This window comes from Lemur catta, chromosome 15 (genome assembly GCF_020740605.2).
Source record: "Lemur catta isolate mLemCat1 chromosome 15, mLemCat1.pri, whole genome shotgun sequence".
Classification (NCBI taxonomy): Eukaryota; Metazoa; Chordata; class Mammalia; order Primates; family Lemuridae; genus Lemur; species Lemur catta.
Window position 1 is genome coordinate 34,051,794 of NC_059142.1, and position 57,232 is coordinate 34,109,025.

The 57,232-nt window shown below is 41.5% G+C and overlaps 2 protein-coding genes across 7 annotated transcripts; one reads left to right on the forward strand and one right to left on the reverse strand.

Annotated features, from left to right (window-relative positions):
• The first annotated feature begins 23,794 nt into the window (after nucleotides 1–23,794).
• On the forward strand, nucleotides 23,795–24,904 carry ANKRD40CL (ANKRD40 C-terminal like). The gene is made up of 2 exons (XM_045527007.1): nucleotides 23,795–23,977; nucleotides 24,761–24,904. Exons 1-2 carry the CDS (start codon nucleotides 23,795–23,797, stop codon nucleotides 24,902–24,904), a joined length of 327 nt encoding a protein of 108 aa, XP_045382963.1.
• Nucleotides 24,905–31,073: 6,169 nt separating this feature from the next.
• LUC7L3 (LUC7 like 3 pre-mRNA splicing factor) lies at nucleotides 31,074–56,968 on the reverse strand. 6 transcript variants are annotated; one of them, XM_045570267.1, is made up of 12 exons: nucleotides 56,685–56,968; nucleotides 44,602–44,668; nucleotides 41,536–41,575; nucleotides 40,896–41,040; nucleotides 40,462–40,536; nucleotides 38,999–39,103; nucleotides 37,941–38,102; nucleotides 37,255–37,538; nucleotides 36,541–36,701; nucleotides 33,139–33,279; nucleotides 32,928–33,033; nucleotides 31,074–31,579 (listed from the first exon to the last, which is right to left on the reverse strand). In XM_045570267.1, exons 1-12 carry the CDS (start codon nucleotides 56,781–56,783, stop codon nucleotides 31,546–31,548), a joined length of 1,419 nt encoding a protein of 472 aa, XP_045426223.1. In that variant the 5' UTR covers nucleotides 56,784–56,968; the 3' UTR covers nucleotides 31,074–31,545. The 6 variants fall into 6 exon arrangements, 5 of the variants coding, with proteins under 5 accessions (XP_045426223.1, XP_045426222.1, XP_045381085.1 ...); XM_045570266.1 differs by having other exon boundaries at nucleotides 31,074–33,033; XM_045525129.1 differs by lacking the exons at nucleotides 44,602–44,668; nucleotides 56,685–56,968 and adding exons at nucleotides 43,457–43,519; nucleotides 44,182–44,303 and having other exon boundaries at nucleotides 31,074–33,033.
• Nucleotides 56,969–57,232: the final 264 nt, after the last annotated feature.

Here is a 57,232-nt window from a genome sequence, read left to right on the forward strand (position 1 = left end):
GTGACCTGGAAACCAATGAACTAAAATGACAAGTTACCCGTGTCCCATATCCAGAGGCAGGACTCACACGGGACAACCACAGTGCAACATCCGTGTCCAAAAAGAGACAAACAAGATGCAGAGCAGCTCTGCTCACAGCCATGACGCCCTCGGGCTGGGCAGGCGCCGGCAAAGCCCACCCCGGGGGCTACTGTGGGGGGGGACAGGCCTGCCCCGTTCTCTGTGGCTCCCAGCTCTGCCTCCAGACTGTCCTCCATGGCCGCGCTGGACATGGGCGTGGAGGGGTGTGTCGTGCCTGGTCGCTGCTCATCTTTTACAGGCTAAAACTGCTGGGAACAGTTTTGAGCCTTCAAGGTGGTTTTAAGGTCCAAAGGGTCGAAGGCTTTTCTTTTTTTAGTTCAGGGTATGGCTTATTTGCCAACACAGTTCCCTCAAAACCTGAAAAGGCTCCTCATCTATTTGCTTCCATTCACTTCCAGATGCCAGCGACCACATGCAAAATTTATTTTTAGACACAGTTCTCCAGCCTGATTTTTTTGCTCCCTGTCCTCAGGCCATTCCCTCTCCATGTGACAGTGGCAATCCTGAGATGCTCAGGCCCGGGGAGGGACACTCTCTGCCTCTGCCCTTGCGCAAGGCTGAGACTTAATGAGCCCTTGTTGCTCAAAGGCTTTAAAAATAAGATTTCCTTCTGTTCGACATCTAGAAGCAGTCAACTTTCCCAGCCAAGGCCCCGGATTTCTGGAGTCTCTATTTCACTTTAGTTTTGCTTACAAATCAGCCGATTCACGCCTGGGCCCACCTTATCCTTCTAAGACCTTGTTAAGTGCTGCAGGTGACACCAAGGCACACAGTGACATTCGGTATTACAGCCTCTTCCCCTAGAGTGACAGGGTCAGAGGCTAGACGCCTGCTTATCTCAGGCAACCGTTTTCCCAGCAGTTTTGCTGCTGCATAACATGGATCTCCATCTGCCCAGACCCTGACAACCTGGCTTCCTCCCGAGCTGTCCTGACCAGAAAGCCAAGGCCACGTCTGCTAGATTTATATTATAGCAACACCCATAGTACCAATTTCTGTCTCAGTTAAAGGAACACTAACTTAGGTAAGAGATAAGCCCCAACATTTCGGTTGTTAAACACAATGTAAGTTTATTTCTTACTTTATAAAAGGAGAATGAAGGGTAAGAAACTGGGGACCTCTGTTCCCTAGAGCCGTTCAGTGACACACACAGATTGAGGCTGTGCCATTTTCCACGCACGGCTTCTAAGGGAGATCTGGACGTCAGAATCCAGGCAGCAAAGAGAGGAGAGAGCAGAGCAGGGGTTAGTATATTTCTGTAGATAAAGCTTTATTGGAACACAGTCAGACACATTCATTTGCATATGGCTCCTGGCCGTTTTCATGCTACAAGGGCAGAATTGATCAGTTGCCACAGAGATCTCGTGGCTCACAAAGTCTAAAATCATGACGATCTGGGTCTTTACAGAAAAAGTCTGTCAAGCCCTGGAGTGAGGGTTGGTGGGCCGAGCGTAGATTTTCGTGGGCCAGGCCTGGAAGAGGCATTATTATTTTACTCACATTCCACTGGCCAGAACTCAACCATCTGGGCCCCCTGGCCACGAGGGAGCCTGCACAGTGTGTTCTCTATTGGTCCCCAGAAGGAAAGAGAAACAGGCAGAGTTATCAGCTGACTATCCTCTGCCACAGACACCATCCAGCCCCTGGGGACTTCCGACTCAGCGTGTAAGGGTCTGACTTCTTTCCTAAACTTCAGATGCATGTTTCTAGCAATGTGCTGCCAGACTTCTTATTCCTTATGCCCTCCAACAGAACTTGATCACTTTCCCTCCAAACCTGCTTTTCCTTCTGTGGTTCCTAATTCAGTTAATGACTAAACTAGAAACCCTGGGAATGCCCATGACCTTCCCAATCCCTCAGCCCCATCATCCGGCACTCTCTAAGCACACGCGTATGTCTGTCTCCCAAATCTTTGCCCCCTCTTCTCTGCAGCCCCCTACGGCCCTGGCTCAGGTTCCTGTACTAGTCTCCTATCTTGTCTCAAAGACCCTAACCACCTGTGAACTTGCCCACAATTGTGTGAGTCACTTCCTCAAAACCCATTTTGACGGGATTGCTCCCCTGTGTGAACTTTTGCCGTCCCCAAAGGACACAAACACATCACCCGAGGTCACCCACCTATGCAATGGCGGAACTGAGACGGGAACTTTGGTTTGTGAGCCTTTGAGAACCCGTTGCTCCGCTCCCCCATTCTTCACGGGATAAAGCCCCAGCACGCATAACGAACATTCTTTGCATAGCAGGAACTGAACGGGCACAGAGGGAGCAGCCCCGTCCACACACTCGGAGGAGAATTCTGCACAGGCCTGAACGGTTCTGCTCTGCGAGAAGACAGAGTGCACCCCTCAAACCTTCTATCCACGCTCCATTTTCCACCCGTCCCTTCTGTCAGAGATTCCTAATCCCCAGAGAATGATAATCAGGACATTTTCACAGAGGCCACCTTGCCTCAAGAGACTCTTCCTCCAAAGCAAAGCCTTTCCCAAAGACCCCAAGGGTCACCGTGGGTCCACTCCTCCTCTCTCCCCCTCCTGATGACACAGCAGCCAGTTTGTGGGACAAAAAGAAGACAAACTGGCCCAGGCCCTCCTGGGGTCCCTGGGATGGGTCCTCAGAGCTGTCGGGGTGACCATCCTGCCCAATTCTCGTTCCCCCGGTCACTCCCCACCCTGCTCCTTTGTTCCTCGTCACGCCCGTCCTTCTGTACCGTCATCTTCTCTTTTACGTGTGTTTGCTTATGTATTTCCTGCCTCCCCCACTCTAAGGTAAGGCACCAAATTAGAGCAGCAGCATTGCCTCTCTAGCTCTCTGCTGTTTCCCCAGCATCCGGTAAAGTATCTGGCTTACTTGCCCCGGCACTCAATACGTTTTTGCTGAACGAATGAATAAATGAATGAATGAATGAACAGAGTGGCTCCTGATACCCTGCTGGCCTCCTGCTTCCCCCACACTGTGGAAGGCGGGCTCCTCAAGCCCCCACGCCTGCCTCAGACCCCGGTCTCTCGATCCAGGTTCCAAAGACCCTTCCCTCTCAGAAGACCTGGAACAGAGCCCCTGCCCCCTGCACTCCCCACCTCAGTAAACAGCAACTCCATTTGCCCACTTGTGAGGTCCAGATGCCAGTCATCCTTGATGCCTGCCTCCCTGTCCTCCGAGGCATTGGCAAATCCTCCCACCTGCAAGATGCCTCCTGAATGTGACCGCCATTGCTACCACCAACTCTCACCTTGGCCACTGCAGCAACCGCCTAAGGGGCTGCCCCACTTCCCTTCTTCCCCTCCCCCAGCCACTCTCCCCCTGAGCGCGGGAGGCCTTTTGGAAAAATAATTCAGACTGCCTCACCCCCCCCCGCCCCCGCTCGCCACCCCCAAACACGCCTCTCTCTGCCTCGCTCACTCTGCTCCAGCCACCTGGGCTTCTCGCTGCTCCTCAAACACACCAAGCACATTCCTGTCCCAGGGCCTTGTACTGGCTGCTGCCTTGACCTGGAACTTTCTTCCCCAGATGTCCATGCGTCTCACGCTCTGGCTCCAGTAGACCTCAGCTCTCGCGGGTCATTAGCAAGACTTCCCTGACCGCTGCCTCCCTCTGAGGCCGGGCCCTCACCCGCTTCTGTTTCCTTCACAGAAGGTAGCTGGGGTTTTGTGTATTGCGTGTCATCACCTCTAAAACGGAAGCTCTAAAAGGGCAGAGACTTCGTCTGCCTCGTGCACGGCTGTACCGCAGTGTCTGGGACGGGGGACGGCGCGCTGCCGAGGCCCCGTGAACGTTTGTGGAACGAGAACACGATGGTGACTGAAGGAGACAGATCCTGATGGGGGTGGGTCCCTGTGCAGGAGGGAGGGATGAGATTTGGAGCTCAGGTCAAGTGCACAGTGGCCCCGGTTCTTCACTCTCTGTGTCTTCACCGTGTGGCTCTGCCGTCCTCCCACTCGCGCTCTGGGCTCAGCCGTCACTTGCTGTGGCCGGTGGGAAGTCAGCAGACGACAGACAAGCACAGGCCTTAGCGTTCCCGGCCGCCCTTGTCCTGTGCTTCCCGGTGAGAACATGCCTGGGCAAGCCCGGGTGATGATGGGAGCCCCGTGCGGATGTGGGGGAAGAACTTTCCAGGCCAAGGGAACAGCCGGTGCAAAGGCCCGAGGCAGGAACTTGCCTGGTGTGCTTGAGAGAGAACAAAGGGCCAGGGTGGCTGCAGCCAAGCGAGGGAGGGGACCGTTGCAGGAGGTCACAGGGCCCAGATCGTGATGGGCTTGGTAGACCACGACAAGACTTTGGCTTTTACCCTGAGCAAAATGAGAAGCTGAGGCCGGAGAGATCTGACTTAGGCATTGAAGGACGGCTTTAGCGCTGAAGAATAGGCACGGGGTGGGCGGGGCAGGGACACCAGTGGGGAGGGGGTGGGGTGTTGCAATAATCAGACTGGGTGGCAGGGGTGGCCCCCTGGAGCTGGGGAGAAGAGGAGAGAGCCCAGAGCATGGGGGACTCAGCAAGGGGAGATGAGGGATTCTGAGCTAAAGGCAGCACCAGGACCCGGCCTGAACCAGCCTTGGGGTCCCACCCAGAGACCCCAGCTGTCTCTGCCCCAGCTGCACTGGCCCCTTTTGTTTTCTTTCCTTGGACACATTTGATTCTCTCCTGCTTCAGGCCCTTGACACTTGTCGCTGCCTCTTTCCCCTCACTCTTTTGCCTGGCTAAATGCTTGTCATTTGGGTCACAGCTCAAAAGTTCCTGCAGAGACCCTCTCAGGAGACCGCCCCCAATCCGCATGGATTGTCTTCTCTGTTCTCTATCCTCCCGCCCTGCACTCCCCCTTCCCGCGTTCCTTGTCATGATGCGGGCGACCCTGTGCTTGCAGGGCAGAGAGAGCAGGGCCTGACAGGCCGCCTGGATTCAAGTCTGTGTTCTTTGTTTTTAGACCTGTGGGAACTCAGGAAAGCTATGACAGCACCCAGCCTCAGTTTCCCCCGTGGAAAAACGGCAGTAAGACCCGATGGGATCATCTGGGTGTGGTGCGCGGCTCAGCGCCTGCCCGCTGTGATGATGGCCGGGAAGAGGCTGGTGTATTTCGCCAGGAGCGCTTACTCTGTTTGGATGATGCCACTATACTTAGCAAGCTTTCCAAGTGGCAGACACCAGCAGCACTCTAGGTATCAGACTGCCTCTTGGCGAATGCAAATTCAGGGAAATTAGAGAGCTGTAGTTGAGCTGGAGGCCGGGGTCCCCCTGCAGAAGTCCGGGGGGGCAAAGATCACCTCCCCCAGGTCCCTGCAGGAGTGCTTGGGCTCAACCTGGGCTCCCCCTGCCTAGGACCCTGACACTGATGCAGGGTCACAGAGAAGCTGGGATCGTGGTGATGTCACTCCTCTGGTGTTGGGGCCCAGCTGCCAGCATTAAGGGACAGTGGTTGACGTGAGGTCAGCAGGATCAACTTCATAAGTCCCTCTCTGGGGTTCTGCCTCCCAGATGTCTGGGTTCCTGCCCAATTTATAAGGCTGGTTCTCCAGCTCACCCTGTGATTCTGCGGACCACCCACCATCCTTCCAGAAAATTCTTTTCGGGCTGTAGTAAACCAGAGCCGTTTTCTGTTGTTTACAACTAGGAACTCTGACTTGTCTACCCTCCCAGAAGGGGCCGAGCACGACAGACCCTCAGAAAACCCCTCCCCTCACCCTTAGCTCCACCCTGACGTTACCAGGAGCACAAACCCTCCCTAGGGTGCTGCGGGCCATGAGTCAGTCTGTATTCAGAGCACCCAGAAAACAGGGCAAAGGTGTGGCAGGATGCTGTTTGGAAATATTAACTGTGCTTCTTTCCTTAGTACGTCACACCACCCGATGAAGATGCAGCAAGGGTAGCCTCGGGCCAGCTCTGTTCCGGAAGACATGAGGAGAGAGGCAAAAGGAGCTGGTCTTGCACACTGAGCTTCAACGCTGAGGTCCTTGCCTCGGTCGAAATGCCATCCACGGGAGGGCCTTCCCCTCCCCCGTCTCTGGGCCGATGTTGGGGACCCACAGAGCTCCGGGAGTGGAGCAGCCTGCTTCCCTCAGAAGGTGCGGAGGTGCCAACCTCCCAGAACGCCCTACATGTATCTACACGTAAGGGAGACGGGGCGGCATAGCTCGTCTGGGCACAGAGGGCCTGAGACGGCCCCTCCCCCAGGTTTCCCACAGAAGCGGCAGAGAGAGGGTTCCAGGGCCACACGAGGCTGCGTGTGGGGATGATGCGGTGACAATGGCAGGGAAGCTGGGTGGCCCGCGAGCCCTCTGGAGGATGCTGGCAGGGGTGCACGCCCGCAGCGACGAGTCCTGGTGTGTGGAGAGGCATCAGCAAACGGTGCCCAGGGGGACTGGGCCCATCCTTATGGATGCCAGCCAAGGAACGAGGATGACCAAGAGTAGAAGCTGTCTCCCTCCAACACCACCAGTTGCAACCCCAGGGTGAAGCGGGAGGGCAAAAATTAAGGATTGACTGAAGAAACCCCAAATTCTTTTAAGAAAGATGTTTCCATTCCATGCAACATGGAAAATGGTGACAGAAATGAAAGTCAGTAATGGAAAATGAAAACATTCACACATCTGACTTCATGGTCTATAAATCTGTGTCCATCTCAAAGGGATCCCGCCACCAGGGACCCCTGTCCCCACCGTTGCCTAAGAAACCAAGGGTACAGCCAGGCCTGGAGAGCATTAGGGAGAGTTGTGGAGAGACAGACTTTGACGCCTCAAGTGCAAAAATGACTTGCTTTTATTAGGCACCTACTATACGCCAGGCGCAATGCTGAACACTATGTATGTTATTTCTGAGTGAGGTGGAAATCACTGCTCCCGTTTTGCAGATGAGGAAACTGCAACACAGAGGTATCGAATAGGGGAGCCGGGATGCGTTGCGCTGATTTCCTACAGGACAGTGTATGTTGTGGCCGCTGCAAAGATGGGCCCCTTGAATATCTGCTGTGGGGCTTTAAACCCGAAGGTGATGTTGGGAGACAAGGGCCGGGAAGGACTGGATTAATTAAAACGCAGGTTCTGGGAGGCAACTCAGGCAGGAGTGTGGCGGCCCCTGGTGGACGTAAGGAGAATGGCAGCTCAGTGGCGAGCACCTGCCCTGCCAATGGCCTTGAATGGGAGCAGGAGGGCAGAGGGGCGGGCTCAGGGGAGGTGCAGACAGGGGCCCCCACGTTGCGTGGAGTCTGGACTCAGGAGCTAAACCCAGTGACAGCAATGGCTACTCCATGGGGGTCCGGTCTGGGGAGGGGCATTCTGTGAAGGCAGAGAGGAGGAAGGAATAAAACCTTTACTGAGCATTGACTATAAGCTCAAAAGAGAAACGTGGAAAACAACGGTATAAACTTTAAAAATGGGCAAAGACACACAGACACAGGCACATGCAAAGCAAAAGAAAATGGAGGTCATGGCATGAAGATCAGAGTTTAATTCAACTCAAAGAATTACATGAAACAAAGTAGATCTCTTTGTAACGCTGAGGGGGACAAGACCCCAGAAGACAAAAGGTGCACCAAATAACATAACATAAAAACATAGGTACACCAAGAAAGCAAAAAGGCAATCGGCAGAATGGGGAAAATATTTGCAAATCATATATGTGATAAGGGACTTGTAAAAAAGCTCTTATAACTCAATAAAAAGACAAACCAATTTTGAAATAGGCAAAGGATTTGAATAGGCATTTCTCTTTAGCAGATACGCAAATGGTGAATCAGCACATGAAAAGATGTTCAACATTGTCAGCCATTAGAGAAATGCAAATCGAAACCAAAATAAGATACCACTTCACAGTCACCAGGATGGCTAAAATTAAAAAGACAGATAATAACTAGTACTGGTGAGGAAGTGGATAAATTGGAACCCTCTTACATTGTTATTAATAATTGGGTTGTAAAACAGTGCAGCCACTTGGGAAAACAGTTTGGCAATTCCTGAAAATGTTAAACATAACATTGTGATCCATAACATATGACCCAGCAATCTGACTCCTACATATATACCTAACAGAAATGAAAAAGCAAACATCCACACAAAAACGTGTACAAGAATGTTCATAGCAGCATTATTCATAATAGCAAAAAGTGGAAACAACCCAAATGCCCATCAACTAATGAATGGATAAATAAAATAAAATAAAATAAAATGAATGGATAAATAATATTCCCATCTGCAGTGAGCTATGATGATGCTACTGCACTCTAACCTGGATGACAGAGGGAGACTCTGTTTAAAAAAAAAAAAGGAAAGGAAAAACAGCAAATATGGTCAAAACCCAAAAAGCATATAGATAGAGATGGGAAGAAAGAGGTCAGCGCAGAGAGAGTCCCACAGTTCAAGAACATCAGGATGGAGTAGGAAGGTGATAGGACTCAGCCCTGAGCTCTTCCCAGCTCAAATCTTCTAGAATGAGAAAAATACCCCCAACCCAGGAGAAACAAAACAGCAACACCAGCATAAGAAGACACATGCAGATAGCACCGGGTACTCTTACACATTTAAACTCTGTGATGTAGGTGCCACTGTCCTGGTTCCCTTCCATTCCCTGCTCACATTCCCATCTCATGAAGTCAGAGCTTAGCCACTGCCCTGGGACTCTATTCCTCCCACCTACTCGGGTAGCCCAAGCGCTCTAAAGGTGGTCACTGGCCTGTATGTCCCAGATAAACCCATCATCCTACTCAAGCCTTCTTGCTGATTCCAAGATCAAAGAAAAAAGTTCTATGGCTACAATAGCACCCCACTCTGAAGAAGGAAACAAAACAAAACAGCGGAGGGAAGGTGGGGCTAGCGGGCGAAGAGTCTTTGGTAAACAGACCTGTCCCTGAAGAAACGTCCCCGTCCTCTCCTGACCCCTAGTGGTTGCCCAAGGCCTGTATCGGAACTGGCTTCTCTAAGGCCAGGAGGACTCCGTCAAGGAATGACAACAGATAGAACTGATACAGCACTTTAAAATTCACAGAATGTATTTTTGTATATTCTATACTTGAATCAGCCCTACAAGCAGAATAGATGGTATTATTATTACCTCCCATTGTATAGATGAAGAAACTGAACCTCAGAGAGAAGTTAAGCCAATTGCCTATGGCTCCACACTCTGCAGGAAGGACTTCTGCCCCCATTCGGGTCCTCCCTTCCCAGAGCTGTCAGCTTTTTTATAGAGCCAAATTGGATTTTTTTGTTGAGTCCCCAATCCTAGAAGCCAGTATAGATTTTCTTCATTGATTCAATAAATACTTGTGAGGGTCAGTTAGGAGCCAGGTACTATTTAGTTGGCAGATGGTTTTACCTCCCAGTAAGTAGCCAGATTATTTTTGCCTGTATTGTTTATGGCAGAAATAGAAAGACATGTTAGTTTCAGTCTCACTCTTCATTGCAACCTCAGGCTTATGCAGACCCAGTGTTTTCCCACCGCCTTGGGGTGAGTCTCCTGGGGGTACCCAGAGCTCTCAGCCCCCAGGAGATCTCAGCATGCTTCTCCACACCACGGGTGTGTGGGGGCTCCCTGTAACCTCCCTCAGCCATTAAAAATATTTTTTTCAAAATAATATGTGCCGGCCAGGCCAGGTAGCTCATGTCTGTAATCCTAGCACTCTGGGAGGCCGAGGCCAGAGCATCGCTTGAGGTCAGGAGTTCGAGACCAGCCTGAGCAAGAGTGAGACCCTCATCTACAAAAAATAGAAAAATTAGCCAGGTGTGGTGGCACGTGCCTGTAGTCCCAGCTCCTCAGGAAGCTGAGACAGGAGGATCACTTGAGCCCAGGAGTCTGAGGTTGCAGTGAGCTACCATGACGCCACTGTACTCTAGCCTAGGTGACAGAGTGAGACTCTGTCTCTAAAATAATAATAATCATCATATGATAATAATTGTGTCAATAGTTTTAAAAAATAACAATAATAAAACAGCTTACAGAAGAGGAATCCAGAGAATCAGGATCTTTTATAATGAGCCGTAAGCCTGTCTGATCTTTGCCCCAGAAGAAGATTATCTTTATTATACTGGACAGTACGGAAACCTAACCTTTGCTTCAGAGAGACATTATCTCCGGCTTCCAAGGCTGTTCAGTATATAAACATCCTTAAAAAAACAGCCCTGGGCAAAGGCAGTCAGTGTCTCTGCTCCACTGAAATAAATGCATGCAAGACACCACAAAGAATTGTCTCCCAACAACTAAAAAGCCCTACTGAATGATAAAGCTAACTCAAACCATAAAAGAATTCCAGTATGGCAGGATATAATATAAAACCAGCAAACTGAAATCAATAGGCTTCATATATTCCAACAATAAGCAGTTATATAATAGTGGGGGAAAATTCATTTACAATGGCATCAAAACAGACGAAATACGTAATAAATGTAACAAGAAATGTGCAAAGCCTATATAAAGAGAACTTCAAAATACTGCTGAATATTTTGCTACCAAAAAAAAAATACTGCTGAATAACCCAAAATTAGATTTGAACAAATGGAAAGATACCCACTGGTCTTGTGATAACATAAAAATATTAGTTCTTAGCATAGCCCTAGTCTACTAAAAAAAAAAAAAGTCAGTTCTAAGTCATACACAAAGGCAACACAATCCAATAAAAATATCAATAAGCTTTTCTTGAAGTTAGATAAGCTGATACTAAAAGTCACATGGAAAAATAAACATAGTTTTAAAAAGCTATAAAGGGATCTAAAAGCTATAAAGATATCTCTTTGAGATATAAAAATATACTATAAATCCTCTGTAATTAAAACAGTGTTACATTAGCACACGAATTAGCCAGAAAGAGCAGTGGACAGAATAGAACGTCCAGGAATAGACTCAAATACATATGGAAATTTAGCATACAATAAAGGTGGCATCTCAAATCAACGGGGCAAAGATAGATTTTTTTTTATTATTATCTTTAATTTTTTTTTTTTTAGAGACAGGGTCTTGCTCTGTCGCCCAGACTGGAGTGCAGTGGCATCACTGTAGCTCCAACTCCAGCAGCCAAAGATTGATTTTTTAATAAATTATGCTGGGAAAACTGGATAACCATTTGTAGAATGGATAAAATTAGAATCACATCTCACGCCATTCTCCAAGAATAAACTCCGAATGGATTAAAGATTGAAATGTATAAAATGAAAATTATACAAGTACTAGGGGAAAAAACGCAGTTGAATTTCTCTATAATCTGGATATACAGAAAGGCTTTCTAACTGTTAATTATAATACAGATGCAATAAAAGAAATGATCGATAAATCCATTACATAAAAATAAAAAAAACTTGCAATCATACTTGTTGAATAGCAAAAGAAAGAAAAAAAAGAACAAAGATTAAAGCATAAATTTTAAAAGAAAAAAATTAAAAGATTTAAAAAAAAAAAGAAAAAAAATCTTCCCCCATGATGAGCTGAAATAAAAAAAATAAAAATAAAAATAAAATAAAAATAAAATCTTTTACCAGAAAAAAACATCACCATTAAGCAAGCATGTTAGAAGTACTTCAAAACTTGAAGCTGGGTGCAGTGACACAAGCCTATAGTCCCAGCTACTTGGGAGGGAGGGTGAAATGGGAGGATCACTTGAGCCCAGGATTTCAAGACCCAGACTGGGCAACACAGTAAGACCCTGTCTTTAAAAAAATAAAAATTAAAAAATATATACATTTAATAAAATGTGGCATATGTATACGATGGAGTTCTACTCAGCCACAAAAAAAAAAAAACAATGGTGAACTAACATCCCTTGTATTATTCTGGATAGAGCTGGAGCCCATTCTTCTAAGTGAAGTATCACAAGAATGGAAAAACAAGCACCACATGTACTCACCATCAAATTGGTACTAACTGATCAACACCTATATGCACATATGGAAGTAACATTTGTCTGTGGAAGTAACATTCATCGGGTATCTCGCAGGTGGGAGCGGGGTGGAGGGGATGGGTATATTCACACCTAATGGGTGCGGTTCACACTGTCTGGGGATGAGCACTCTGTAGCTCTGACTCAGGCAGTGCAAAGGCAATGTATGCAATCGAAACATTTGTACCCGCGTAATATTCTGAAATTTAAAAAAAGAAAAAAAGAATTTTGCTTTTCCATTCTTTATATATTTTCTACAGGCAATATGCCATTATTGTTCAATAATATTGTTATTGTTTAAGGCTCTACAAGGAAATCTCTAGACTTTGTGACTAAACAAATTTGTTATCAATAATGAAACTGAATACTTGGCTGTAGAATCCTTCATGCTCTTTGCCTTTAAAATAAAATTTAAACAACCTTCAAAAATACATATATATACATGGCTGAGCACAGTGACTCATGCCTGTAATCCCAGCACTTTGGGAGGCCAAAGCAGAAGAATCACTTGAGGCTGGGAGTTCAAGACCAGCCTGTGCAACACAGCAAGACTTTGTCTCTTAAAAAAAAAAAAAAAAAAAGGCCAGGCGTGGTGGCTCACGACTGTAATCCTAGCACTCTGGGAGACCGAGGCAGGTGGATCGCTCGAGGTCAGGAGTTCAAGACTAGCCTGAGCAAGAGCGAGACCTCGTCTCTACTAAAAATAGAAATTATCTGGCCAACTAAAAATATATATGGAAAAAATTAGCTGGGCATGGTGGCGCATGCCTGTAGTCCCAGCTACTCGGGAGGCTGAGGCAGTAGGATCGCTTAGGCCCAGGAGTTTGAGGTTGCTGTGAGCTAGGCTGATGCCATGGCACTCACTCTAGCCCGGGCAACAGAGCAAGACTCTGTCTCAAAAAAAAAAAAAAAATTAGCTGGACATGGTGGCAAGTGCCTGTAGTCCTAGCTACTTGGGAGGCTGAGGTGGGAGGATCACTTGGACCCAGGAATTTGAGGTTACAGTGAGCCACTACACTCCAGCTTGAGCTAGAGATTGAGACCGTTTCAAAACAAAAACAAAAACAAACAGAAAACACCATAAGCAAAGTTGAAGTACAAATGACAAAGTGAGAGAACATATTTGTAATATATTATCTCTATCTGTCCCTAAAAACATAAAGCATATACAGTATATGTAAAGAACTCCCAAAAACTAAAGAAAAATCCTATAGAAAAATGGGCAAAAGCTATAAGCAACTGGCAAAAAAAGATATAAAAAAAGAAAATGGTCCTTAACATATAAAAAGATGTCCAACTTCAATGACAAGAGAAATACAAAACAAAACTAAAACTGCAATTAGTTTTTGTATTAATATTAATCATGTCTTGTTCTGATGTCTTGACATCTGGAGCCTTACTGGCCCTCCCAGGACTAGTTAATTCCTAGACATAGTGAATGACTCACCCGTGAGCATGCCTTCCATACACAAACTAACCAATCCGGACTGCATACCCCAATCATCTCCTCTGTCTGCCTCTCACAGGACTGTTAACACTCTGGACCACTATTCACCTGCCCTAAACACCCCAGGGCTAAGTACCAGAAAAGTAGGGGCAGCCCTTATACTCCGGAGCCCACTGAAATTGTTCAAACCAGCCAATCTTACACCTGCTTAGCCCACTCACCTGCCTCACCCATTCCTTCCCATGAAATAAAGGCTTTTGTCCACATTTCCCCCTCGGTGCTTCCCCGTGTGGCCCTGCATGGCATGATGTGCATCCTCTTTTGCAAACTGTGAGCAACAAACTGTCTTTTCAATGTCAGTCACCACCTATCTGTTGGTCTCGTCATACCTGAATACTAATAAACCCTACATTTGACATTCCATCTCTTATCATCTGATTGGCAAAAATGCAAAGCTTGACAACACGCTGTTGGTGAGGCTCTGGGGAAACAAGTCACTGTCATACATGGCTGGTGAAAATGCAAAATGGTTAAAGTTTATGGACGGAAATTTGGTAATGTCTAACAAAACTGCGTATGTGTTTACTTTTTGACTCATGAATCCCATTTCTAGGAACTTACCCACAAAATACACCTCCAACAAAAAACACATAGGCCCAAGATTACCAAGGCAGCATTGTTTGTACTTGCAAAATATCGAAAACATCCTAAACGCCTATTATTTGTTAGATAACTTACAGAATACCCACACTATTGGGTTTAGTGAAAAAAAGAACAGTAGAAAAGAATGTATGTAGAATCTTTTGTATGTTAAGGAAATAATAAGAAAATTTAGATCTACCTGTTTAATTTTGCAAAAAGAAATATAGGAAGGATAAGTCAGAAACTAATGAGATTAGTTTCCTCCAGGGGGTAGATGGGAGCAAAATGGACAGGATGAAAGGGTTAAATGACACTTTTAAAAATGTCAGTGTTTGTTCTGCAGTGATGGGCCTTGAAAAAAAATGAAACAACAAAAAAATCAATGTTCATGTGGTTTTGACTGTACTTACAGCGCCATGGTAATGTTTTATTTATATGCTCAGAAATAACAAATCAACAGGGATCAGAAAGAATCCTAATATATAAACAGAGACAATGAACCTAACTACATTTCAAATGAGCAATTCTGAAACTACTTTCTGTGTATTGTAGGACTGAGCAAAGAGTAAGTGTATTAAAGATGTCAGGAGCCAGATTCCCCACTGCTGGAGAGGACAGTTACAATATGGAATGGAAGAAGCTTGGCCGAGGAACAGGAAAGACTTTGGCAACCGCAAAATCAGAGACGCATAAACAAATTCTCCCTCAGAGGTTTCAGAAGGAACCCACCCTGCCAACACCTTGATCTTGGGTTTCTGGCCTCTAAAGCTGTGACAGAATAAATTTCTGTTGTTTAAAAGAAAAAAAGAAAGAGAGAATGAAAGAGAAAGAAAGAGAGAAAGAAAGAAAGGGAAGGAAGGAAGGAAAGAAGGAAGGAAGGGAGGGAGGGAGGGAGAGAAAGAAGGAGAAAGGAAGGGAGAAGGGACAGAAAGAAAGGAAGGAAGGAAGAAATGGAAAGAAAGAGGGAGAGAGGGAAGGAGAGAGGGAGACAATATGAAAGGAAGGCAAGCAAGCTAGGGAGAGCCCCGTGGTGTTGGAATGAAATTGGAAGTATGAATTTGTGGTCTTAAATAGGTAAGTCATTTACTATAGGTCATTAAATATGAAATGTCCGACTTTGAATCAAAAGTGTTGTTTATTATATCTTCAAACGAGAAGCAGTACAATTAATCAAAGTATGTACCTAAACTGTCAGCACAGTTTTGCCATCTTAATGGTAGCTTGCTTATGCCAGCAGCGAAGAAGCCTGGAGAACAAGTGGCAATGAAATTGCAAAAGGCATTTTTTTCCACAACTTGTTGAAAATTGAATATTTTTCCTTGCAAGAAGTAGTCCAAAGCCTGGAAGTGGTAGTCAGTTGGTGCAAGGTCTGGTAAATATGGTGCATGGCAGAGAGTTTCCAAGTCCAGCCTCAGTAGTTTAAGCAGCATTGTTTGTGCAACACGTGGTTGAGCACTATCTTGCAAGAGGATTGGCCTGTCTCTATTGACCAGTCTTGGCTGCTTCATCACAAGCATCCTCATCATTTCATCCAGTTGGTTGCAGTAGACATCTGCTGTAATGGGTTGACCAGGTTTCATGAAGCTGTAGTGGATAATAACAGCTCTGGACCACCAAACAGACACCATTAGCTCTTTTTGATGAATATTCAGCTTTGGACTGTGTTTTGGCACTTTGTCTTTATCCAACCATTGTACCGAATGCTTGCAATTGTCAAAAAGAATCCATTTTTCATCACACATAACAATATGGTGTAGAAATTATTTGCCTTTATGTCATGACAGCAAAGAAAGGCAAGCTTCGAGATGATTTCTCTTCTGATGCTCATTTAATTCTTGCAGAACCCACCTATCCAGCTTTTTTACTGCACCCATTTGTTTCAAATGGCGCAATATTGGAACAGTAACGTCAATCCTTGCTGCTAAATCATGCATAGGTCAAGATGGATTCACTTCCACTACAGCTTTCAGCTCATCATTATCCACCTTGGTCTCAAGTCACCCACGTGGCTCATTTTCAATATTAAAATCACCAGAACAGAACTTCTCAAACCATTGATGCACTGTGCGTTCATTAGCCACATCCTTCCCAAATACTTCCTTGATATTTCGAGCTGCCTGCGCTGCACTGGTTCCATGGCAGAACTCATATTCGAAAATAACACGAATTTTTGACTTATGCATGATTTCACAAAAATTGCTCTAAAAAAAAAGTTTGAAAAATAAGCACAAGCCAAAACATGGGTTTGCAAGACTGAGGATGGACCTTCACAATAAAAATAAAAGAAGTGTCAAAGTGAAATGTCAGAGATAGCAACTGTCAAACTTAATACTTAAAGAAATTGGACATTTCATACGTAGTAACCTAAAATAAATAAATATATATACACACACAAAAAGAAAAATAAGTAAATTAAATTGATTTAAAAATATATGTACAGAAATAGATATCTGTGTTTCTGTGTGTGCACGTATGTGTACATATTCCTAGCTCTGCACAATGGAAGAGCCTAGAAGCAATGTCGTCTCCATAGCAGTGATCACACCTATTCCTCACTAAAAAGAACCAGGTTCTTTGGAGAAATGCCTGATTCCAGGACTGGGCTAGAACATCTTGTGCCAGAAAATAGGAAAGTGCTCATAAAATGATGGGGATATGTCAAAGGATGTGGGAAGTAGCAGTAAGGACAAAGTACTGAATAAAGTTGGGATAAGTTAAGCATCAAAATAACGATAGCGATGGATTATGATGCATTGAATAAAATAAGAATCCACGAGTCCATACTGATTAGTGAATGAATGAGTGAATGAGAAGGAAGGCTCTTTCTTACAGTAGACTATCAAATGATTAATGTAGAAATAATGGAATTAGAGAATCATCATTTTTCAATCATCACAGTAACAACTGATTCAAGCCCAAATCATCTATAGATGCTAAAAACTAAAGCATGAAGCTTTGGAGAAGAATGGGATATCTACGTGGTCTCACAGTACCTCCCCGCAAATTACATATTAGTTATAAAGGGTGTCAGGTCTGGCCTCTTGCCAGATGGTTGTTCTGGTTCTTTGGCTCCTTGCTTGGAAAATTCACAAGCGGGGCGGGTGTGACAGAGTGACCACAGACAAGAAGCAATTCCACACAAACAGCTTTTATTGCAGAAAAGGAGGGAGCTATGCAAAGCGAGAGGACGTTCGAGAGAGGAACGGGTCAGTCTCCACGAGTGGAGAAAGATGTTGAGGACTCCCAGGTGGTTTCCTTTTATTGGCCTGGTCCAGGTGAGGGCTTACGGGAGGTGTGGGATGTGACCAGATGACTGACATACACGATCAACTGGTGTTCATATGACAAAGTTGCAGCTCCGCAGGTGTGTGTGCCTTCATATAACAAAGTTGCAGCTCCGCAGGTGTGTGTGCCTCAAACCCTCAAGTTCCTGCTCTTAGCGGTTGTGAGCTGTGTTTTCCTGCAGTCCCTCCCCCGCCCTCCCCTTCTCCACCGCTAGGGGCCGCCCTCCTGGCCTGTATCTGCCACCTGCAGATTTGGTCCCTGCCTAACAAGGGGAAAAGTCTAACTTCACAGTGGGAAAGCCTAGCAGTTACCTCCTTACACAAGAGATTAAAGTCACCGTCCCCAAATGGGACAAACCAACATGTGCCTCCTGATATCATGCACTAAGACCGACCCCAAATCACTTGTTATTCCTGCCAAAAGTGCATAATCTGAATCTTATCATGAGCAAACCTCAGACAAACCGAAGGACAAACTGAAGGACAAACAACAAAACTACTGGCTCAGATACTTCAAAAATGCCAAGGTCATGAGAAATAAAGACAGGCTGAAGAACTCCAGATAAAAGAAACTAAAAAGACATGAAAATTAAATACAAGGCATGATCCTGAATTGGATCCTGGATCAGGAAAAAAAACCTAAAAAGGATATTGTTGGGTTAATTGATGAAATGTGAGTATGGACTGTGGTTAAGCCAATGGTAGAACATCAATGTCAGATTTCCCGATTTTGATCATTATGTCTTGGATATGTAAGAGGATATCCTTGATATTAGGAAATACAGTTTGAAATCTTTAGGAGTAAACGAGCAAGATGTCTACAACTTACTCTCAAATGGTTCAGGGGGAAAAATGTGTGTGTGTCATACATATACACACATATATACATACACACACATATATACACACACTGAAAGAGAAAGTAAATGTGGCAAAATGTTATCAATTGGTAAAGGATATATGTTCTTGCAACTTTCTGTAAATTTGAAACGATATCAAAATAAAAAGCTACCTCCCATAGGCATGGGCCGCATGCACACACAAAAGCTAATGCACAGATAAAAAGGCCCACGAAATACCCAGCATAAAAATGAGAAAAGACACACACCAAGGCCTGCGTGGCAGTTGATGGCCTCCCCAGCAAGCACTTTGCCTTCTTCCTTGCAAATGGACCCAAGTTTTTAGTACTATTCAATGTTTTAAACCAGAACATGTAGCCAGGCACGGTAGCTCACACCTGTAATCCTAGCACTCTGGGAGGCCCAGGTAGGAGGATCGCTTGAACTCAGGAGTTGGAGACCAGCTTGAGCAAGAGCGAGACCCCGTCTCTACTAAAAATAGAAAAATTAGCCAGGCATTGTGGTACACTGCCTGTAGTCCCAACTACTGGGGAGGCTGAGGCAGGAGGATTGCTTGAGCCCAGGAGTTTGAGGTTGCTCTGAGCTAGGCTGACACCACAACGGTCTATAAAAAATAATAATAAAACAAAATAAAATAAACTAGAACATGTAATATTTGATTTAAAAAATTAAAATTAACTTTAAAAGAGTGTTCCCCAAACAAGAAAAAAGTGAGTGTTGCGGCGTGAATGAGTGAATGAATGAATGGATGAGTCAATGAATGGGGCAGTGACTAAATGAACAGACAGCGCAGGTGAGCGAGGTGGGAACGCACCAGGCTCCCCCCAGAGCCCAAACCTTTCCACCTGCTTCCCCAGCAGCTGTGGGCCCCGCCCACTCAGGCGAGGAGGTTCCGGATGCCTCTTTTTATGGTTTTATGGCTGGCCACACCTTGGCGGGCAGGCTGGCCAAAGTACATTTTCTTTCCCACTCCCCGAGGCCAGGCCAGGAGGGTCCCTGCTACTTCCTTCTCTCTGCTGGCCCCACCCTCCTCCATTCCTTGCAGGAAGGCGCTATCAGCGTGCAGGGGAGGCAGTGGCAACCTGGCAGCCGGGTGACACAGTGCCAGGCCTGTGCCTGGCTGGCCATATGACTATCAGTAAGTATTTCACTTCCTTAGGCCTCAGTTTCCCCATTGGCTCCTTAAGCAGTTTGGCCAAATCAGTGGTTCTCAACCTTCTTGGCTACACGTTAAAATCAGCTGGGGACCTTTTAAAAATTCCGGGGGCCCAGACTACACCCCAGACCAACTAAGTCAGACTCTTTGTGGGGTGGGACCCAGGCAGCCACAGTTTTTAAAGCTTCCCAGTGATTTCAATGCACGGCTAAGTTTGAGAGCCGGTGGGCTGTGATCTCCGTGGTTCTCTCCAGCTTTTTGGTGCTGAGGTCTTCTGTCTCTAGAGGGTTAAATGAAATATGAGAGTCACTTGAATATCTGGGTCCCTATCCCAGCACCTCCTTCTGTCCTCAGTCTGCCTTTGAGGTGACTGCTCTACAGACCAAGGACTTTGACCAGCCCTGCACACCCTTCTTGAACCTTCTACTGCAGCCTCCGCCTGCTCCATTTTGATGTTTAGGATCGAGGAATGCAGGATCCTCACCAAGGCAGCCTCCACAGGTATGGGCCAGGGTCTTCCTGCTTCCGTCTTGTCATGCACAGCTGCTGAGGAAGAGGCTGGGAGAAAAGGGAGAGAGAATTGGGCAGTAGGGGGAGTCTGTTCAATCTCAGAAACTTTGGTTTTTCTTGCCTCTGATGTAGTAGCTGCCATCCTTTTCCAAAAAGGGCCTGACCCCCACCTAGGGCTTGGCTGGGTGCCTGGCTGTGCCTCCCAGGCCTCCCCTCCCCAGGACGCCATTCCCTTATGTGAGTACTATTGGCACCAGTGGACACAGCCTGAGTAGTCAAGAGCCTTGAACTTCAGGACCTTCCTTCACTTGCAGCACCCTGTGCAAGTCTTACGACACACCTGAGCTCAGTTTGCCTATCTACGAATAATAAAAATGACCCTGCCCTGGGCTGATGACAAGAACATATTGTTTCATTGCAGACAGATGTGTCGAGGCTTTAGAAAGTGCTTTTTATTGGGTCGGGAGCTTGGGCACAAATGCGAGAGGGGCTGCTGATCTGACAGACCAGCGCTGACCCATGGCCGACCCCGAACAGGATGTCAGAGAAAAGCCGGCAGGTGAGTCTGGGAGTCCTGTTCCCAACACAGTCCTCCAGGAGGATGGGAGGGGGGCTGGGGAAGGCTGGGCAGGGGTGGTGCTGTGGCCCCCAGGGCACGTGGCCTCCCCCACTGTGCAGTGCCGTAGCCCAGAGCAGAGCTCCTGGACCAAGGGTCCTTGCAGGAGGCAGCGAGTACCAGTAGCGGTGAGAGACGGGGAGAGCAGGCAGCAGTTCTGTGCCTGCGAGTGCTGGGAGCAGCCAGGCCGTCCATGCGCCTTCTCATTACTTCCTGCAGTCCTGTGCGGTGACCTTAGTAGCCCCATTTTCCAGATCAGAGAGGTTACCTCACTTGCCCAAAGTATCACTGTTGCTAAGTGTCAGAGGAAGAATTCAGATCCACACATGCCTGTCCTCTGTGAGACACTGCCCATCCACAGACGGATCTGACATATTAATCAGAGAATAAAATGCTTTCACACGTGGGGGACGAGGCTGGGAAAGTCTCACGCTGTGTGTTGGTTGAGTTATGGAGGCAGGAAGGCCTTGTTCCAGGTCTGTGGTGGGCTGGGCCCAGCTGCCCCAGGGGCGACCTGGGAGATGGGCCACAGCACTGAGCCACATCTGGGGCTTGGATTGGCAGGGCAAAGGTAAGACTCTGCAGATGCCTGAGGACTAGCGGAAGGGACTGGGAGGGGACTGAACTGGGTGGGGAGTGTCATTTCTGGGGAGGCATTTGGCAGGGTGGCAAGGCTGACTTCACGAGCCAGAGATCAGTGCAGTTGCCTCAGGCTTGGGATTTAATGTTCTGTGGCCGCTGGCTTGAAATGGGTCATAATTTTGGCTTTGGATTTGTTTTGTAAGTGGAGTCAGAGGTGACGATGGAGCATGTGCCAGGGGTTGGGAGTTGGAGCCTCTGTTCTTGCACGTGGGCTCCACACCCAGGCCAGCCCCACCCCCACTGCTGTAACCCAATGCCAGAGTCCCTCGTTCCGCTGGGAGGGGCAGGCAGTGCCCCAGCAGCATGCTGCGAGGGCAACGGCAGGGAAAAGGTGGGGACCCCTTCCCCACCCCCATCCCGGCAGCTGGTGCATTCAGGTGAGGAGGTCAAAATCCCCTGGGGGTCATCCATCTGCCCTGGGTCAGGATTGTGGGAAGGGGAGAGATTGGCTTCACCCTTGTTTTCCTTGTCCACTCGGCTCCACAAAGTACGCAGCCAGCCCTGGTCACATCCAGGTCCTGCCATTTACCACCTTGAGCAAGTTACGTCACCTTTCAGCCTCAATTTTCTTGTCTGAAAAAGGAAATAAAAATGTCCATACCCCGTAAGATTGAGGACAGTGAGGTTTTTCTTTATTATTTTCCAAAATGCAAGTCTGATTATGACAGCTTCCCGCTGAAAACTATAATGGCTTGGCGGTGTTCTAGAATAAAGACCAAAACCTTCCATCTAGACCAGTCCTGTCCAATAGAAATGTAATGCAAGCCATGTATGTAGCAGCCACATTTTAAAAAGTATAACCAGGTACCAGCCTGAGCAAGAGCGAGACCCCGTCTCTACTAAAAATAGAAAGAAATTATATGGCCAACTAAAAATCTATACAGAAAAAATTAGCCGGGCATGGTGGTGCATGCCTGCAGTCCCAGCTACTCGGGAGGCTGAGGCAGGAGGATCACTTAAGCCCAGGAGTTTGAGGTTGCTGTGAGCTAGGCTGACGCCACGGCACTCACTCTAGCCTGGGCAAAAAAAAAAAAAAAAAAAAAAAGTAGAACCAGGTGAAACCAACTTTCATATTACTTAACATATCTAAACCATTACCAATATATAATCCGTATGAAAAATGAAAAACGTTTCCTTACTGCCTTTGAAATCCAGTGTGTACTTTACACTTACAGCATATCTCATTCCATGGGACAAGGGGCTACCTAAATGGACAGCACAGGGCGACCACTCATACTCCCGAACCTGGGCCCTGCCGCCTCACTGTCCCTCCACGTCCTCTGCCCTGCAGCCAGGCTGCTTCCCGTTCCCTCCTTCCCTCCTCACGGGGCCTTTGCTGATGCTGTTCCTGGACCTGTGGAAAGCTCTTCATCCTCTGGGTCTAGTTAAGTTTCTCAACCTTCAGGGAAGCCTTCCTTGACCCCTTACATACTTTCGTATGATTGTATTTCACCTGCTCCACACCTGCCGCAATTGTGATTTCCCATTTACTAACATCTCTCTTCTGGCCTGTAAACTCCAGGACAGGGACATCTTTGGGGTTTTTTGATCGTTTCCCCAGGGCTTAGTCCAGTGCCTGGTGCAGAGGAGGCTTCCAACGTGTCCAGTGGGTATTTTAAGAAACAGAGAAGTATGTAAAAGCCTGGCATATGCAAAGTGCTCTGTAAATATCCACTCCCTTCCCATCCCTCTGGGTGAGAACATTTCTCCCTATAAAGGGACCTTTCTAACTGTATAACTCTGCTAGAGAACTGAAGACACAAAGCACGTGGTGCTGAAAATATTTAAGTAGAAACCTGAGCTAAGCACAGAGATTATAAATATTTCTTCCCCAGATTACGCACCATTTAAAAATACTGCCTCAGCTCCTTTTCATGATTTGGGCGGTGATTAAGGAAAATAACTCTTTCCAGACAGAAAGTAATTGCTGCCCTTTCCCTGACTTGCTTTTTCCCTAAAGTGGAGGTGGAGCAGCATTGTCCCTTGTTTGACACAAGCCAGATGCCAAGGCCCTGCCACTTCCCAACTCTTTCCCAATCCTCTTCCAGGTGAATGTAAACAAGATGACACAAATCCACCCATGTCGACTGACCCAGGAGATAATGCCAAACCTGATGACACCTGTCTAGGTGAGGACTCAGCCCCTAGATCATGTGACCATGTTGCAAAGCCAAACTCAGCATGTGGTTTCCTTCAAATGGATCCTTAGTCCATACTGCTCCTTCTCGGGACAGTTTAAGTTGGAAGATTCAGCTAAATGCCACTATCCAAAATGATGGGTGAAATTACCCTATTTCTCAGGGCTTACCTCTCACTGGAGAGTTATGGGGGACGGGGTGATTTATACCTCTGCACAATGGCTTCCTTAAGAAGCACCCACGGCTATGCACATTTCCCTTGAAGCTGTCCAGATAAGCAGCAAGGTATACACAACTGCTATGAATTGCCCAAAGGTGACACATCTAAACATCCATTGCATATTTTAAATCCTTGGCTGGCTTCAAACTGCAAGCTGTTTATGTTGGAGTTAGTGGGGGCAGACATCCTAGAGCTTGCCCAGCACTCCAAGAAGCCTCAGCTAATGAAAAGTGTGTAGGTACCTACGAAACCTCCATGTCTACTTATTACTCAGATTTTAGGATTACCTATGCTTGTAATAATATTGAAAATTTTTAATGGGTATTTTCTTTTACAAACCATATTTGAATTTATGGATGCTAGAGCTGGTGCTTAAAGTCAGAATTCAGAACCCCAAAGAAAATGACTTCATTGAAATTGAACTTAACGGACAAGAGCTGAGTTATCAAAACCTCCTAAAAGTGAGTTGCTGTGAACTGGGGATTAACCCAGAGCAAGTGGAGAAGATCAGAAAGCTACCGAACACATTGCTCAGAAAGGTAGGGTTTATAAGTTTCTAAATGTGAAATTTTTGTGGGTAAAATTATGTTCTGTGGAGCCAATCATTTAGCTTTCGTACTTCTGATATGAAACAAAATTAAAGTCACTTGGAAATTTTGGCTGCAGAATGGCCAAATATGGTACCCAAGTTATTTTTAGTCTGATGCTTTCAGAGATTTGCACACCTAATCCCTAAACCCTTTTAAAAGCCTCTGAATGACAAGTGACTCTCCCACTTTAAGATTCAGTCTGGGAACGGTGGCTCATGCACCCCTATAATCCCAGCACTTTGGGAGGCTGAGGCGGGAGGATCACTTGAGGCAGGAGTTCAAGGCCAGCCTGGGCAACATCATGAGACTCCATTGCTATAAAATTAAGAAAAATTAGCCGGGCATGGTGGCACGAGCCTGTAGTCCCAGCTACTTGGGAGGGTGAGGCAGGAGGATTGCTTAAGCCCAGGAATTCCAGGTTGTAGCAAGCTATGATAATGCTACCGCACCCCAGCCAGGTAACAGAGCAAAACATTGTCTCTAAAAAAAAAAAAAAAATTATGCCCTGATTTAAAGTCTCTCTAGAAACCTACAACAGGGGCCACCCCCACCCAACAACAAAGAAACAAAACCCCATTCTCAACTGCTAACATAGTTTACCACGGATAAAGAAAAAACAATACAAAAATATCTTAAGAGTTTAGGCAAGAACCCAAGATGCTGGCCCATATTAAGCCGTTTTTAATAACATCATGGTATTTATAAACTATTATATTTCTTTTCCACATCAAGGACAAAGACATTCGAAGGCTACAGAACTTTCAGGAAGTGGAACTCATTTTACTGAAAACTGGAAGCACTGAATTAATAGAATACACACCATCTCTGATAGAGAAGCCCTGCTACAATAGCAATGCCGCAAAAATGACTTATTAAATAACCCAGGGGAAAAAAACCTGGAAATCATTATTTTGTAAATAATGAAGTCTGGATGCATATACCACTTTGGCAAACTTTGTATGTGAACTCTGGAAAACTATTTTCTCATCTCCAACTTCTCTGGGCTGGGAGAAGAGTTAAGTTCGAAGTGTTCTGAGAAACAGCTATAAAAGAAAACTGTAAGGTGTGATACCTAGAGCATGTTTACTGTGTAGAGCTGTACCCCGATCCTTGTCAGGTGTAGTTATTAGGCCCTGTGGGATTCAGCCAGGACAAATGGCCAGGATCTCCTCACATGAACCCCACGTGGGCAGGGTGAGCCCATGGGGCTGGGAAGGCCAGGGCCCACTTGGCAACACTGCTTCAACCTGTGCTCTCCATTCAAAAACCATCTCATACTATCCCCCTTCCTATTTACACTTTTTAACTCACCATAGCCTCTTATGGTAGAAGTACTTACAAAAATGGCTTGATTTATATGACTTGAATAAATACCTTTGAGGCTATTTTTAACATACAACTTATAAAAGAGCCACTGCACGGCCTGCACCACCGAGTTCTATTAAATAAAAAAATAAAAATAAAATAAAAACAGCTGGTGCCCTCAGGAGCACCTGGCTCAAAGGTGGCTGTCATCATGTCCCATGCTAGTAGGTTCCTCCCTAGCACAGTATCCAGCATCCTTCTGGCCCAGTTCTCTTGCTAACTTCTAGTTAATAACTGCTTATACCTTGCTTATAAGCACTCATGCCACTTGACCCTATCTACCAGCTTTTATTAACATACACCAGCATCATTTCTTTGCAAATCTGTTTCTCTCTAATCCTTATGGAAGAGGTATAAATACCAGAGCTCCTTACGAGCAAGCACAATCTTACTTGTATTCCCAGTACATAAAATAGGCCCCCATTCCCTCATCTCCAACTTCCCAATAGCTCAGCTTGGGTGAAAGGTGGGGAAGGGACACATAGGCATTACATGAACTGAACTTACCTGACCCGGCTGTCCAAAACAGAGGTAAATGGTTAGTGAGGGAGAAGTCTGTATATTTCATTCATGAAATGTAATGAACGAATGTAAGAGTCTGCAATGCAGTCAGTATCCATGGTCTCTTATGGTAAGAGCACTTCAACATTGAGCGTAGCATAGCACTCAAATCACGTTTTTAAAAGATAGCACAGCCCCTAATGCAAGCCAACTTAGGGCTCAGTGCTGGGAGATTGTGATAGTGGGTGACACAAATCAATCCCCAAGTGACACCACTCTATTTACAATTTTATTTTGTTTTAAATACTAAAGAAAATTTAGGCAGAGACTCGGGATTGGTTATGTTAATGGCCCAAAATCACCATTTGTGGGAAAAAGAGAAATTTAGGTTGTGTTTAAATGAACATGGTAGAATAGATTCGAAAAAAAAAAAAAATCACTGTTGGGAGGAAAGCTTACACTATATGCTGACTGAACTCAGACAGGTGTCACCTGGTGGTTAGTTACAGTAAGATCAATGAGGGCAACAAATTAATCATCACAATGTTGACGGGCAAATTCCATACCTGTTCTAACACAGCCCACACACAAAAATATGACAAAAACGTATTTTCTGTAACAAACACAAATGCTCTTAAGGTTGCTGGTTTTAAGTAAAAAAAAATTTGAAGAGCTTCAAGAGTAATTTTGATGGTGCACTTTTTGTAAAAACTAGTTTCTGAGTAAGGTGCAATTCCATCGAAGTATTTTAAAATTGTTTTTTAAGTGCAATTTATCAGGTACCAGAATGCTATCCTAAAAAGGTCCAGAACACATTTAGGTTAAAATAAAACGTGAATGATCTCGAATTCTTACTTGCTCACAACCTACTTTGACTTACAATTAATGGGGCAATTGGTAACTCACAGCACTGCCCCTTTCCGCTCTTCCTCCTCAGTCGCAGTTGTATGTACGGAGCTGTCCCACATACAGCTCAGAGCCCTGACGGTGCCACTGCTGCAGTGAGGACAGGCTCCAGTAGGGGAGGGAGCCGCACCTGCTTTGTTCCTGATTTATCCAAAGTTATCAGATACCACCTGGCACATAGGAGCACTAAGGGACGTGCTGAATGAACTTACAACAGCCAAGCCCTGAGCTCACGCGGAGAGGATCCAAGTCTCACCTGGGGAATACTGTGAACTGATGACACAGGGCCCTAGCTACATGAACCCTGCAAACCTGCAGGTGCATTTCAAGTTTCAATCACTTCCCTCCTTTTAAAGAGTAAAAATTTTGTTAACAATTCATGGTGCCCCTATTAAAATTAGAACAAAGCCAAAAGCAGCAGCCCTGAGGGTGATCATCTTGAGCAAGGGGGAAGGAGTACTGCTCAGCCTAGCAGTTTCCCGTCCTGAAATAGCATAAATCCGAGAGGAAAGATTCTTTGGAAGCTGCTTGGACAGGAGAACAAAACCATCAGCTCCCTGGCTGGCATTCAAATTGTCAAGATAAAAATAGGATAACACACAGAAAACACATTTAGATCTTCTTCCTAGATTTTAAAAAACAACAATTAAGACCCTAAATTTGACAATTCAAGAAACAGCATCTTTGAAACCTGTCACTCATTGAAGGAGGGTGAATTTTATGAAATACCTATGTTATTAGTAACTACCTACACCAAGGCCTTTTCCCTTTAAAATTTAAATTTTATTAAGAAATATCATACACATAAAAGCACATAAACATACAGTTAAAAGAAAATGCCCACCCAGCTTCAGAAATAGAGCATCAGCAGTTCCTCTGAAGACCCCTCTTTGCCCTGACGATCACATCTCCCACCATCCCTCCAACTCAATGGCTAACATCAAATTTTGTGTTTATCATCTTCCTGTTTTTCTTTCATTTATCATGTACTTAACAGCCTGTTTTTGACTTTCATAGAAATGGAATTGTCATGGATGCATTCTTCTGTGCCTTGCTTTTGACCACTACATTGTTGAGATTCATCCATGGTTCACACGTGGAGCTGTGGTTCGGTTTCACTTCTGTGGAATTCCATCGTAGGAATATACCACAATATTTATCCAACAGACTGCTCATGGACATTTGGGTTTTCCCAGGTTTTTTTCTTCCTATTACAAACAATGCTGATATGACATTTTTACATCCATCTCCTGGCATGCACGATAGAGTTTCTCTAGGGTATGTATCTAGGAGTGAATGGCACACCCAGTTATGCCAAATTGTTTCTCAAAGTTGCTGTTCCTAAACATTCTTAAATCTGCTGACAACTGATCTATTTGGAATGACTGAAGGGAAGAAACAGATCAACTATGAAACTCTCAAATTGCATTTTTAAAATAGAAAATTCAAAATTCTAATACAACAGTGAAAAATACATTTACTTCTCCGCTTTGGCTTACTTGAAACATACTTTTAAAAACTACAGGTTCAACTTAAAAGTCCTAGCTCCCATATCTCAAAATAAATGTTTTTGAATATTACTAAGTAAAAACAGCAAGACTCAGAACATATGGGTATACTGTCATATATTTTAAAAGATCTATACATATGTTTATATCCCCCACCTCACATCACCCCACAAAAAATCCACTTGGAAGAATAACTGTTAACAGTAGTATCTCCTGGAGAAGGACAGAGGGACAGGAATAAAAGGAGAAACATAGATCACTAAACACTTTTTTTTAACCATGTGCAAGCATTACAATGCTAATACAAAATTTCAAAAATGCAGTCACCTGGGGTTCTTTCACAATCAGTCAGAAACTTAAACTTGAAACCCAACCCTGAATGAAGCCCAATCCCATAGAATGTATACACAATAACTTCTCAAGTGTTTTTTGTTTCATGCACATAATAGATGTTTAAAAACATATTCACATAGCTCATCTACAATGCATTCAAAAAAAACACAATGGACACAAGCTCAGAGAACTTCCACCATAAAATTTTTCAGTTTTTGCATCTCTAAAAACTTTCATCAGAAGGTGGCTGAGCTCAATGCTTATGTGGTCCAAGTGTTGTCAGACCTTGGAAATAAGGTTAGTTATCCATTGTGACACTAACTATATTTAAGGAAACAGACTGCCTGCAGGTGAGTAATGCTCTAAAGAGAGGGGTAAAAATATCTGAGCAATATGACTAGGTTATTAAAAGCTCAAGATCAAGACAGCAAGAAAGATATTTCAACTGAAATTGAAAAATAAACGGACTGCAATCTCTTTGAAGGAAAAAAAACATGTTTGAACAAAAAGGGACATGATACATAGAGTCTATTTCTACATTCCAGAGAAGATGCCTTGAGCAGGAGAGGTGCAATGGAAATTAAGCTATCAGACCAGTACTATAGTTTGATGGTTATGGCATTTAAAAGTTCATCCAATATATTTTATATTAATGAACTGTTATTTAATAAGTCTGTCTTTTAGATACATGCTGGACTATTTACAGATTAAATGGTTTGTCTGAGACTAGCATGAAAGTGATAGGGGGCAGTGGACACAAACACAAGCACACAGGAGGTAAAACTAGTCGTGATGGTGATGACTTAATAGAGATTAATTATACTGTTCTAATTTTGTGTATGTCTTTACATTTCCAAAGCAAAAAGCTTTCTTTTTTTAAAAAAAGGATCAACTGATTGCTGATTTCAATCTTACCAAATAATCCTCTGATAACTGACTCCCCTTAAAGGCTTTCTAAAGAGAAAATACATTTACCACCTGACAACTTTTTGGTCTGTATGGCAGAAACATTTATTTCTTCTAATAAATTGGCCTCTATATTGGCTTCTTGTGAGCCTGGCTAGCAAGAATCAGTTTCTTTTGAACCAGATCAGTTCTGAGGGTAAATGGTATAAAACCCAACTTCTAAATCTCCGTTAAGGCCAGACTTTAGTCATGGACCTTCTGAGGGGCCAACGTCTCCCCGTCAAACTCTAGGTAACTTCAATAGTTATCCACAGATTTAAGTATCCACAGAGGACGCCTTTTCACATGAGCTCATGCACTATATACTTTATGTAAGTTAGCTACCAATTCTAGATGAAGAAACAAAATAAATCTGGCATTTTAATACCTGAGATTTCTTATCTGTTTTTCTTAATATCTAGTAACAGAATATGATAAACTATCACTTTAAGTCCTTTACGGCTATAACCATAATCTTGTCAAAATACACAAAGCAGAGCTTGGGAGCTGGCTGACTTGCTAGATTTTGTTTCTCGTCTTATCTTAATCCTCATGTGAATCATCTCTTACAAATTTGGAGATAACCCCACTCACCTATTGCTGCATCTCCACCATCAGCTACCGAAGTCAGGAGGGCTCTGTCCCCACAGTATTTTGTCATACAGAGCCCCTAAAGTGGTGGCTTCATTATTTTCTAAAGTTTGTTGAAGGATTATTTTAGTAAATTCCATAACAATTCATTATACCTGTTAGAATGAACACAGTGGCCTAAGTCAGGCCCTGGACCATGAGGCAGAGACCTGCAGTCCATCAACATGAAGGCACAGAACCCTGGGTAAGTCATTTAACCCACTACTCAATTTCTTTACCTAAAAAGTGGTGGCAGTATTTGAAAATTATAAATCACAAGGAATTGCTATGAGAGATATATATGTGGGGGGGGGTATGTATGCAGCTGAGATAATACTTCAATACAGTTGAAGCTGGCTATAGATAGAAATAAATATGCTGCCAATTTTCTTGTTTGTGACATAAAAATCACCTGCTTTTTAAAAAACATCCTCATCATATATACTAGACACCCCATACACAGAAACAAATACATTTATAAACTGACAAGACCAGGTTAAAAGAAATCTTGATACAGGACTTAAAGACCAAAATCTAGCTAAAAGTTCTTGAATGGTCTTCTACATCATCATTTCATAGCTAGATAAAGATAGGGTTTGTCAGAAGGCTATTCAGAATTTTCTACTACTAAAGAAATCTCTTGGGGATGTAAAAATATATTCTAGTTTACTGTACATCTTCGCTATTAAAAGCAAAATTCAAATTTATTCATAACCACCCAAAATTGAAGCACCATTATTTAAAACATTAAACTAGAAAGTCTATAAAAATTAGTCTTAAACAGAACAAATCAGATAAAACTGTACACCAACACCTCTAGTAATAGCGTACCTGTTATATTTAAAACAAGGGACTAGTTCAGAGTCAATAACTTTATTAGAAAAAGATTAATACTAAATCTTTTCAATGACAGAGACAATCAACTTTGTAACAGAAAGTCAGAGATACTTTATTTTTACTTCTAATTCCAAAGGCTAAGTATAGCAGAGTTGTAAAAATGGAATCCCACTTAGGCTGATTCAAACAAATACTAATGTTTTATCCTGTTTTCAAAGTCCAAGAATGAAAACTTGCAATTAAACACTTAGCAAGCCACATGTTTAGGTAATATTTCTTAAAAAGTCTTAAAGAAAAAATATGATACATGACCTAAGTTTTCAGTGGCATATATACTATTTAACACATGTTCTGAAATCTGGTAGGTCACATCAGTCCTGAATTAATTTTTAATAATAAAAAAAAAATACTAACTGAGCTTTATACTTTTTCTACGCCACTATAAGCTTTCTGTCACCTCATTTTAATGTCGATCTTCACTTTATGCCGTGTTCAGTATTCATCCAAAAGTCTTCGAACAGTAGTCCTACAATGCAAAATTTGGGGAAAAATGATAATTAGACAACATGTAAAAGGCTAATTTTTATGACAAAGTGTTGGCCCAGTCACTAACTGCTAATTATAATTAACATGTGTATATGGAATGTTTGTATTCTTTTTAATAATCAAGGCATCAGTGTGGTTCTTAAAGCCATGTGCCTGTGTATGCCTCACTACGTGTGAATGGCTCACACCGACATAATGCTACATTGCTTTCCCAGAAAAGGAATGCCATCAACAAATCAACTAAGTGGTACTTCCTTTCATTAGGAATATTTTATCCCACGCCACTAGCCCAAAGAATGAACACTTTGTAGGTTTTAAGAACACTTACAGAACCTGACTTTTAATAGTTCTTTAAAAACCCGAATTTATTCTATACAGTGTTATCAGTTCTTTGCATTTCAGATTGAAGGTGTCTGTCCTTGCTATTCACTGCTGCTTTAAATGTATCAGCCAATGACTATTCCTAGATACCTATGGCTGACTGCAAATTCTCCTACACAGTAGGAAATATTAAACACATACCTCTGAAAGACTTGAGAATTGCATTGAATGTAACAAGGCGAATAATATGAAGTGTTTATTGTACTTAAAATTCTTTAAAGATATCTAATTCTGGGCACCACTGCATCCCTACATACAGTTGAAAAAAAATTCCATTCTGTTAACATTTAAGTTTGAATTCACGCAATACACAAAAAACCCCTCTGTGCTTCTTGTAAAGAACAAAAAAGATACACAACAGTTAAGCGTAAAGATCACAGGCAATAGCATTCAAACATGGATGTGGGTAGAGAAAGGAGTACCTGGCATGAGTACCTGCTTAGTTTGACTGAATCCTTGATTTTTAATTTGGCTTTTCATGGGCCGCTCACAACACCAACGCTGTGTGAGGTATGGTAGTCAGCTGCAATAATTCATAAACCCTACACTTCCATCAATCCAATGCTACTGGCTCTCGAGTTACAGAACAAACTGCATTAGAATGCAAGGCAATAAAGCAAAAAACTAGAAACATCCTTGACAAAGAAATACTAGCAGTTTAATTAAAACAAAGTAGTCCAACATGTGCCTCAGAAATATTTAAGGTTTTAAAGCATATGTCTCTGCCAATGTACCAACACAAGATGGACTTAATACCAAAAAGAAAAAAAAAGCAGTTCAACCTTTTTATTAAAAAAAAAAAAAAAGAAATGACAGCAAAATCCCTAAAAAAAGGATAATTAACTTTTCAATGGCGACTATATTACAAACGTGGGAAATAATTTCCAAAGAGGCACACTAATGGGGGCACGAGTCTGCTACAAAATAGCTGAGACAAAACAATGTACCTCAAAATGTTTTGCAGGACTACACTGTCTTTTCCTTCAGAAGATGCTTTTGTAAGTCTTCTTACTCGGCTTAGTTCCATCTTCATCTGTGCATACTTACGCTGCACTGTCAAACAGTAACAAAAAGCCCTAATCAAAGTGAGAAACAATACACTTACCTCTGTCTGATCTGAGGTCTTATCAGATCAGTTTTAATTGGACTGAGTGTCACCTTCAGATTTAATGTCTTCACTGGTCCCATTGACCTCATTCTTAGTGTCACTTTCCTTCGATTCAATGTTTGTGTCTTCACTCTGCTTTTCTCGACTACTGGACTTCACACTACTTTTTTTATCATCAGATCCCCTCTTTTCTGCCATAAAAGAAGACATTGACCAGGGATTTTAAAGTAAAATACAATAAAGACATGACTTTTTAAAAAGTGAAACAATTGAGAGATGAAAGACAATCATTTCCCACAGATTTCAAGTAACAGTTTGGTGAATTTACCAAAGGTATAAAATTTGTAGTTTATACGGGAGGGAAAGGGCAGGAAGGGGAATCAAACTGGTAAGAAGCTATTAAGTACAAAGTAGAATGTAAAATTTCACTTTGGGTAAAGAACATTAGAAAGCAATGGGAAAGGTATAAAAGACAGTACATAATACTGTTCCTATGAGGTTAAATTATTAACTGAGAAGGGTAAAAATACTAATAACCCTCAAAGGTATAAAAAGTTGAATGTTTAATAGGTATGTTTATCCAATTATTAATATACATTTTAAAATGCAAACAATTATTTATATACATATTTAAGTATCCAAGAAGGACAAGTTTAATGGAAGAAAATGGATCTTAAATCCCAATCTAAGCAACTGAACTTTTGTGCTTTGCTAAGAAAAGCAACATATATGCCATCTGAGAGTTCTTATTCCAAAAGGAGAAATTAAAATTCAACTCAGCTGTAAAAGAAGAATGAAAAAAGTAAATTTCAGCTTTTTTCTGTACTACTTTCTTTAGAAGAGTAAAACCCTCAGGCTAGAGGCAAAAGTGTTACATAGAGCAAGCACATTCTAGGCTTTTTCAGGTTCCAAGTAGTTCCCTAACAAAAGATTTCCACAGAAAATGTAAACTTTCTGGAAAATTTATTTTTCCCCTTGAAACTAAGAACACCTGGTCTAACAGTAGTTTATAAGACCAAAAGATGTTTTAAGAGAAGCCAAACCCTTCACACAGTTTCTGGACAAAGTTATTAACACACAACACCAAATAACTGGGAAAGGGATGGAAATGAAAACAAAATATGGCATGGGAGAGGCACCCACTCAAAGAATGTAAGAACTAAAGATCTTAGGTGAAGGAGCGTATTCAGTCCACAACACTTGCAAAATACACAAAGCAATGTCCAAGTAGTTAACAGCAAGACTTGCTTCATGCCTGTCTGTCCACTGTGGGAACTGTGCCAGTACAGTGTGCTCTAACTGACCTTGTGGGAAAGTCCTCCCTTTGTGCCTTATGGGCTTCTCCGGTGCACAGGTAGCTTCAGTGAGGAAGAGTCGTCTTGTTGCTCCGTAGAGGACTAGTAGTCAGTCCAATAATCTTATCTTCTGCCCTATGTAAATATGGTAGATCTTAATAGTCCTAAGGACATCCACAATGTGTGGTGGATTTTAGGGCTATGGATTACAAAAGGAAACTCTCTTGACAAAGAGAGCACCCTAAACTGGTTGATAAGATAGCTTTGCGTGAGAAACCACTTTTCATTTGTGGAGTTAAACTGCTTCCATCACAGCACCTGGAGTAATGAACTTGCTCTTACTCATTTGCCATTATCAAATGCCTGCTATTCCTCATACCTAGCCCGAAGTCCAGATCTTCAGTCATTTATACACTTAAGGAGTGGCTAGATGGTTACACAGCACATCATTTCTGAAAGCGGGTCCTACAGTTTAAGATAACTCTACATTGAAGATGAGCCTGATACAGTTTTCTTGGTATCCAGTCTTCTCTCCTTCCTCCAAGTCTCATCAGGAAAACCTGACTGTCTAATCTAAACAACTCAGCTTATTTTGCTTAAAGAAAAGTTTAGCTAAATTCCATGATGTTGTTCCATTAGGATTACAGGTAAGCAACTCAGGACACCTTTTTTACTCTACCCAGAAATTATACAAATATGCCTGTTTCTAGGCAGGCCAGTGCCATTTACTGCTTAACTCTGATTTCAGGTAGTTATGAAGGCTAGCTAGCTTTTACCCATAAGAACCAACCAACCAACCATTTTAAGTGGCACAAATGATGATAGAAAATAGAGCAACTAAAGTAACAACAGAAATATAAAAGACTAAAAACTTTCTCAAAAGTGATTAATTTGATCTGATATCCATATATGGCTCTTGAGAATTGACTCTTCACCCCAAAAATACATTACACAGAAAGTCTTGGAAAAAGATTGGGTGAAATGTTCTTAAAATGTAAAGTCAGTTAACCTTTGGTAGCGATTGCCTTTTGAATCACAGAAGCAATTTCTGAACTTGAATGGCAAGTACTAAAGTTCCTGAAAGTCAAAATGTTTCTTACTTTTTAACATTTTTCCATGTTACAGAAAAAGCCAATAAATGGAAAATAAATACATTTTTAAAACAGAGGGTATACTTATATAAGAATAAAAGCAGAAGCCAAAAACTACGTCCACTGTTTATGCTGCTAGTTCTAACTCAATCCAGCAAAAAACTAGGATAGTTCTATAAAACAATAAAATAAATGAATACTTCATAAAAGACCAGTGTAATAAACTCAAACAGCAGCTCCAATGTTGGGGATCAAACATGGACAGAGGGAGGCAGAATGGAATGGAACAAGCAGAGCTGAGAAAATCAGAAATAAGCCCATTCCCTCATTCCTAAAACCATGCAAAGCAGAACAGCCCAGCATCAGTATAAAATGAAAGATGCTAAAGAATCTGAGAAAACAAAAGAAAATAGAGCAGACCCTGATGAGTAAAAGAATATTTTTCAATAAAAGCTAAGTTAAAAGATGAGAATATTCTTGTGAAAACATGCCACACAAAACGAAAAAGTCCATTAATAGTGCTCATAGCACAGTAAATCAGCTATTGGTATGCCACAAAAAACAAAAGGAAAAAGTAGAAGTGAAAGAGCATGTTGATTCAATAGAAAACATGTTAAAACACATGTAAGGTATTCAACTTCTAGATACTTAGAATTACTGAGTTAAATGAATGTTGTAAAGGAAGATCAATGCAACAATGTACATTTAGTTTACAAGACATATTATGGAACACTGCAGTGGATAAAAAAAAATGTAGTCAATAACCAAGGTAATAAATTCTACAGCCCAATAACACTGAAAGGTAATACAATACTTGAAAGAATCCAGATGAAAGATCTTCAGGTTAGCAACCAAAGGATGTGATTTTAACATGTCCTAAGAAAACACCAGGCCAACTATCATTCTCAAAAATCAGAACAGAAGCGGGGGAAAGAATGCCTGTCTCCTACTGAATGGTGTTCCTTATAAATGAAAAAGAGTATGCTTGAAATGGAACTCTGCGTGTGTCTGGAGAAAAGTGTGTGAAAATAATCTCTTAATGAACTGAATTCTCGTAAGAACTAACCTTTCTCCTTGGATTTTCTATCTTGTTCTCTGTCCCGACTTTTGCTCCTGTGCTTATATGACTTTCGATCCCGGCTTTTTGATCTTCTTCGATCTCGACTTCGAGATCTATGCTTTCTTTCTGATCTGTCATGGCTTCTGCTTCTCCGTCGATCTCTACTTCTTAATAATTTAAAACAAAATGAAGGCAGCTTCAGGTAGTATTACAATGAGAAAAGGCCTTAAGAAATATACACTGTTGAGTAATGAACGTTAAGCAAAACTCACACTTAAAAAAGCAAATGAATAAAACCTCCTTCTAAAACATATTACATTAGAAATTTTAAGAATTGAAAATCTTTTAAAATTCAGTTTATCTCAAATAGTGCTAAAATAGTTACTGTGTTCTTTAAGGCTCTTCTTCAATTATAACTCTAATTAAAACAGTATGGTTAATTTCATATTTTATGTCTTCTTAGAATCAGTTAGAAGCTCAAGAGACCATCAGGTATACTGACTTCCTAAAGAGGTTGTGTCAAATCTCCTAGACAGCTGGGAAACAGCAAAGCAGCTGCCCTGAAGATGGAACCATTCACCGATTCAGCTCTCACAACCCATTCTAGCACTTCAAGATATTTAAGAGCTTCCAAGTACCATTCCAAGGAATAACCCTAGTAACTGCCACTGTTTATTGCACTCATTATGAGCCGGAGGCTGTCTTGGGTGTTTTACATACCTGCTTCGCCTTCTTTCTCTACTTCGTGACCTTTTGTGGTCCCGAGACCGACTGCATCTACGGTCTGAAGTTCGGCTTGAGTGCCTACTTCGTGAACGACTTCTCTTTCTTCTTTCTCTGTCCCGAGCCCTTTCTTTTTCTCTTTCTTCCTCTTCTCTTCGTCTTTTCCTTTCTCTTTCTTCCCTTTCTCTCTCCCGCTCTTTTTCTCTTTCTTCTCTTTCCTGCTTTTCCTTTTTTAGACGTTCATCACGATCAGGTTCTTCAGTTCTTTTTCTTAACTTTTCCTAAGGAAATCAAGTTAGATTTTTACAAAACTGTAACCTTAAAGACAATGCCAAACAATGTTCACCTAATGTGAAGTAATTTGTAGACAACTTATGGAAGCTGATGCCCTTTAAGGAAATGTAGAAATTCCAATACCATGTGTGTGCACATGATATCATTACATCACTAAATCCTAAGGAATATTCTTCCCCAATTTCTGGCGCTTTATAGCATCAAGAAAATAAAGTGCTTTGATAGTTTGATAGATAGTAAAATTTCACAGGGGTTCTCAGTGCTCCAAGTAATTACACACATCAGCAAAATATCAATGAGAGGTTTCTATCTCCATGTGACCAATTTTTAACTGTATTAAAATAGTTATTTTTAGCTATAGCTAAAATATATGTTTAGAAGAAACTTACTTTCAGTTCTTCTACAGTAGCTTTAATCTTGGCATAGCCCATGTGTTGTTTTCCCATCAAATGGTCATCTACCCGAGACTGGGCATCTCCTACTATCAAAAAGGCTCCACACACTTCACAAACCTCCATTTGTTTCTCTTGGGCAGCAAAACTTTCAATTGTCTGAAATGATAAGTCAGTTATTACAATAATATCCGAGGAAGAGAAACAAATCCCAAAAAAGTACTTAACATTTAGAACACCTTTCTAATGTGTTTGAATTGCTATTTTCCATTCTCCCAAAGAAATACTTGTCAGCAACTGGTCAACTATTAGGGAAGCACAGCAACCAACCTGCCATATTATATAGGAAATGTGCTGAGACCAACTGTTCAACACCAACATCACCTTAAAAAATTTACACTACCTTTCAGAAAGCTACCTATTTTAGTCTGAATTCATTTCTTGCTTTGATTCAACAGGTGTGGAATCCACATTTAAACAAAATCATTAAATTCTGTTCAGTTCACTTAGTTAAAAAAAAAGAAAAAATGAGAAAATAAAAGAAAATTTAAAATATCATTAAGGAACTTACTGATATAATCTGAACATATCCTATTCAATACTAGGGAACCAATGACCAATTATATTCTACCATCAATAATACCTAAAACATGTATATTGTATTCTACAATTAGAAGTTAAAAAGGTTGGAGATATTCACAAAAGTGAAAATAAAATCCAGGATCAAATGAATACTTAAGATTTAAGGCAGAGATTAGCAAGCCACCCGCCAAAGGACTGTTTTCATAAATACAGTTTTATTGGAAAACAGCCACACCCATTTATTTAGGTATTGTCTAAGACTGAGTTCATGATACACAAGCAGAGCTCAGTAGCTGCCAGGGACCTTGTGGCCTACAAACATAAAATATTTACCACATGGCTCTTTAGGAAAAAGTCTGCCCACTTTCACTTTAGGACATTAGAAAATTATTTCCAAAGGTTCTCAAACAGACACAGGTCCCCAATAATCCCTAATGAATAGGCTGGGTAATTTAAAATGAGGTGTTACTCACCGAGGTTGTGGATCTAAGCAATTCTCTCTCTTCTTTTAACTGTTCAACTAATTTCATCATCCCCTGGGCCTCCTCTACCTTCCCTTCGGATCCTAATTCTTCAATCTGAAAGGGCGAGGGGAAAAAGACAGTCAAGACTTCTTTCTAACCAAACTATTTTCTTTTTCTCCTCACGCTTCATTAGTATCAAGTGTTTACTTTCCATCTTTTTTTGTTTACTAAAGACTCTCTGGGTTTAATTTACCCTTGTGGTTTTTTAAATAAGTCTAACTGATGGGTTAGACTCATTTAAAAATGCATTTTTACACCACACAATTTGGTAAGTCTGGACAGAAGTATATACCCATAGAATTTATCACCACCATGTGGATAATGAACATACCCATCACCCCCCCAAAAGGTTTCCTCTGGCCTCTTTTCAGTACCTCCTCCAATCTCAATCACATATACCCATCACCCCCCCCCAAAAGGTTTCCTCTGGCCTCTTTTCAGTACCTCCTCCAATCTCAATCGCATACACATCCCCAGGCAGCCACTGCTCTGCTTTTGTCATTATAGATTAGTCTGCATTTTCTAGAATTTTATATAAATGGAATTATACAGTTTGTATTCCTTTTTTGGTCTGGCTTCTTTCACTCAGGCTAATTATTTTAAAATTCATCCACACTATTGCATGTAGTTAACTCATTTTTGTCTCTAAGTGGTATTCCAACATATGTATACACCACAATTTAATTATCCATTTACCATTATCTGCTGATGGGTATTTTAATTGTTTCTAGTTTTTTTTTTTTTTTTCTTTTTTGGCCTATTATGAATAAAGCTCTCGTGAACACTGATGTACAAGTCTTTGTGTACATAACTGTTTTCATTTCTTTTGGGTAAATACTTAGGAATGGCTTGTGGTGTTTTGGGGGGCAGGGGCATAGAGAAGGGGGCTCACTCTGCCACCCTGGCTGGAGTGCAGTGATGTTACCATGGCTCACTGCAACCTTGAATTCCTGGGTTCAAGTCATCCTCCTGCCTCAGCACCCCGTAGCTAGGACTACAGGCTCATGCCACCATGACCAGCTAATTTTTAAATATTTTGTAGAGACAAGGTCTCGCTATGTTGTCCAGGCTGGTCTCAAATTCCTGGGCTGAAGCAATCCTCTTGCCTTGGCCTCCCAAAGTGCTGGGATTACAGGTATGAGCCACCATGCCTGGCCTGCATTATTAACTTTTTAAGAAACAAATTCTTTTCCAAAGTAGTTGTACTATTTTATACCCCCACCAGCAGTGTATGATAGCTCCAGCTGGCCCATATTCTCACCAATGTTTGGTATGACCAGTCCTTTTAATCTGTATTTCCCTAATGACTAATAAAGTTGAGCATCTTTTCCTATGTATTTGCCATCCTTATACTTTTGCTTGTTAGGTGTCTGTCCCAAGTAGTTTCTGACATCAGTGCACAGAATTCTCACCTGCTGCAGGAGTACATCAATTTTGTCTGTTAGAACCTGAATTTTTTCTTCATTTTTGCCTGTTGGGCCAGCTGCCTGTGGAAGACAACAAAATATATTACGAACAAGTAAAATACAAAGATAAACACTCTAACTCTTATATGCCATACACATTACTTAATAACTAAAATGTTTAATCAAAAGAATTCAATTATCTTCAATTTCTAGTCAATTACATATTTTGTCAGTTACTAATATTTAACAGAAAAATCTTATGACTAGCAAAATCAACGTTACTAATGAGGACTGAAAAAAATGAGTATCTTTTAAGTTTTAAATCATTCTAAAAGAACAAAATAATGAATAGAAGACATTTTCAAAAATATTAGGGAGGTCTCTGAGTCTCCAGAGAACATGGACGCATTATGAAGACTGCAAATTCATCTCATACTTACCCCAGAGGACTGCTGGTTTTGAGATAATGCCAAACGAGCATGGCCTCGTCTGATTCTACGTTCTACTTCTGCAAGTAAGCTCTGTAAGTATCGCAAAAAATCTCTCTCATAGCCAACTTTCATAAAACGAGAACTCTTCTCATACCTAATAAAATGAGAACAAACAAGCACTACTTTCCAAACATTTATCCATTACAACTCACATATTCTATCTTAACCAGTCTCAATGACTTGCATTTAGGCTAAAGAGCATATGAAATGAATTTCTGGTTGCCATCAGGGAAGTCAATACAGATCATTACGTTTGGTTTAGAGCACAGGTTTTACACAAGGGTTTGACCACCAGCTCTACCACTGCACTGGATCTCTGACCCTGGACCTGGTACCGTCTTACCTATAAAATCACGGTTATTAAAAAGCCAATGTCATCCAGAAAAAAAGTTTGGCATACAGTATGTACTCATGTGGTGGTTAATGGTATCATTACTGAAGCCATATAACCTTATTACCATCCAAGCTAGTGACTAGACCTCTCTCAGACATTCATTTTGCTTAATTTCAATTATTTCTTCAACTCTTGTCCCCTTTAAACCAAATGATGAGTAGGAGAGAAAAATGACAAAAAAGCACAACCACTTACTGTTTTCGTAAGTTTTCATCATGAATTTTTTCACATGGACCTGGGGGAAGAAAAGAAGAAAGAATTTATAAATTATTCGTGGCATTAACATTTTCTCTTGCCAAAAAAAGGAAGTTATTTTTGATTTTTAAAAAGAAAAAGAGGTATTTTATCACTAAGCCGTCTGCAGACAACTAAAGTGATCCTACTGAACCACGAAGCATTATGTATGGCCAAATAAGCACATGAAAAGTGATCTCCTTGGTCTTCAAGGTTAATATAATAGAGGGCAACTATACGGTAAAAACAGAAGGGAGGGAGGGAGAGAAAAAGGGAGGAAAAGAAGGGTAAGGAGGACGGAAATTGTTCCTTATTGCCACCAAAGAAAATGCTGATGGGGTGGACCACTGGTCTGAACCACCAATGACATTTTATTATTTTCAAATACCTCCACATAAAGTCAAATAGCACAAGACTAGTACCCTAGTCCTATTCCTCTCCACCTCCAAAAAGCAACCAATTCCAACTTTTAGCTGTTTCTGTTGGCCTTTATCTCCATATTTCTCAAGTTTATGCTTATTTCTCTTTTTCTTGGTTTATCAATCTTAGACATTAAAATTTTAGGTTAAACAAACATCCAGTGTTTATAGTTTGACTATGCAAGTACTATTCATTGTCAGGCCAAACAAAAGGTGCATTATGATGATACTTCTGATACACTTTTCATGGAATTTTTTCATCTGTTTAGTTTTCTATGTATCTATTTTCAAATTCTTCTTAAACACTTCAACTCAGCTACAGAAACTTTCTCAATACTAATTTCCCTGAAGACTCAAAATACATCAGATAATCAGCTTCATTTTCTTCCATGATCTTTCCATCTTACTACAATCAGGGATACTCATTTTCTAAGCTCACTATAGAGTTGCCAGTCTGATGAATTCCTTTTCTGCTTCGTACTGGATGAGTTTTGCTAGATTCTCTTGTTTTTTGGTCCTTCTTAGTTTTGCACGTTTTCATGGAGTTTCCTGAGAAAAGGTCCGCGGGAGATAAATTTGTTGAGATCTTACATGTTTGAAAATGTCTTTTTTCACCCTCATACTTTGATGTTTGGCTATAAAGCTAACCTTGGCAAAAATGTTTTCACTCAGAGCCCCGAGGGTGTTTTTCCCCAATGTCTTCAAGCTTCCTGCATTGTTACTGACCAGTCTTGGGCCATTGGGATTCATACGCCTATGACTTACACACCCCCTTCTATCCCTGGTGTGCTGAAATTTCACAATCCTTTACCTTGGTATGGATTCTGTTCATTCACTGTCAAGACCACTTGTAGGACCTGCTCGATCTAGAGACTGATGTCCTTCAGTACTATAATTTTTTTTTCTTAAGCTATTTCTTTCATAATTTCCTTTCCCTTCTGCTTACTCTATCCAGAACTATTAACCAGGTTTTAGAGTTCCCTAATTTTTAAAATATTTTTATCTTTTCTATCCTATTTCCCAACATTCCAGCATTCAATTTTATTTTCAAATCTTTCCAGTGATTTTATTTCAAGATTTCTCCAGGTCTAATTTCTAAGTGCTTTTTGTTTTTCAAAAGTTCCCTTTTTACAGCATCCAATTCTTTCTGATGAATGTAGTATCTTCTCATATTTCTCTGAAGATACTAGATTTAGTTATGATTTTTTAAATTTCTCTTTTGCCTTCCCCATTCTAATTCCACCAAGTTCTTCTCTCACTCTTGGTTTTGATAAATCTCTCACATGGAGGGTTTTCTGCAAATGTCTGGCTGGTGCTCCTTGGCCGGCAACTGGTTTTTAAAATAAACCTCCAAAATCTGAGTGGAAGTTACTATGGATAGGCAGGGTTTGTCAACTACTGCTTCACCAAAGGAAAACCAGGCAGTAAGACTTTCTTTTAAGAGATTCCCCAACGGCCAGTACCTGTAGAGATCACTTCTCTGGAACTGTTTACTTTCTCTAGATAAGAATCCTCTTCTCTTCTGCCTGGAGAAAAACATCTGGCTGTATCCTTCTAGGAACAGGGTAGAGGACAGCCTCACTATTAAGAATACAGACTCATTTCATCTCTTTTAGTCTTATTTTTACTTGCTACTGACCTATGCTATCTCTGGAATCTCAAGATCTAGACTCTTTCGGCCCTAAAGCGCTCCTAATGCTCTAAGACAAACATTGTGCATAATGAATTTCTTTTATGTACCTAGAATGATACTAGTTATGTATCATCCTTGAAAGAATTGAGAAGATAGACAATTATTTTTTGTATTTTGTGGTTCAGATGAACTAGAATCTCTCTAGTTCAATTTCTCCAGAAAATAAACCTCTATTCTCCTACGATAAAGGGGTGGGAGAGGTAGAATCAACAGATATACAGGACAACCTAGACTAGTGGCTCTCAAATAGGAACACTTTTGCACCCCGGGGGGACATCTGGCAATGTCTGAAGACATTTTTAGGTGTCACAATTGGGGGTGCCACTGGTGTCTAGTGGGTAGAGGCCAGGGATGCTGCTAAACATCCCACTATGTATGGGACAGCCCCCCCAAAAACTGGCCCGAAATGTTAATAGTGTCAAGGTTGAAAAACCCTGAACTAGACTAATCTCTCTTAATTTCAGACCCATGACTCAACCCTGCCTTCTGTGGTACCTGGTGCCTCCAAATCCTGAGCCTGTCCAGGGTTCTGCTGATCAAGCACTTGCTTCTGTTTAGTATCCCCTTCTGCAGGCTTTTAGGGTACAGGTTTCTCTGCTCTGCTGAGTTTGCTGCTACTCCTCCAGCCACTTGTCATCTTCCAAAAATTTGCTGACATCTCTAATGTTATCTCCTCTTCCATTTACATCTTTTTTAAAATTTTCATTTTAGTGAGGTTTTGGGAGGGAGTGGAAATAGACATGTATGTTTAATTAAGCCACCATGTTTAATCAAACTGACATTTATTAACACATTCATAAATATCTAAGCCAAGAAATTACTTAGCAAATCTTTAAGAAAAAAACAGGAACTACAAAGAACCAGTTTTTTTTAAAGTCATAAATTTGATAAAAGTTACACAGAAAATTCACTTACCAAGATCAGAACGAGTATTTGTGAACAATTCCGCAGGACAAAAACCACAGAGATAATATTTACAAACCTAGTGAAAAAAAACAAAGGTACTTAACTTTTTAAAATTGCTCAGTTTTACAGTTATTTTGGTAAAGGGTGCCACATAACTATTATCTAATTTCTTGATGTATCTTTCAATCAAGTATAAGAACAATTTCATTTGCTGAATCATATTAACTAGGTAAATTAGTGTCTCTTAGACTTCCAATTTTCAATAAAAGAAAAGATGTGCAGTACTGACAGAATTATCTACCAATATTTTCTACTATTAATATTTTTAATTGCCACCTGCAGTGGTTCTCCAGCAGCAAAAACAAATATGGGAAAGACATCCCAGAATAAAGGGAAATCTTTATATTAAAAAAACCCTACACTGTTCTTACTCTTTTTTTTTAATAGACTAGGACCTATTTACAGATTAGGATTTGGAAATCACTGTCTAAATTACAGATAACACTCATTTAAAGCAACTTGGTTCCATATTTTTACTTAGAAGATCTTATAATACACCATAAAATGTATTGGATAGTTTCATACATGCCAACATTTTACTGAATGACTCTCTTGGTGGGGTATGGGGAAAAAACTATTAACATGAAACCAACATTTAATTCTCCCCCACTGGTACTACTGTAACTCCTTCAGATACAGTCCAGAACTGCTCTATCCTGTATTTAATTCTGTAACACTGCAAACCAAACCATGTAAATCAGAATTCCAAAGCATCACCCTCCCTTCACGTAAAACTTCGTTAGTGCGTGGATTATCAATGCACAACTATGACATATGAAAGAAAAGGTAGTGTTAAATCTAAACGGGAGTTCTTTCTAGACACTTAGGACTGGATGATAAATCTGAAAAGACTGCTTTCTGCCTCAAAGGCTTTATGCTCATTTGAAGCAATGTGGTTCCATAAGCTGCATCCAGAGAACTAAAGTCATAAAACATATCTAAATAGTCCCTAAACAACAGATTTAGCTTTATGCCAATATTATCCTGGGATAGCCTTATGTCTTAGTATCTTTATACTATTTTTTTTCCCTTCAGAAGTTCTAATACTTGATTTTTGAGATTACTCTTTGCAGCTGGGCACAGTGGCATATGCCTGTACTCTCAGCTACTCAGGAGGCTGAGGTGGGAGGACTGCTTGAACCCAGAAGTCTGAGGCTGTAGTGCATTATGACTGCACCCATGAACAGACACTGCACTCTAGCCTGGGCAACACAGTGACACTCCGTTTCTTTAAAAAAAAAAAATTAAAATTAAAATTTGTTAAGCTTTGCATTCACCTTAAGTGTGTCACAATAAAATACCAATGCTAGTATTCAATTTTCAAAAATATTTAAGAATTTCTGGCCGGGTGCGGTGGCTCACGCCTGTAATCCTAGCACTCTGGGAGGCCGAGGCGGATGGATCGCTCAAGGTCAGGAGTTCGAGACCAGCCTGAGCAAGAGCAAGACCCCGTCTCTACTAAAAAAATAGAAAGAAATTATCTGGCCAACTAAAATACATATAGAAAAAATTAGCTGGGCATGGTGGCACATGCCTGTAGTCCCAGCTACCTGGGAGGCTGAGACAGGAGGATCGCTGAAGCCCAGGAGTTTGAGGTTGCTGTGAGCTAGGCTGACGCCCTGGCACTCACTCTAGCCTGGGCAACAAAGTGAGACTCTGTCTCAAAAAAAAAAAAAAAAAAAGAATTTCTTTTATTTGGGGGAGGGAGGATCCGGCAAAGAGTATGCCACTTTCACTGTGCCCTCATCTTTCAGACTATTAACCCTGGTTCCACAGACCCAACAATTACCTAAATTTCACACAACTGTGTTTAGTGAAAGTTACTACCAGAATCTGCCATTAATTATAGCTGTAAACTGTATGGTTATATAATAATCTTGAAACTCAAAATTTTGTGTGCAGCTCTCATAGACATAAAACTTGACTATTACTGTGCATTTTACCTTTATTTACTTATAAACAGTCATTTTAATTTCTATTTCCCATTTTTACAGAAATATATTCTACGGTTTTAGAGAAGATTTTATCTAAAGATTGACTTTATGGTTTTCAATAGGACTCCTATTGTCATCATGACCAACATAAGACTATTGTTCCTTCTTAAGTATAAACTGGTCAAGCGACAATCTCTACTGATCCTCAGAAAGGCTCATTCACTAAAACAAGAGAAATAAACACATCTCTACTCTCCCTCCTGACTCTAAAATATAACCACATACAAACCAAGTATTTCTAGAAAATAGCAACATAGTACTTATTGAAGCAACATGTGAAAAGACACATAAAAGTACGAAATAGTCAAGCAGTGAAACAGGTATGCTTTGCAGAGGCAACATGGTGTAGAGGTCAAATCCTGACTGCCATTTATCTGCTATAGAACCACAAGTCATAATTGTCTTGACTTCCTCATATTAAAAAAGGAGGTAATAAATATCTCCCACTGTGATTATGGAAAGATCAAAACTGTATACATGTGTTAAACTGGGAGAAAAGGGTGAGCTGGCCTTATTTTTAAAATACTACCAATTAATTTTTAAAATGCCTTTAGGCACTATGTTGAGCAGACCAAATAAGATATGCCTGTCTGTGGGCTAACCAGGAGCTATCAAATTTAGTTCAATCACTCCATTTGAGTGGAGAAAACTGAAATCAACCACAAGACCTGCCTGAAGGCATCCAGCTACTTAAGAGAATCCAGACTAGAATCCATTTTCCCAATCCAGTTCCACGTGCCCTTTCCGCTCTCAAGATACTGCTTGACCATTTAATGAAATATCAAACTTATTTGTTACTCTATTCAATAAACTCTAGCTACTTAGACTGCTTCTTTTAACTCTTCAGAGGGATCAAGGATGTTCAACTAAAAATATTAACAAGAGGCCCGGGGCAGTGCCTCACTTCCGTAATCCTAGTACTCTAGGAGACAGAGGCAGAGGATTGCTTGACGTCAGGAGTACAAGACCAACCTGAGCAAGAGCAAGACCAGCCCAGTCTCTGCAAAAAATAGAAAAATTAGCCAGGTGTAGTGGCACCTGCCTGTAGTTCCAGCTACTTGGGAGGCTCAGGCAGGAAGACACTTAAGCCCAGAAGTCTGAGACTGCAGTGAGCTATGATGATGCCGCTGCACTCTAGCAGGATTGACAGAGCAAGACTCTGCCTCAAAAAAAAAAAGTGTGTGTGTGTGTGTGTGTATAAAGATCAGTAGTACATGCATATTTGGGTGCTTAAAGTCATCAGTGCCAATATAAAAATAAACTGAGAAGATTAGTATCTTACTTTTGGATATAATCATGCTAATTTTTCAAGTTTTGGAATACTAGCAATAAGCATTTAATAGTAATCCCTAGAAGATATAAGCCTTTGTTACAAATTAGTACCCTTGCAAACTCTCTAAATATGTATTAATTAATTCACTCATTCACTTAGCCTTTTATTAAGCAAGTCTTTATTACATGTCCACCATGGACCTAGCAACCTAATAATAACCAAAGGTGGGAGGCATAAACATCACAGAGGAGATGCTACAATTCTCTTAACATAATCGTGATTTATCCTCTTAATACGTGTAAGGCAACATCAGTGACCAGAAGAGTTCAATCTCATCAGAAATACAATCAATCTTGGAAATTTGACTAAAAAATTTTAATTGCAAGTTTCCACCATTTAAAACACAAAGTGTCAAAAAAATTAAAATATCTGGTGTTAGATACAATGATGGGAAAGTGACACTCGAAATACTGGAGGGCCAAGGAACAATTTGGCAGCATCCACCAAAATGTAAAATGTGTATTTCTTTAATCTTTCTAGGAACCTGTCCTACAAGTGGTTCAGATATACATTCTAGAATATTCACTGCAGCTTAGCAGGCAACAGCCAGAGAAATCAGACATAATCTACACATCCAACAAACAAATAGTTAAATAAGGTAGATTTATATGTACCAACAAGGAAAAATTTCACACTATAGGTGAAAATGTTACAAAAAAAATTAAAAATTATATATGTCTGTAAATTATTAGGAAAAGTCTGGAAATACATACCAATTTTTAAGTTGTCTTGGGGAAGGACTTGGCAATGGGGAGAAGAGCAAGAACAGACTTTTTTACATTTGTTAAAATTTGAATCTTTTATAGCAAGCACGTTTCCTTTCATAAAAAGCAATTTTAATAATTCTAAACTCAGAAAACAGTAAAATCAACTGTCTCATACATTAATGGAATCAATCTCTAATGAGAACATTATTTAATGTAAGGAAGACACACTGGAGGATTTAAGTACAGTATAAATATTTAACTGGAAAAATGCTAAGACATCTTAACAAACAGTGCCCTTTTTTTCTAGCATTCACTTCTTCTAACATAGGTATTCTCAATTCTGATTATCAATTTCTTCCAATTACAAAAGTACACTGAGAACATCTTAATGTTTCTGTCTTTCTGTACCTATTTAAATCTAACAGCAAGCAATATAATTCTCCCTTGAGCTAATCAAGTATTTTCAATGCAGTCTGCATTATTTTTGTTAAACTGCTTACGAAAGATAATGCATTTAATCAATGTCTAATTCTGATAATCTAAACACTGGCACCAAGCCAGGGTCCAGAACTTTGGGAAGCCAGTGCAGGAGGACCACCCGAGGCCAGGAGTTTGAGACCAGCCTGGGCAACATAGGGAGACCTCATCTCTACAAAACATTCAAAAATTAGCTGGCCATGGTGGTGTGCTCCTGTAGTTCCAGCTACTTGGGAGGCTGAGGTGGGAGGATCACTTACACCCAAGAGTTCAAGGTTACAGTGAGCTATGACTGTACCACTGCACTCCCCCTGGGTGACAGAGAGAGAGACCCTATCTCAAAAAAAAAAAAAAAAGAAAAAAGAAAAAAAAAATACATACATACAGGCAACGTAACTCATGTTGGCAACAGTAAATCTGAAGACAGGGACTTAAATAAATCTAAATAGCTAATCCTAATTACTATATACAGCAAGTCCTCCAATAACTTCATTCTGTTATAACCCTGAGGGAAAAAAACTGATTTCCAGCTAGGATCACTGTGTGGAGCTTGTAAGTAAGTTCTCCCCATGTCTGTGTGGGTTTTCCTCTAGTACTGCAGTTTCCTCCCATATCTCAGAGTTGCACACAGTAGGTGAACTGGTGTGTCTAAATAATCCCAGTGTGGGTGTGAGGGTGTGTGTGTGCCCTCTGATCAAAGAGCATCCTGTCCACAGCTGGTTCTGGCCTTGCGCTCTGGGCTGCTGGGACAGGCTCCGGCCACCTGCAACCCCGAACTGGAATAAGTTGGAAAAGGAATGAACACAAATTATTGTAAAATAAAAATTCATAAACTATACGATAATCACACAAATGCACAACAATAAATGATGCAGTCCGAAACCAGTCAGCGAGCCTACCATGTGATTGTTTTTGAACTGTGGGGTAGTAGTTGTTCCTTACAATTTTCACTTTACAAACATTTATTCTTTAGCTTAAGCCATCACCACAACTGCCAGCACTCACTAATTCACCAAAAACTGGGTAAATAATTGTCTTGTTTTTATTAATCTTTCTTAAATGTATGCATAGCTCACATTTCAATATTTAATATTAGAAGGTCCTTATTGAGAAGTTTGGCGATGTTTTTGTGACCAGAACTATGCCATAAGAACTTACTCTTGTTTATATTAATTAGCCTATAATAAAACTGGTTTTGTTATAGGCCATTTTGCTTAAAGTTGCAGTTTCCAAGAACCTATGAACAACCTTATCGTATTTTGAAATAAAGTATTATTGCAATACCTCGATTGTCACATACATTTGTTAATTTAAAATGCAAGAATGCCTGGAAATTTTACTGGTGAGAAAAAATAATTCACTCTGTAGTCTTTTGTCACTTCTACCATTAAGTTTAATTCTGATTACAACAGGCTATAAGCAAATGTCTTCCTTTTAGCTAAAACAGTTGAAAACAGACAAAGCCCCAAAGAGATAATTTTTAATAAAACAATTTATAATAAAATGATTCAGTCCCTGACAAAATATAGTTTTATGTGTCAGCTATGCCATGATCACACTTTCTAATCATTAATTTCCATGCCTTTAATTTTATTACATATACCTTTGCAGTCATGGTCCACTATTTTATTGCCTATACAAACTTCTGGTAAAATTTCAATTTTCCACAGCAGCCAGATAGTAAACATCTCTTTTCTGCAAGGTTCCTGCCTATCTTGCCACATTCCTCCACCCAACAAAACCAAACAAGAGATATGCTATTTACAATTTGCCAAATTCACTGATTTTCTCCAGCCCTTCCTTCAGGCTAGTAACATTTGTCTTCTTTCCCCTTTCCCTCAGGCTAATTCCTACCAACCTGAAGGTCCCAGTATTTAAGGGTCACTTTGTCTGCAAAGGCTTTTCCTGAATATCCATCACAGTCTGGGTTAAATGTTCCTCACTGAGTTCTCTGCACCCCATACAGCTGACCCTTGAACCACTGGGGTAGAGGGCAGTTAGGGGCACTGCTCCGGTTTGGATAGGGTTTGTTTGGCCCTGCTACATCTCATGTTAAAATCTGATCTCCAATCAGATTGGGGGTGGGGTCTAGTGAGAGGTGACTGGGTCGCGGAGGCGGATCCCCCATGCATGGCTTGGTGCCATTCTTGAAGGATTGAGTGAGTTCTCATTTAGTCCCCCTACCCCAAATGGCTGCTGAAAAGCCCGGCAGCCCTGTGCTCTCTCTTGCCACGTGAACTCTGCACAGGCTGTCTCCCCTTCCCTTTCACCAGAGTGGAAGCCGTCTGAGGCCCCACCAGGAACAGATGCCAGTGCTATGGTTCTTGTACAGCCTGTTGTACTGTAAGCTAAATAAACTTTTTTTCTTTATAAATTACCCAGCCTCGGGTATGCCTTTATAGCAACGTGAATGGATTAAGACAGACAATGACCCCCCACAGGCCACCGAAAATCCAACTATAAATTTTAACTCCCCCAAAATTTAACTATTAATAGCCTGTTGACTGGAAGCCTCACTGATAACATTAACTGTCAATCAACACTTATTTTCTATGTTCTATGTGTTATATATTCTATTCTTACAAAAAAGCTGAAGAAATGTTATTAAGAAAATCATGAGGAGAAAATTAATAGTTACAGTACTGTATTTATCGATACCCTAAGTTTACACTGTCTGTTTACAGGATGAATCGTCTGTCTGAACTGATGGGGAACCACGGCTTCAGATCTCAAACGATGGCACATGAACAACTTTTTCTTGTAATATCATGACTTTGCTTCTTGGCAGCACTTCCAGCATTACCAGTAGCACTTCGTATGGGTCCCATAGTGTTCTTTAAGGCTTATGGTAGCACACTAAACACAATGAAAAAATACACAAAAACCACAAGAGATCACTTTTTAATGCCATACCAATTTACTCAAGGGATGAATTGCTCACATGTAGATGATTAGCATCACAGGGCTTTTTAAGATGATAGGGATAACTGACAACACTTGAGTTCAGTGCAATAACAAACAAGGTGGCTACAAAATTATTACAGGAGTATACTATGTACCGCAGTTAATTTTATGCAATTATGATTTAATACTGCATCTTTATGTTCTTGCAACTACACATGGTGCCATGCACTTTCTGTAAGGGATTATGTAAGTTTTGATAAATTTTAACTTTTTATAATAGATTAGTGCATATTTTATGGTTGCAAATGATAAAATACACTAGTATCTACATATATTTTATGCATTCATGACATACCCAACTTTCCTTAATTTTTTTGGTATTTGTAGGCTATGTGGTTCATCTGTGTATTTAATTGCTGCGAATCTCCAAAAAATATTTCAATATCTTTTGAAAAAAACTCCAAGTGGATTCCCTCAAGTTCAAATCCGTGTTGTTCAAAGATCAACTGTACTTTTTCCCATTGTGACACTTATCACATTGCTCCTTCATATCTGTCACCAACACACTGATGGCTCCAACACAGTAGGGCCAAGTGCTGTATCTATACTATTCTATTTTTATCTATATATGAGCAATACATTTTTATTGAATAAATGAATATAGGAATTTCCCCAACCTACTAGTATGAAATGATGAGAAAATTAAGTATATTTCATAAAACAATGAAGCACCATATTAGTAAAAAAGAAAAAGTGCTAGGAACTTAAGCTGCCTTCTCCCTTTTTGTCTAGTCTAATAACATATATAACAATATACACACATATTTCCTAAAGCAGCCAAATATTTGGGAAATACCTTACTATTTTCAGTGTGATAACAGCACCGTGGTTATGTTTTTCTTTGAAGTCCTTATATTTTAGAGATGCATAGTGATGTCTTTAAGGATGAAATAATAGAATTGCTTCAAAATAATGGAAGGGATAGAGGAAATGATGATCATGTGTTGATATTTTTAAATTGTGTGGGGGTACATGCAGAGTTCATTATACTATTCACTCTAATTCTGTATGTTTGGGGAAGAAAAAGCAAATAGCAGTTATATACACATATTAACACAAGGACTGCTGGCAATTCTGAGAAGCCAATACTTACCATGTACTATAGAATAAGGCAGAAAATGCCCACATTTCCAACAGAAAGAACATTTTGGTGACTCTCTGAATGAAAACTACCTAAGTAAAATACTTATATTAACAGATGCCATGCACTATAATCACTCATTTTTTTGCTTCCAATTTCCCTCCCAAATTTTAAACCCCTTTTCAGAGTTTTAAAAAAAGTTCACAAGTAAAAATGTGGATAGAAGCCTTAACTGGTTTTCCTTTTCTAAACAACTTTTCAGTGTCAATGACAATATCTAACATTCCAAAGATTTTAGAAAAGAACATTTAGTTCAATTCTCTTCATAAATTATTAAACCTTCACTGAACAGAGGGTATGCTTGAGTCTGATAAATGCTGAAAGAAATATCACTTCAGATATTATTAGAATCAAAGTTAAGTAATTTCGCTTTCTGACTGAGATCTAGAATGCAAAAACCTCAATCTGAACTACAAAATTCCTTTACAATTCCCCACAATCTTCTAATAATAGGGCTACTAATGCCTTCCTGGCGAACACTGAAATCTTCCCCTGTGGACCCTAACTGAAAGGTACTCACCCTAAGCAGTTAGTTACAATCATATGCTTTCCTCGTCATTGGTGGTTGTTTAGGATTAACCAAACAAAGCAGACATAAACTGCTTAATGCAAGAAAAAAAAAAAAAAAGCCCAACAATCTTAAGCAAATGCAAAATACAAATAAAAAAGGCAGGAGTGTGTGTCAATGAATCTTTGGAACAGTGTTAAAGCTGATTTGACTTTATCTGAAAACTACTTTCTATCTCTCAGATCCAGAGGTAGCAATCTGTGAAGCTGGAAATGCCTGTAAAGCACTAATCCCAGAAAAGCACTTTGAGATTCAACCTTGCTGATGGTTACATACACATCATTACTAAAAAATGGTCAATGACTTGCATCAGATGCATCCTTCACTTAAAACTGAGCTTCCCCAAGTGCTACTTGCTCACACATCACCGATCATGAAGGGAGGAAAAAGTACAGTATTAAAATCTACCAAAGTAATATCAATTACAATTTAATTGTGCACATCTGCACAACTAAAAGCCCAGGACTAATCAGGATGAGTCAGGAAGCAGTAGTTTACAAACTTTAGAATGCCCAAGAGGAGCCATTTAAAAAAAATGCAGATTTCTGGGCCCTCACCCCAGACCTACAGAATTAGACTCTCTGGGGAGTAAGATACATAAACTTGCATTGAAAACAACAGGTCAGTCAAATACAGCTACTTAGGGACTACTTTTAACACCAAGGTAGTTTCGATTTTGACTGTTAAGTACCCACAAATGCCACAGCAACTGGAGTTTTAATATACTGTTGCTTTCTTTTTGGGGGTATTTATTCATCCCTATTCCAAAGGAAAGAGAAGGAACTTGCCCAGCTGAAATGGCTTTTTCTATCTACTGCAAGTGTGGCTAAGAACAATTTCTAGATAGAATAGGAATGCAAAAACATTTTGAAGGATCAGGCTACAGTGATGGTGAATCCTTTACAGCATAAGAGCCTGTTCATCCCTGCAGGATTAGTGCTAACAGCCAACAGAAAAAGAATATGCAAATGACCCAGGAATGATACCATGAGCTTCCCTAGCTTTATTATACCCTACAATAATTTCACTTATGTAGAAGAAGCCATGTGCTTTGTTCCCGGTCAACACCACTAACCTTTCCCTTGTAGACATGAATCTGAAATGCTAGTAACGGACTTGAGATCCTTGCATCTAGAATGAAGTGCAATCGGTCATTAAAGGTATGAAATATTTTGGTGACAAACACTAAAAGTTTAAATCAGTAAAAAGCACTAAAACTGAAAGGAAAGCAGATCATGGCTGAGATGACATAAAACCCGAATTGCTATTCTGAGAGCCTCATCATTGCAAAGTCATAAACGCACCACTTACAATGCAATGTGGCAATAAATTACTACTGCAAAGAAAAGTTTTTTCACGATACATGTTCAAAACCAAAAGGTAGACACATAAGGCTGCTCCAGCCGATGAGCAGTGCAATCAAAAGCATTTTTCTCTTGAACCCAAAATACACAAGTGTTCTTTTTGCACATCAGCTGAATGGCTGTAATGTTCCTTTTTTTTAACCTTTGCAAAGCTTAGATGGAAAGGTTACTGAGTTAGGTGGCAAAAATTTTTGAAAAAGTTACTTCATTGCGATAAAGACACCTAGAAAACAAAGAGGATCAAGATAAATAACAAAGATACTTAGTCTCCTAGAGTGATGAATGGAGGGAAAAGCCCAAATGCCAAACAAAAAACCTCTTTTAAAAGATTCACATTTCTAAATCAATGACAAATGTGTGAATGAATCTGACAAATAGCCTACAAAGAATTCTACTCTAAGAACACTTCATACTACTTTGGAATCAGGTAGCACCCCACCACACCTCCAGTCAAACACATTTTTTAAGGTACTAAAAGGATTCATCTAGCAGTAAGGTGTTTTCCTGCACTGCAAAAGAGAAATTTTACTCTAACCAAACGCTGTTTAACTGAAGTAAGTAACTAATTTTCTGAAAAAGCATTTCTGCTGAACTATTTCTTATTTTGGTTAGCAACTGTTTTAACTTTTACTATGATTGAGTATAACCATAAAGTAAAATTAAATTCTATATTCTTCGGGCAAGATTTAAAATAAACGTTACACTGTATGTTCAAAACTAAACCAAACTACTTGAAATACAGTAGTTGTGGAGAACCCGTTTCACAGAATTATAGAAAGTGATCAGGACTACAAAGATTTGGTTCAGTTTCGCCACTTACTTGCCAACAGACTTTGGGTGAGCCTCTCAAGTCTCACCTGTGAAACTGGGGTTGTAACAGTCACCTTTACTCATACGGTTAAGAGAAGCAAATAAGTTTTATGTGGGGGGAAAAAACCTGACAACCATTTATACGTGGGACTTATTAGAGCACAATGTTAACAAACGATATGTGTAAATCACGGTAACCCCTAACGAGTTATTACTACTTTTAAATTTGTTCTCCCATACAAGCGTCAAAATCGAACACCACTAATTCTGGTCAGAAATTTTAGCCTAAATATGGCACTCAACCCAAATAACGGAATAATGTGCCCTTCTCCCTATCTCGTGACGTGAAAACTCGGAGCCGCTAGGTGCAATAAAATGCTGCTGTCCTTCCTTTCCCGCGTTTCCCCGCCTCATCAAGTTGCTTTTCAATTCTACCCAGGGCTCTCTCGGACTTCCTCGATACGAGAACAACAAAAACAAATCACCCCTTCTCCCGGGTCAGGGCTGGATCCTCCCTGCAGGGCCGTGCTCCCGGCTCCCTCGGCCCCCGCTCAGACGCCCGACCCCGGCCTGGCCCGGGCCCCAACCCACACCGCGGCCCGGGGGGCCCCGGCCCGCGCCCGCTCCCCTCCCCCACGGCGGCCGGGCGCAGGCCCTAGGCCCGCGGGACTTACGCTCTCGTGGTCCCACCGCACGTTGCTGCGCTTTTCGTCCGGGGCGAGGTTTCGGTCCCGGCCCATCAACTCATCCAACAACTGCGCAGCCGAAATCATGGTGCTTTCTTCGGGCGGCTGCTCCCACCAGCCCTGGCACCCACCAACCAAAATGCCGGCGACACTGTCGCCAACCCCTCCGGCCCGCTCTAAGGCCGAAAAACCTCCTCTACTGAGGAGCCGATCAGACAAAATGGCCGCCGCGCGGGCGCCTTCCCAGCATGCTGCGCGCCCGCGGGGACACGCCCAGGCCTGGGCGGCGAGGGCGGCCCGGCTTCCGCCGTCTGGGGGTGGGGCCCGCCGAGGCCCGGCCCGGACTCCGCCCCCGCGGGGAGGCGGTGCCGCTCGGCGAGCTCAGCCAGCGAGCCTCCCTAAGCGTAGTTCTTCTCGGGCTTTCTCAGTGAGGCATAGGAGACCAAGTCTTGAAGCTTGGACACTGCTCTAAAATGGACAAAATAGCAGTCTCCCGAAGTCCCCGAGATGTGCACGGTGCCATCTTGCAGTGGGGG

Excerpts from the sequence above, each read along its gene's own strand:
- ANKRD40CL (XM_045527007.1), top strand. The coding sequence starts at position 23,795 with ATGCTAGAGCTGGTGCTTAAAGTCAGAATTCAGAACCCCAAAGAAAAT. Across the intron at positions 23,978-24,760 it reads CGAACACATTGCTCAGAAAG|GACAAAGACATTCGAAGGCT; the intron begins GTAGGGTTTATA and ends TTCCACATCAAG.
- LUC7L3 (XM_045570266.1), bottom strand. The coding sequence starts at position 56,783 with ATGATTTCGGCTGCGCAGTTGTTGGATGAGTTGATGGGCCGGGACCGA. Across the intron at positions 44,669-56,684 it reads TGCGGTGGGACCACGAGAGC|GTTTGTAAATATTATCTCTG; the intron begins GTAAGTCCCGCG and ends TTTTTTCACTAG. Across the intron at positions 36,702-37,254 it reads AGAGAAAGAAGGCGAAGCAG|AAGTAGAGATCGACGGAGAA; the intron begins GTATGTAAAACA and ends TAAATTATTAAG.